Source organism: Diabrotica virgifera, chromosome 9, assembly GCF_917563875.1.
Source record: "Diabrotica virgifera virgifera chromosome 9, PGI_DIABVI_V3a".
Taxonomy (NCBI): domain Eukaryota; kingdom Metazoa; phylum Arthropoda; class Insecta; order Coleoptera; family Chrysomelidae; genus Diabrotica; species Diabrotica virgifera.
This window is the reverse complement of record NC_065451.1, coordinates 132,636,522-132,708,610: the sequence shown is the minus strand read 5'-3', so window position 1 is coordinate 132,708,610 and position 72,089 is coordinate 132,636,522. Positions and strand designations below refer to the sequence as shown.

Here is a 72,089-nt window from a genome sequence, read left to right as displayed (position 1 = left end):
TAACTCATCCCGATACTCCCTACTTCTATTAAATTCTACGTCCAGATTCCATGACCCAGCCGCCTTCCGGTATAGTTTTATTTATTTTATAGTTTTCCTATCTTATATTTCTTTAACTATCCTCTAATCCGAGGAAATCAAAGCAATTAAATAAATTATAAAAATTGTAGATGGTATAATTTTAAATTTTTTGTAGAGATATTTTGCTTTCAAAATGGTTTAATTTTTGTAACGTTTGTTTAATATTTAAAAGTCCTGTTTTGCTATTGTAGCTGTTTAAAAATATTTTGTTTGAAAATAGACCGTAATTTGTAAATTAAATAAAATGGCAGTGACGTTTGACAGCTCAGTCAAATCTTGTTTTGGAATACATTGCCCGATAAAGTCTAAAGTATTATGATTGTAAGTCATGTAAAGGTTATAAATTTTTATTGTCACTCCTAATAGTAAAGTATGTATTTCTTTGAGAATATGTTTTCTCAAAAGAATAAAAATAAAGTTTGAGGTTTGAAAATGTACCTATTTTTATTTTCTCTAACCCTTTGGAAAATTATTAACTAGATTTCTAATGCAACCGAAATTGAGTTTTAGTGTAAAGGAAAAAGAAGTTGGCATAGAAGCCAAGAAAGATGATAAAGATCCAGTTAAGGTCCATGATAAGAATGCAGTTTGACCCAAAATAGGAATCTCAGATGAATGTCCCCCCCCCCCCATTTGGTATCCGTAAGTACCGTAACGTGTCCAGTAAGTACCAAATATGTGAATTTGAGGATTTGTTCCAAACGGCGTCATATTTTAAATAGTAGGAAAGTCCTCAAGTCTGTGTAAGTATCCTTTGCTTATTTGGTTATGGTAGTTAGTCCTCTTTAAACCCTCCCATCTCCCTAACGAATCTACGACTCAGCTCTCCGAACAACAAACTGGTGCGCCGTCCGCAAAGAAGTTTTCAGTGCCTGCTTCTTCTACTTTAGCCCCACTTCGACCCCCCAGTATTCAAGTGGTTAGTCTTATCCCTGACCCCATCTGAGCAGACATGTAAAACGCTTCAATTTATTGTATTTAAAAACTATCTTGGAGGAAGTATAAGTTGTGAACCAACTGTTTGAAAGCAACAATGTTGATCCAACAAAACTTTACAAGGATTTGTGTGCCTTAGTTCAATCTACAAGTCGCCGTATCTTGAATCCAACAGTGAGAGTCGATATTTTAACCCAAAATATAGAAAGTTATTTGGATCCTCAGCCGTACATGGGATATTCATTTGAAACAAAATTGCGAGAATACAAATACAACCTTCAAGCTGAGGTAGAAAAGAATGTACGTCAACGTTGCCTGCATTTCACACTAAAACTTGGAACGGAGCTGCGTTCTAGATTACCAATTAATTTCCATGAACTTGAGAAAGTATCTTTATTTTCCGTAGAAGAAACTTTAAAACTTGTCAAAACTTCTATTATCGATATTGCACAAGAATTCCAAAAGGATGCATCTACAACAGATAGGCTCTTGTCTCAATGGAAAAACATAGGTCACATTAAATGGGAATGCACATCTTCCACCGTAGAATTCTGGAATAACGTAATTTATTATAAAGATGCAGCTGGTACTAACCCATTTAAATAATTATCTCAACTAGCAATATCCTTATTATCACTGCCACATTCCAATGCAGAAATTGAACGTGTTTTCATTCAAATTAATGTTGTCAAAACCAAGCTTCGCAACCGGTTGTCTGTAAAAACTGTAAATGCCATTTTATACATCAAGCTCGGCCTGAAGAGAGCAGGGAAATGCTGTTACTCTTATACAGTTCCTGATAACGTACTGCGGTCTATAGGTACCAACGAGAGTTACAGTTTGGATAATCAGGCTTCCACGTCTACATGTACATCAGCTGCGGATGCAGCCCAAGATATCAACATTTTATTTGAAAACATAATCAATTAAAGCATTTTTTTTTCGTTCATTTCCTTGATTAATAAAGAATTGAAGTTAAATGGCGTGTTATTATTTTATTTGACAGGTATTAAAAAATATTGGCAAAACTTAAATATTATTAAATCTTTATTAAAAATTATTTACCTACATCAATGTTTTTAAATTTAATAGACAGTGATAAAAAAACCCCTTTTATTTTAGACTCGTTTGTTATTTTGTTGCAAATCCTTGACTGCAGATTATCACGGTGAAATGAATAGTACAATATTTACTAAATGGAAAAGTACACAATTACTTCCTAATTTAGAACACTCATCTTTGTCATGGACAAAGCATCCTACCATAGTGAAATCATGAATAAAAAACCTTCCGCTAAATGGTTAAAATCAGACATGATAGGCTGGTTAAAGAAATACAGTGTTAGTTTTGATGAACATCAGTTAAAACCAGAATGGTTACAATTGGCCAACATGAAGCGACAAGAAAATATATATTGTAGATGAATTAATACATGAACATGGACACGAAGTGCTTAGATTGCTACCGTATCACTCAGACTTTAATGCTATCAATTTTGTATGGGCACATTGGAAGACTTAGGCCCGGTCTTTTCACCTCCGAATAAAAGTTATTGGGAAGTTTATCTGACAGATAAAAAAAGTAGCGTCTTTTCACTCTGGAATAAAGTTATCCGGCAGATAAATTGACGTTATATGTCAAATATTTAACTGCCGAATAAAGTACCGAATAAAAAGTTATTTGGAGGATAAACTTTGTTTTTGTATATTTCATGGTTTCTGGTTACCACGAAACTAAAAATATAACCTAAAATCTTGTAGGTCTGATTAAATTTATTGCAAAAGTAAAATTTTGTTCTTTCTAAAAATTCTCAATCACAATTTTTTTGTTATTTTGTTTTTTATTTATACATACCTACTGTAATTTTTTGAGCAGAGTTATTAGATATTAAATTAAAGATGGATTATACTTTGAGAAAATTATAATAGGTATGTATTATTGTATACCTACCCAACTATATTCATTTACAAAGGAAAACAAGTTGTAAAAAATAAAAATAGAATAGTTTTTTATCCCATCTTGCATAGGTACCTATCTTAAAGTTACCCACCAGAATAATCTGTGAAACATGAAATTGGTAAAAGTTTTACCTCTAGTTTTGTTAACAAATTGTTTATTTTTCTCATTTTTAAAAGAATGGTTTCGTTGAATTGCCAAATATTTTACGATTCCAAAATGAAAGGTATTGATATAGTAACTAGAATTATGTATGCACATGGTTATCAAAAACAGTAGATATCTACCTTGAAAAAAAAGCTGCAGAGTTAAGTATCCAAAACATACTGAGTGTATCATGAAATTCTCAAAATGTTCAATAAATCTATAGAATATGAGGAAGACTGATTTTTTTTATTTAAAACACAAAACCACATCAACCGCGCAGGGTTATTAGTGGATATAACAATACAAAGTATTACATTAAGGGCCGGTACTTTATGTCCCGGTTAAACCTCGGTTAGCTAACCGGGGTTTAATCGGGACAGAAAAGTACCCCATAGGGCCTCTTGCGTTGTAATAAAAGCAATTATAATTATTATTATAATTATTTATGAATATAATAATAAGTATAATTGCGATTATGTCTATGTTATGCATATATTTCTGTCCCGATTAAACCCCGGTTAACTAACCGGCTGTTAACGGAGACATAAAGTACCGGCCCTAAATATAGTTATACAATTTGATGTCTTTTAAATATGTTAACACTGATGAAACTTTTTTGGTGAGGATTGTCTTGAGGTCATCGTCTGTGATTCTATGGGATCTTCTTTCTTTTTGAAATTGAGGGCACTCTTAATGTGATTGGCTTAGCTTCTAGGTCTGTTCTTACAAAGATGGCTACTCCGCCACTTGCCTGTTGTGCTATTCTGTTTTTTGGAAAACATTGGTAGTTTTGAAGATTAATATTGGATTGCTTAAAATGAGTTTCTTGAAGACATAAGATCTTAGGGCATGTTTCATTTATTAGAAGTTTTAATTGTTCTAAATGGGTATAGAACCCATTGATATTCCACTGTAATATATAGGGGTTAGACATTTTCGAGTTCTGACTGAGAATGTGTTTCATCGGTCTCTTCTGTGGAAGAGAAATTATTGGAACTTAGTTTCTTTCTTAATCGAGTTATATTATTTTTTAATTTTGAATTGTGGGTATAGGCGTGAACAAAATTAAGGATCTGAATTAATTTGGCTGTTTCGTTCGAATAGTTTTTTGAGGTTATTTCGGGATGTTTTGCGTTTAATGTGTTTTCGAGAAAGTCACATATTTCGTCGAAGTTAAGGACAAATGGTGGTGATCTGTTTGCGATTTTGTCTTTAATTGTCTCTAGAGAAAGTAAAAGTTCATCTCGAGAATTTCTTTTAGACGTTTTTGTTTTTTTCTTTGATTTCCTTGTTACTGGAAGAGTGAAGATATGAGAATCGGACTGTGTGGTATTTTCGTTGATTTCTGGAGACGATGAGATGAGCCTTTTTAGATGTTTTGTGACGTTTGGAATAATTTTAGGTTGTGTTATTTCTAATGGAGTAAGATTTCTGATCTTGTTGGAAGTTGATGATGTTGGGATTTTTAAAGTGTTTGTTTCATTTGTATTATTTGTAGGTCTTGACATGTCGTCAGTTTCTATGGTAGATTCTAATTGGTTATTAGAGACCTGTACGTCTGAGATCTGATCTAATATGTTTTGGGAAGATTCTGGGTGATCGTTAGAGGTGGATATTAAGGCTTTGTCAGAAAGTTTTTGTTCTGTTTGGTTATAAGGTAGATTTGTTATATATTGTGTGTTTTGGGAGGTTTCTGGAAGAGTTTTAGAAGAGGTTGGATTAAAATTGGTTGGGTCAGGATTTGTTGTATTAGAAGTGGGTGGATTAGAATTGGTTTAGTCAAGATTCGTTGCATTAGAAGTGGTAGCATTAGAAGTGATTGTATTGGCGTTGTCAGGACATTCTGTTTCCTGGTGACCAATAGTCTTGCATTTTGAACAGTTGAAGCCTTCTATAGAAAGGTATAGTCTGTAAGTGGTATTATCATGAGAGATCATAAAAGAATCGGGAATGGATATATTTTCTAAAGGTGTGATAAATGTTTGCCTTCTAAAACTCAAGACATGGCTATATTCGCTTTCAGGCATTCCTACCCTAAGAAAAGTCATTTTAGAGACGGTTTTTATACCCATTTTACGTAGTTCTTGTTCAATTAACGTGGTTGGAACAGAAGGACCAGCGTTTGATATTATCAGTCTTTGAGCTGGAGTGATAAGTCTTCTTATTTCTACTTGAGTTTCTTTTATATTGACGTATTTGTGGGAATGCAGCAATGAATCAACCATATTTTTAGAGGAAAGATATATACATATTATATTGTTGGCTATTCTGGAAGCGAAAGATACGTTACGTGGACCAACTATTGAACCGACGGCTATGATGTACTCTTGAACATTGGTTCCTTCAATACTAGAAAGAACTATGGCTTCGTCTTTTGTTGGTTGTTTAAACGTGTTAACAACACTGGAATATGAGATGTGAGATGAAGTTTGGGTAGTGTTCATGGTGTTATTCGAAGTCATGTTTGATTAATTTTGGAGACGTTGCAAGGCCGGCCCTGTCGCCGGTTCGAAAACCGGTGTGGATCTTGGCCCAAAACTGGTCCTATTTATATTTCTTTGATATTTTATAGGTTATATTATTATTAATATAAATATAATATGATGTGGTTTTTGGTACTCACGTCAGGTTTGCGAGGTTTACATGGTGTTTCCACTATAACAATGTGGAGGAACTAACAAAATAATTTTAAATTGTGTTTTCATCATTTAAAAACTGATAAATTTCGCAGCGGTTTACAACGTGATGTATAATATTAATGTCAGGACCGTACTCTGAAGACTGATTTTATATTCTGACAATTTCGTAATACTCCCTGAATATGTTTTAAATAGGTACCTTCTTACTAATATTTTTTGTGCCAACTATAAATAATTCTGTATTATTGCTGTTTAAATTCAGATCATAGCAATGGCTTGTTATTTGGAGATTCTGATCGTCTCCGGAAACCATTTTTAACGAGTCCACAAATACATCCCTTTTTGTATATGGCAGAAAACAAAACAATTAAATTGATTCAATTGTCCTATTTTCCACTGAAGCAATATATTTATAACAGAGAGAGATGAAAATGAAGACAATTTTGAAAATGAATTGCCAAGTATAGACCAGAAATAAGCTAAATTATTGAATTTACTGAAGTTAAGATGTTTGATAACCTTATAAAAATTTTTGTGTTAAGCTTGTCACGCACGGGGTATACTAAAATATATCTCATATCACTCACTATAGTAATGAGTGAAGCTGCATACACGGAACTATAATGTATATTATGGTTTTGTTTATGCAGGCTCACTCGTTGTTATAGTGAGCAATATGAGACGTAATATAAATCTATTATACAGGGTGTAACAAAAATACAGGTCATAAATTTAGTCACATATTCTGGGACCAAAAATAGTTCGATTGAATCTAACTTACCTTAGTACAAATGTGCACATAAAAAAAGTTACAGCCCTTTGAAGTTACAAAATGAAAATCGATTTTTTCCAATATATCGAAAACTATTCAAGATCTTTTATTGAAAATACACATGTGGCATTCTTATGGTAGTAGTATCTTAAGAAAAAATTATAGTGAAATTTGGACACCTCATAAAAATTTTATGGGGGTTTTGTTCCTTTAACCCCCCCAAACTTTTGTGTACGTTCCAATTTAATTATTATTGTAGTACCATTAGTTAAATACAATATTTTAAAAACTTTTTTGCCTCTTAGTACTTTATCGATAAGTCAGAATTTATCGAGATATTTTGAATATTTGTCAAATCCACCACATATTTGTATATGGCAAAGTACGATTATGGAGACTTGGTAATAATATGAAAATTTATTTATGATTTACATTTTTAGGTATATTTTTAACCATATTAAAACATAAATAATATCTCGATAAAAAGTGCCTTCTCGAAAAAATACAAAGAGGCAAAAAAGTTTTAAAAACACTGTGTTTAACTAATGGTACAACAGTAAATGTTTAATTGGAACATACACAAATATTTGGGGGGTTTAAAGGAACAAAACCCCCATAAAATTTTTATGTAAACATATTAAAAAAGAAGCCGCAACTCGATAAAAACTGCCTTATCGAAAAAATACTAAGAGGCAAAAAAGTTTTAGAAATATTGAATTTAACTAATGGTACCACAATAATAATTTAATTGGAACGTACACAAAAGTTTGGGGGGGTTTAAGGGAACAAAACCCCCATAAAATTTTTATGGGGTGCACAAATTTCACTATAATTCTGTTTTAAGATGTTCCTGGCATAAGAATTATACGTGTCCATTTTCAATAAAAAATCTAATAGTTTTCGATATATTCGAAAAAATCGATTTTCATTTTGTAACTTCAAAGAGCTGTAACTTTTTTTATGTGCATATTTGTACTAAGGTAAATTAGGTTCATTCGAACTATTTTTGGTCTCAGAATATGCGATTAAATTTATGACCTGTATTTTCGTTACACCCTGTAGTATACCTCCTGGTCAGTAACAAGCTTTATGGGGAAATAAAAGGATCATTAATATACATGTATCATTTTTTTATTCTTTATTTAATTGTCCTTTGTATAATTTAATTTGAAAATTTAATAAATCAATCAATTTTTGTGTCTCGCTTCTGCCCTTTCATTTTCTCGGGCACGCTTGTGTTGTACCCTTTCCTCCTCTTTTTCTATCTGAAGCAATTGAGCAATGTTGAGTATTAGCGTTGTTCTTTCTTGTAATACATTCTCTAGTTTATTATTGGTAGCTTACTTCTGGAACTAGCTTTTTTCTTTAAGAACGCAGGATTCCATCTTCTAGATGTTTGTCATATCTGTAACTAATTTTGTTATTTAGAAAAGTGAAAGGTATCTGCTAACAAATATTAAAATTAGATTTTATTCTTGTTATTGGGATTCTTCAATTTACCATGTAAATTATTCAATCTTTAAAAATATTGTGTTTTGATATACATAGTTGGTTTATCCCTAGTTTACTATTCAATATACCAGTTGGATGGATTATAAATCTGTAGCGTTTTGACAATGATTGATATGTACATCTAGCCTAATTTTTCAGAAGAGCATTTTGAAAGTTTGAATCATGTTTTGCCAACCCGTTCTAGCCTACCTAATACAGTAGAGCCCCAATTATCCGTGCTCCTCAGGACCGAAGGTGGCACTGATAATTAAAAAGCACAGATAATCCGAACATGTATTTCTTATGTATAATACAGTAGAACCCCGCAAATCCGAACTAATTGGGGGGACAGCCTGTTCGGATTTCGAAAAGTTCGGATTATCCGAAAGTTAGCCTAAGAAGCTAACGAAGATGATTTTTAAAAGATTTGGACTGCCACCGATCCCTTTATGAAACTCTATCCGCACATTTATGCCTCCAATATTCTAAAGCTGAAAAATATTTAGATCACTGAAATATTAAATCGCTAACGCCAGTAGTTTTGTTTCGTCACGGGACATGGGAATTCGGCCATGTAAATGATTCATTTAATTTGTAATCTGGATATTGATTACACTATGTTTCTCATGTTTCTTATCTTTTTCAATGTTTTCGTTCATAGTATACCATGGAAAATGTGTATTAAGCACATTACTTTATTGATTGTGTTTAGTCTAACTCGACGCTTTTATTCACCCATTAGTGTTCCAGTGTTTAATACTGTAGCTAGCATCTTACGTAATTATTTTCTCACATAATAAACATGTTTTTAAATTTTTATTTTGAATTTTTAAAATTTTTTTTCACTTTCCGTTGGTTCGGATTTGCCGAAAGTTCGGATTTGCGGGGTTCGGATTTGCGGGGTTCTACTGTACATACGTATACACATACACATATGTACCTACCATAAAAAGATAACAGAAAAAATAAATCTTTCATTATGAGTCTCTCCTTCATCATACATTGAGTTTCCGTCAAGTGATTTACGATGACGCTATTTTAATAAAACCTCAAAAATGCAACTTAAGTAATAGAAAATCATAGCACGGATAATCCCCACCCAGATAATCGGGGTTCTACTGTAAGCTAAAAGATGACATCTTTTATACAAAAGATATGTGGAACCAAGGGGGTTTTACCTTTATCATACACATACCAAACTCTACCAACTTGAAGAAATGTTACTAAAGAGCATATTAAGCAAATAATCTCATTCTGGCTAAAATCAGACATATCAAGTTTTGCCATACCACTACAGAAATATAGTATTGAATTTAAATAAAAGTTTTCCCCACATTAACAAATTTTTACAGCATTGAACAGTTAATAGATATTAATAATCATGTATGTATAATAATTATGTAAACAAAATTACCACTGCATCTGTTTCATTAGCTAGCTTGTCTTTATTTAAACTTGTCTTTGTCTTCTTTACATACAAATCAACAGTTTTCCACTAATTTAAGTACCCCTAGTTCAAGCTCTCCAGTAAACTTTTTCACCATAAATCAATGATTTCTTTCTAAAACAATACTGTTGTCTGATTAAAATATGGAAATGTATTTCTAAACCTTATGACTTTATATACTAATTTTCTTTTAAGTTTTAATTCGTTTATTTACTTACATGTCTTTCTTCCAAAATGGAAATAAAATCACCTTGATTATGTGAATCTAATTATGTTAGGTTAGGTTAAATAAAAATAAAACCAAATATCAGGTGTGTTCCGAATCCAAACTTACTTTTAAGCTTATCTACCGGATAACTAACTGGAACATAAATTGACATGAAAAGACGGGTACATTTTATCTGGCGAATAAATATTTATCCTCCAGATAGCTAACTGCCAGATAGATCATATTTATTCGGAGGTGAAAGACCAGGCCTTACTGTAATATATATATTGGCAGAGATGGATATAGAGATGAACATGTTTTAACTATGTGTGGAAGGAATCAATTCAAAAGTGTAACGATGTCGTCTGGGCAAAGTGTGTAGAACATACTGAGGTTAATTGAACAGTGGCTTATTGGAAAAGAAAATATGTGTAATACTCATATCGAACCTGTAACAATTAACTTTGGAGATAACAGTTCAGATTTTGTAGGTGATGGAAATTGAATAAGAGACACGACAAAACATACGTTCAAAATCTTGCAACAATATTATTTGAGCTAAATAATGTTTTATTCTTTAAATAATTTTACTGTTACCTCTTTCATCCATACACAGTAAATATTGTATATTTAATTATACTTTCTTTATAATTTGTTTATTTATTTATTAATTACTAATGATATTAAAAGAATTTATTAAGCTATTTCAAATGTAACTGTAATTCTTCACCAAAATTTTAAAGCAAAACTAACATTTTAGATTCTATTTATTTGATAACGTCAAATTTTTTAATTATAATCCGTGATCGGAGCAGTAGACAATTTCTGTCACTGGCTGTTGCGTGGAGTTAACTCCCGACTTATTTCGTATGGTTTAAACGATGACGCAGTGTACTATTGATTAAATTCATTTTATAATTACGTTCTTTTAATTTTAATAACGTTCCGTTATTAAGCTTTACTCTAATCAAAATAATAATAATTAATATATATTATATTTTTTATATTTTTTAATGACGTCACACCTAAATGTTGACTGGCAGGCGTGTTTAGGTTGGTAACACTCTGGTCGTATAGATTTTAATTCGTAATCTGACATGTTCCTTGGAAAACGATGAAATTCGTCTGCTCACTTTGGTCGCAGAGACGGAAAAGTCTAGTTAAGTGGTAGATAGCCATGCAAATAACGTTAGGAATGTTTCAATATATAGTTTCTAGTTCAAGTAATTAAATTTAAAATTATTCTCGGAGTTCTTTTCTGAGCTAAAAATTAAAGATTCATAGCGATGAATTGAGGTTATCTGTATTTATGATAAAAAATATGTTATACAATATAAATCTACAGGTGTCCTATAGCCTCTGCCGCATCCCGCATTTCGATCTCCACCTTTTTCGCTCGGTCTATTTTTCCTCATTTATGGCTCTATCTCTCATTATTCTTCTGATTTCTTCTCTCCGTTCTAGTGCTGGTCTTATATATATATGGAAAGTATTTTCAAAAGATAATCGCGAAATGTATGAACTGACCAAAATGGATAATACATGTACATGTGGTTTAAAGTGCGATGAGTTCAAAATATGTATTTACGACTATATTGGTACACTTCGCGTCAAAAAAAAACTGGTACACTTTTTTTTCACAATGTAAACCTGTGTTCAGACTGGACACAATGGCTCGTGAATCACGGCGTTGTTGCCAGCACAGATAATGGAATTGCACTAAATCTAAATACAAAAAATAACGTTCAAAAATCATGGTGGTGAATCGTAAAACGGGCCATATGTAACTCAATGTAAAATTCTAAAAAATTCCTGCTTCCCTAATCATTTTACAACAAAAGTCATGACAAGCTATTTGTAGGGGATTAAAATCTGTATTAAAAACAAAGGCTAAAATTGTTCTAGGATTTAAACACATTCCAACATTTTGAAAAATACCTACATTTGTCACAGTAGGCATGTGTGTAAAAGTTAGGCCCACGTTATTATTTACCTGATTGTTCGCACACTATTGACTGAATAAAACATATTTATTATTATTACTTTCTCCTCAACTGAGGCTATCTTATCAATTTTATTATTTTTTAAACAAGAAATGATAAAATAAAAAATTTGACAGTTCAAATTGTCAATATTTATAATAACTTCATTGTGACCGAACGCAACCGATTCACATTATGGTAATGTGTGTGGCCTAACTTTGGCGTATTTCTGTGAAAAATTCTCATTATATTTCTCATGATTCGAAAAAAATGAATACATTTAATAAAACACATTGAACATTTTGACAGGCGACATTTTCCACCTATGTGCAGTTTCAGCAGTTTCGAATTTTATTGTAATACATAATATTTAAGTTTCATACTTGTTCACTGTAAAAGTTATTCATTTTGTATTAATTTCAAATTTTAATTTTTCCAGTGTCTTTTATTTATTAGTATCCCACAACTTTACGAGAAACCCTTCACATTTCTCGATTTTAAATGAAGCATAATAATTTAATGTCATGTTTAGAGTTATTATCTGTCATTCATGTCATATCTGTCATAAATTATAATAGAACACGAATTAATTTATGGGTACCTACTTAAATGAGATGATGGAACATTACAAAATTAATAAGAGAATTTTTTAGGATGCATGTTTAAATAAATGTGACTGACTAATCGAGAATGTTGTTTTAATTTTTAGTAAACCTACTAAAAACTTGCGGTCTGCCGCACAGCCCTGCTTTTAGCTGGTTTGATATAATATTTTAGTTGAACTGGCAACGTTGGCTAGAAATAAGAATGACATGTGACAAGACCAATTTACACAACTAGAAAAACACGATTTTCGGTTATAAGACTTGTACCAGTTTTTTTTGACGCGAAGTGTACGTGCACTGACTCATAAATTAAATTCATAATGTGTAAACATATTAATTTAAATACAAAAGAATTTATGTATACGGAAAGTATTTTCAAAAGATAAACGCGAAATGTATGAAGTAATCAAAATCCATAACACGTGTGGTTTAAAGTGCTATGAGTTCAAAGTATGTATTCACGACTATATTCGTACGTGCACTGATTACGTACGTCATCAATTAAATTTAATGCGTGTAAACATATTTATTTAATTAAAAAAGAATTTATATACAGGGTGTCCCGAAAAGATTGGTCATAAATTATACCACAGATTCTGGGGTCAAAAATAGGTTGATTGAACCTCACTTACCTATATACAATAGTGCACACAAAAAAAGTTACAGCCCTTTGAAGTTACAAAATGAAAATCGAATTTTTTTTATATATCGAAAACTCTCAGAGATTTTTTATTGAAAATTGACATGTGGCATTTTTACGACAGCAATATCTTAAAAAAAAATTAAGTAAAATTTGTGCACCCCATACAAATTTTATGGGGGTTTTGTTCCCTTAAACCCCCCCAAACTTTTGTGTACGTTCCAATTAAATTATTATTGTGGCACTATTAGTTAAACACATTATTTTTAAAACTTTTTTGCCTCTTAGTACTTTTTCGATAAGCCCGTGTTTATCGAGATATTTTGAATATTTGTCGAATCCACCACATATTTGTATATGGTTAAGTACGGTTATAGAGACCTGTTAATAATCTGAACATTTATTTATAATTTACATTTTTAGGTATATTTTGAAAAAGAAGCTACATCTCGATAAAAGGTCTTATGAACAAAAGACTACGAGACAAAAGTTTTAAAAACACTGTGTTTAACTAATGGTACCACAATAATAGTTTAATTGGAACATACACAAACATTAGGGGGGTTTAAAGGAACCAAACCCCCATAAAATTTTTACGTAAATATATTGAAAAAGAAGCCGCATCTCAATAAAAACTGGCTTATCGAAAAAATACTAAGAGGCAAAAAAGTTTTAAAAACGTTGTGTTTAACTAATGGTACCACAATAATGAATTAATTGGAACGTACACAAAAGTTTGGGGGGGTTTAAGGGAACAAAATCCCCATAAATTTTTTATGGGGTGGACAAATTTCACTATAATTTTGTTTTAAGATGTTCCTGACATAAGAATTATACATGTCCATTTTCAATAAAAAATCTCTAATAGTTTTCGATATATTGAAAAAAATCGATTTTCATTTTGTAACTTCAAAGGGCTGTAACTTTTTTTGTGAGCACATTTGTACTAAGGTAAGTTAGGTTCAATCGAACTATTTTTGACCCCAGAATGTGTGGTATAATTTATGACCATTCTTTTCGGGACACCCTGTATAATAGACTAAAAGCCGCTATAGGGGAAATTTCTTAATCATTTTAGGCACGACGGGACCCTATAACTTAAATAGTAGAACCTAAAAGAAAACGTTTGAGCACTGTGCCGTCACTTTTCAGTGGCACATGCGTCTACAGTGGCGCATCAAACTTTCCACTTATGGACGGGATACATTAATTAAAAAACACACTTCCTCATTAACAGAATTTAATTTTTTTCATTTTTTTAAGTTTTATGTGATTAAGACATAAGATTCATCGTAATTTTAACCCACCACCCCCTTCTCCCTGCCCCCACCACCAAAAACTTTATTTTTCGATTTTATTTTATTTTTTTTTTTTTTGGTGGGATGCAATCAATTTTAAAATTTAGTTAAGGCTTTTATAAAACACTTCTATTTTTTATAGACTTGTAGGTTGAGTGTACATAAAATCAAAAAAATTTAAAAATTTTTTTTTGGAAAAAAGTATATAACTTTTTTTTGGGGATAGCTGCAGATCTAATTTTTTCTTAGTCTTGTGTATTTTATCAAACTATATTTCTAATTTTTTTCAGATTTTTCTGCAATGCTGGTCACCTTCAAAAATCCAAAAAAAATGTTTTTTAAGGGGGTTTTGGGGGGTTTGAACGTGTTTTTCTGATTTTTAAATATTCTAAAGGACTCAGTTACTTCAAGTTACATATAACCTATAAAAACTAAATTGATTTGATATATTATGAAGTCTATAAAATAGGGAAAATCCCCCAAAAACAGTTTTTCGGATTTTTGAACGTGGGGAGCCTTACGGAAAAATCTGAAAAAAATTAAAAATATAGTGTTTGATAAAACACACAAGATTAAGAAAAAAATTAGACCTGCAGCTATTCCTCAAAAAAAGTTATACGCTTTTTTGAAAAAAAAAATTCTTTTAACTTTTTGAAGTTATGTACACTCTACCTATGGGTCTATAAAAAATAGGCATGTTTTATAAAATCCTCAGCTATGTGTGAATTTTTTGAAATTTTAAAATTGATTGCATCCCACCAAAAGAAAATAAAAACGGAAAATGAAGTTTTTGATGGTGGAGGCAGGGCCAAGGGGGTGGTGGGTTAAAATTACGCTGAATCCTATGTGTTAATAACATAGAACTTAAAAAAAACAAAAAAAAATTAATTCTGTTAGTAAGGGAGGGTAACTTTCAATTTATTTATCCCGTCCATAAGTGGAAAGTTTGATGCGCCACTGTCGACGCATGTGCCACTGAAAAGTGACGGCACAGTGTTCAAATGTTTTCTTTTAGGTTCTACTATTTAAGTTATAGGGTCCCATCGTGCCTAAAATGATTAAGAAATTTCACCTATAGCGGCTCTTAGTCTATAAGGAAAGTATTTTAAAAAGATAAACGCGAAATCTATGAAGTGAGAAAAATCCATAATACATGTACATGTGATTTAAAGTGCAATGACTGCAAAATATGTATTCACGACTATATTTGTAAGTGTACTGATTCATCAATTAATTTTAATGTTGAATGGGTTGCATATGTGAGTTCATTTTAAATGAAGTAAAAGATAGACGTACTCACAATCATTTAATTAATCACAATGACGAACGGTTTCGATCTCTACAATATTCAGATCATTTTAAGGTCAGCGTTACAAGTGATTAAATGCTACAATTAAAAAAAACAGAGTTAGAACAGTGTCCGGTTATTCTAAAAAGATGCTAATAAGAAAGCCAAAATTTTGAAAATGTTATTTTATCCCGGGTTGTATACTATACTTAGTATAGTATTTTTACTACAAAAACGTTATTACGTAGGTCAAAATTTTTGACGTAAGAGAACTGTCAAAACATTAGAATGTGACTTTTCATTATTGCCATGTTTATAAAAGTCACATTCTAATGTTTTGACAGTTCTCTTACGTCAAAAATTTTGACCTACGTAATAACGTTTTTGTAGTAAAAATACTATATTTTGGTAGTAAACCTATTGGTAAGTTGGTGGTTTATTAAATAGTAACGTAGGGAAGGCTGTGGGCCAATTTACCTGGCGCCCCTTATCTAACTTCAGATTATTTTTGTTTTGTGGACCGCACGACCATCTCCACTATTTTGTCTAGCCTCGAGCCATTCGCAGACTGTCACCGTATAGTAATTTTCTCTCGGGGTGTACGTCTGATTTATATGTGGTACATTTTGTAACTTTTTTATATAAATTCGGTTTTGTGCGGCACAGTTTTAAGTGTGTGACTCATTAAATATATTGTTCTGTGATCCGAGTAGGTTGTTCCACTTGACTTTTTGGGAATTGCTACAAAGGTCGATTGCAACCATTGTCTGGGGATTATGGCAGTCTGATATATTAGATTAAAGAGTTCAACCATTACATCAATACCATATTAATCAATAAGTTTTAATAATTCGAAGGGCACATCATCTGGTCCAGTAGCTTTACCCTCTTTCGTGTTTTTAATGGCATAGATGACTTCTTCTCTTAATATTCGTGGTCCGGTATCCTCTGTGATTTCTAATGATAGTTCTTCTCTTTCATCATTAAATAGTTGTTGGATGTAATTGGTCCAGTGACACAATCTCTCATTCACATCAATAATATGTAATATCCCCTTTATCATTTTTAAGGGTATTCGTTCTAGTGATTTTTCTAGAACCTTTTGCATTTTGCCTATTTAACGCCAATTTATCAAATCCTTTAAATTTTAAAACATATTTTTTACTCAAAAAATAATCTAAAAAATATCTTGTATACTCATTAAAAATGTCTTTTTAAGAATGGAGAATTTAATCGGAGACGGATCGAATTATGTAGATTTCATTTGGAATCTCTAAATCTTCCACAATCCGTAATTAAAAGGGCCCTCAAATAAAAATGAAAACAAGCACACCCATAAAGGCCAAAAATCCTAAGGTTTTACATGATTCATCAAGCATATTCTTCATCAAGCATAGTCCGCGCGCTGCGAGGGAATAACCGTCAGGGTCCGAAGGCGCCCCCTCTTAACAGGTCGGGTCAAGTTCAACATTTCTGTGATTCTTTCTTAGTTTAGCGACTTCCTTGGTCTTCTAGTTTGCCAGTTGATTCTATGTGGACAATAGTAAAGTAGCGAGTACATACTGATTAAAATGAAAAGTAGTGGTAGCGACTGTAGTGATGTAGATGTGGGGACTACTGCTAAAAAAAGAAGAAAAACAGGCCGTGTTCGTGACGTTATGAAACTTATGAGAACCACTCAAGAGGTAGGGCCAAATTGCAAGTGCCACCGTTGTCAAATTAAAATTGATAAGTAGCGTAAAGGAAACTAGTATCAGTAATGAGAAAAAATTATTTATTAAAGATCACTTAGATCTTTTTGAAGGTACAGGGACGTTTAAGGATAAATGTACAATAGAAATAAAAGAGGGTAGTCAACCAGTTGCTAATCCCCCTAGGCGTATTCCATTGTCCCTTAGAGGAGAACTGGAAAAAACGTTAAAAGAGCTGGAAAAACGTGGTATAATAGAAAGAGTGGAAAATCCGACTGGGTGGGTTAGTAACCTGGTGATAATTGAGAAAAAAGATAAAACACTTAGGTTATGTCTTGATCCAAAAAATTTAAATTCAGTAATTAAACGACCTAAAAATGTTTTAATCCTCACCTTAGAAGATATAACAAATACAATTTAACAAATAAAAAAATATTCACTATATTAGACTTAAAAGAAGGATTTTGGCAAATTCCTCTAGATAAAAAATCCAGTGATCTGTGTACGTTTTCAACTCCATATGGATGCTGGAAATTTTGAAGGCTTCCGTATGGATTAAATATGGCTCCAGAAAATTTTCAACATATTAATACAAAAAATTTCTCAGATATTCCGGGAGTACTTGTTTACTTTGATGATATACTCATAGCTGCTGAGAATGAGTAAGATCACGACTTAATATTGTCAAAAGTGATGACTAGGGCTAGGAATTTAGGTGTCAAATTTAATGTTAATAAATTGCAATTTAAAGTTGGACAAATTAAATATCTTGGTCACATGAATTAACGTCCCCCTTAAGGGAACTTTTAAAAGAAAAAAATGAATTTTTGTGGCTACCAATTCAGACAGAAACACTTGAAAAAATTAAACAACGAATAACAGAGGCACCAGTGCTAGCTAATTTTTCAGAACAAAAGGAAATCACAATTGAGACAGATGCCAGTCAAAGTAGATTAGGATGCTGTCTGTTACAAGAAAACAGGCCTGTTTTTTATGCCTCGAGAAGTTTAAGCAACTCAGAATCAAATTTTGCACAAATAGAAAAGTAATTACTTAGAATTGTATTTGCCACAATTAAATTTCACAATTTTATATATGGAAAAAAAATCAATATAATCACAGATCATAAACCACTCGTTAGTATTTTAAACAAAAGGGTGTGTGACGTAGCCTCATCTAGACTTCAAAGAATGAAAATTAGACACATTCTTTGAAGTCTAGATGAGGCTACGTCATGACCGACACTTTACGTATTATGAAAAAAGAAAGGGACAAAGTATTGAGTTTGCCATCATTGACATAAAAACACCATTTCTATTCCTTATCATCGTACACAGCAATACAAGCGGTCTTTTACAAATCAAATAGCCCAAGTTATGAATAAATATACTACTGGTACTAATTTTACTCAAACCAGATTTAAAAGTTTCGTTATTGAAAAATTAGGAAATATTGCATAGGTAGAGTTGGCTAACATTGTATGAGTAGAGCTTACATTCAAAGCGCATATTGGTAAACTAAAGTTAATTAATGTTACATTTTGATTTATTTTTATATAAATGTTAGTAGGTAACCCATTATACATAATCCTAGATATTTTTTATTTGTTTTGCCCAGGTTAGCTGAACAGACAGGACATGTATTCTGACCCGCATTATACATCTCCTGAACTGAAACTCGCCTGGAGCTTTTTTTCTAATATTCATTATGTAAATAATATTATAGAATTAATAAAGGTCTTATTATCAGATTTAGCCATACGGCTCACACTCCCTCTAAGGGGGAAAATTGACTCATCCCAGATACCTACGGTATCAAAAGGATTGATCTCTGGTGGGACTCTTTCCGTGTTATCGAGCCCTAGGTGACTTGGAATGCAGGTGTATCTCCCAGAAATTTTCGTACGCATCTGGCCGTCGCGAGTAGTACAGCTTTCTGCATGGTCTTATAAAGATGTTCATTCAGACCCAGCTTTTTTATGCGTTCGAGGAGGGTCTTCGGAATGACTCCAGTAGTAGAAATAATAATCGGTATCGTCTGGGTACTTTGCATTCTCCATTGCCTTCGTATTTGAATTTCTAGATCTCTGTATTTGGCGATCTTTTCAGTAAATTTACTACGTAGATTATTGTTGTTAGGTATCGCCACATCAATTAGTGTTGTTTGTCTTGTTAATTTATTAACTAGTACGAGATCTGGTCTATTATGTGCCACTGTTTGGTCTGTGAGCACAGTGCGGTCCCAGTATAGCTTGTAGTTGCCATCCTCAAGCATACTCTCAGGGACGTATTGATAATACGAGAGATGTTCTGTTTGGAGAAGTCCCAGCTTGATAGCTATCTCTTGATGAAGGATTTTTCCCACTAGTCCAGAAAGCCACTGCGCATCCGCTAGGAAAAATATTCTAATTCGGATTTTTTGCACAATCTTACTCAAAAAGGACCCCTTTTAACATATTTGCATGTTGCCAGGACCAAAAGGTGGTCAAAAATTTTTTAAACGTTTTTTTTTTGTTTTTTTCCTAAAATTATTTTTTTTGCATGGAAAAAAGTTTTCTTATGTTTTTTGGATCATTCCAAACAGAAAAGGTCTTTAGTGACTTTTTTCTAAAATTGATAGTTTTTGACATATAAGCGATTAAAAATTGAAAAATTGCGAAATCGGCCATTTTTAACCCTCAAACACTATGTGAAAAACTAAAAATTTAAATGTTACCAAGGTAGGCAGATATTCTTTAAACATCTATTGATGAAATCCCGAAGAGTTTTTTGCAACACAATATTCAAAACTCCTTTGTTTTTTAATTGCTAATCAAGCGTGCGCGACACTATTTTCCACCGACAGTATGGTGCAAATGAAAGGAATAAATTCGTTATTTCGTAAACCGGCGACTTTAAGGAAAAATCCCGAAACAGGTCGATTTTTATTTTTAAGTTATGATATTGTGGCATATATGGTATACTAGTGACGTCATCCGTCTGGGCGTGATGACGTAATCGATGATTTTTTTTAAATGAGAATAGGGGTCATGTGGTAGCTCATTTGAAAGGATCTTCAATTCTCTATTCAGTAATGTAAACATTTATATAATTATTTATACAGGGTGTCCTTCTACTTCTTTTTTGTCAAATAATTTAATTTAATAAAAATCTTTTGGATACCCTGTATAAATAATTATGTAAATGTTTATATTACCTTTTGGTCCTGGCAACATGCAAATTTGTTAAAAGGAGTCCTTGTTAAGTAAGATTGTGCAAGAAATCCGAATTAGAATATTTTCCCTAGCGGATGCGCAGTGGCTTTCTGGACTACACTGCATCATGCCGTTCCTTGTATTCAGTTGCAGCAAATGCCTGGCAGCCCCCTGCAAGATGTTGGATGGTTTCTTGGGCTTGACATCCATATCGGCATCTGTTGTTTTGAACCTGAGGGTCTTTGATGATATATTTCAGGTAATTTCTGGTTGGTATAACCTGATCCTGAATGGCCAGTAATGAACCCTCCGTTTCAAGGAACATCTTTCCTGATGTCAACCAGTAGTTCGACGCTATATTGTCGACATAATCTTGGCTGACCTCATTGGGATGTCGCCCATGCAGAGGTTTACCCATCCAGGCGCGCACTTTTTCGTCCTTATTAAGGTGGTTTATGCGCATTTCTGGTTCCCTCAGTGTGATCGGTGTTGTGTCATCTACTGCGCAGATAGCGCGATGTCGAGTAGATGTCTCAGCCTGCATCTGAAAATAAGTTCTTAAATTAGCAATTTGTTTATCTAATTGCTCACCTATATCCATAAGTCCTCTTCCTCCTAGATTCCGTGGTAATGTTGTTCTTTCTACTGCACTTTTAGGATGGTGTTTTTGTGCCTTTGTGAGTTGTGTTCGTACTTTTCGCTGAAGAGCTTCTATATCTGTTTTTGTCCACTTAACAATACCAAATGAGTAGCTAAGGCCTTTATTATTATTATTATCTGTAAAATATCTTTAAGATTACCTTGACCTCAACCTTTAGGTGACCTTATCGTCACGTTCAAGTGCATTGTAACCTTCAGGTAACTTTTCCGTGATCTTGAACTTGTCCGTGCTTGACTGGAATCAGAATAATGTGTATATTCTTAAATTATATAAAGTGAAAATGGGGTGTTTACAAACCAGAATACCTGATACTAAATTAAACAGATACCATGGAAATAATTGATCTAACTGGAACATCTGTAAAATAACTTTAAGGTTACCTTAAACTCAACCTTCAGGTAACCTTATCGTAACGTTCAAATTATCTTACTGTGACCTTCAGGTGACCTCTTTCTACTGTGCCGCTATCGAACGATACTATTTCACGGCGAATTCATGATCTGGCAAGCTACGTCAAACAAGAACTAATTACACGTCTACAAAAAATACGATTCGTCTTGCAAATAGATGACTCTACTGATGTCGCTGGTCTAGCTATCTTGTGGTTATCGTGATATATCCATACGAAAGTTCTTTCGAAGAAGACATGCTTGTGTTCACCGCTGCAGCGGTGCTTCAGCGGGCTGCCCACAAACACAACCGGAGAGGAAATTATTAATAAAATATATTTTTTGAGGAAAATAATCTCAGTTGGAACGACTGCACTGACATTTGTACTGATGGGGCCAATGCGATGGCAAGTAATACAGCAGGACTAGTATCACGAATAAAAAATAAAGCTCCTAATTGTAGCTCCAGCCATTGTAGCCTGCATAGACAAGCGCTTACGATGAAGCAAATACCGTCAAATCTAACATTAGTTATGGATAAAGGGGTAAAAATAATTAATGTTATCAAATCACGACCACTACAATCTCGATTGTTCTCATTATTGTGTGTGCAAACATAAAACACTACTGCTCCATACAGAAGTGCGATTGCTGTCTCGGGGTAAAACTTTAACAAGGCTATTTGATTTTAGAGTCGAGTTACAAAAAATGTTTTTTTCAGATACTTCCTTTAATTTTAAAGACCGTATGTATGATAAAAATTGGTTGTACCGACTGTCTTTTATGGCGGATATCTTTCAAAAACTGACCGATGTAAATTTATCCTTGCAAGGTAAACAGACAACAGTGTTCTAGGCCTGTAACAAAATTACTAACTTCAAAAGAAAATTTGAGTTTTGGATGATTTGCGTTAGAAGGAAATAAAAGGCTTCACGTCACTCAGTGAGTTGGTTAGCGATAACGACTCAGAAATGTGCCAAAGATAATGTATTTGAAGAATTGGTCAAATACCTCACTTCCTTGCGTGCATCTTTTGAGAAGTATTTTCTCGAAGAACAGGATACAAAAATGAAACTGAATTCATGGATTCATAATACTTTTTCATCCAACTTATAACATCCCAAAATTATCACTTCATCAATTATCAACGAGATATACCTACGAATCTCTTTTAGAAATGTCATCAGACACATGTATGGATTCACTGTTTAAAACGACTCCTCTCAATGATTTTTGGTGTAGAATACGTCATGAATATAAAATTATTGCCAAAATTACTCTGAATATTCGTCTCCCGTTCTCAACATATTTGTGCGAAACAGGATTCTCAACATATGCAGCCACGAAAACAAATTACCGCGATGTGTCGTCGAGCGCTGGTCAGTCGCCAGCCAATCAGCGCGCTGAGAGCATCTCTGACCAAATTTTCAAAATGTGATTGGTTCAAGCACTCAGGAAAATCCATCTCCTACGTCATAATCCTCAAGAACAAAGGAAATTTAGACATAAAAGGAGGTGGATTTTCTATCGTCAGTCAGTCAGAGATTTGCTCTCGTAGATTGAAGACTCTTGGGTTCGGTGTAGTAATATATCTAGAATCTGCCGCGAAGCTCGCGGCGAATACAAACGCGCGGTAAAGAACATTTCACCACTACCGAACATTTAAGTTTTTACTTATATTGAAGACTTTGCGTTATTTTCATAACCTTTTTTTTATCTCATTTACGTATTTTATCTTATTTGTGTATATTTCATTCATTCATTTGTAAACTTCATATATGTTGTATATGTACTTGCATAAATTGTGTAACATATTTGAAATGTATTTTAAGGCGGGGGGCATGTACGCGCCACTCACCCCCCAATTTTAATTTGAGTCAGAGCGCATCGTGGATGCGTGTGGTCATCGCCCCGACTGAGGGGAAAGACGACAGTACTCATTCAACTTCAGAGTAGCAAACAACATACAATTTTGTCACTATCAAATAGCAATAAATACATAGCATTTATAGTGTTTTTCAATCATTATTCAGCATATACAGAACACTTCAAGCGTCAGCTACACCATCGAAAAGATGGTTTCATGGATTAACAAAACGAAACTTCATTGTTACAATAAACAGAATAAGATCTAATCATGCTATGACTCCTTTGTGCAAATATAAAATAGGACTGGATGAAAACCCATATTGTCTATGCGGAGAAGTTGGTGATACGAACCATGTAATCCTAGAATGTTCAAGAAATAAGAGCATCGAATCATTTTTCGCAGATATGGTAAATCTCAAATTCTGTTTGCCAACCAGTCTAAATTGTATAATTTTTAGTAATAATATTAACTTATATCCATATAATCATTTAATTCGTTGCAAAATGAAATTGTAAAAAACTGACACCATTGGAAGCAATTATGAGATACAAAATATTTTTGTAAGTGTGTTCACGAAAAAATTAACATTAAAAAAAATTTTTTAAAAAACAAAAAATTAAAACAAATATGTTAAAAACTAAAATAATGATAAACAAATAAAAAAACACAATGAAAAAAAGGAATTAAAACTAAACAAAAAATAAATAAAGCATTAAAAAAACCAAAAAAATAATTAAAAAAATATATAAAAAAATATATGTACATATGAAAAAAATGCACTAAACAGAAACACACAAATGTTACTAACATAATAACATTTATCCTAGGGTGGGAGAATTTGAACAATTAATTTATTTATATTGAATCATAAAAAATGCTCTTTTTATATTGTATAAATAAAAAACAAGTCTGGCTAATTGGTTTATGCCAAAGCCAATTATAAATTAAAAAAAGTGTATCTACAAAAATTATACGCAGGTAGGTCGGCGCCCAACTTTTCGTTTTCTTCTTCGTTTTTTTTTTTTTTGTTTTATCTATCGACCCCGACCCCTCCGAGTTTTTCAAAGAACAACGGTCCAGTAGTTCATATATGTCGGCATCTTCAGGCTGTTACCACTTTATAGGCACCTAAGGCACATAAATGACGCCCATATGTGGGGCTTTATCGTCTTCTCTTTGCCTACTTTGATCTATTTTTATTTGCCTACGAGTTTAGTTTGTGAGTATTTACCAATAAAATTTACCAGCAATTTTATTGTTGCAATCGAATCTTATGACTGTATATATTAATAATATAGGTATGCAAAGTCCGCAGATAGTGTGCTATTTTTTTCCCCGGAAAATGCAGGTTTTTCCAACAAAATCTTTAATTTTCAACTAATATTTTAGATAAGTAATTGTTTATCAATAATTAAATAACTTCGTAATATAAAAGCTCATTTCGTATAGATTATAATTCCAGAAGCCGATGGAAATTGAATGAACAGTTTAGCAACAATTGAATTGTTAATTAGAAATTTACGGTCGCTAAAATAACCACAACAATCATAATACATAAGAATAACTATGAGTTTTGTATAAAAAGACACTATACCTATCTAATGTACTTTACAGAATTGAAATTGGACTATTTAAGCGGCCTCAGGCATATTTTAAAATTATAAAAAAATTTTTGGCTTATAAACAAATAGAATATCTCGGGAAATATTAAATTAAATTAAATCTAACATTATTATCGTTATTATGGTTGACTTCTTCCTCTACTTTCCTCTGTCATTTATTAACACAAAAATTTGTAATTTGTTTAAATAAAGATTGTTTAAATAACTATACAGGTTTTAAATGAAAATATTTGTGTTTTTAACGTTAAAAGGTACACTTGTAGTAAGTTTATCTAAAAAAAGTCTACAACTGGAAAAATAGGTAGACTCGGACAAACATAAGTTTGGGAATATGATTCATAACTCGATGATGCGCAGTGGTTCTTGTTTACTAGCGTTACCATGGAAACGGCCAGTTTGCTGGTCGCCAGTGTCGTAGTTAGAAGTGCATTACATATCGCAGAGAGTGTTTACCGATTTGATCGTGTTGGATATTTTATTAATAGTTTTTAGCTTAGTTTTTGGTATATTAATAGTAGTAATTAGTGTATTATTAAGACATTTAGTGTATCTCTAGTGTGTTAAGTTTAGTGATTAGTTATTTAACAATATGCCTCATAAAAAGATAGGAATCAAAGGGCTGGGATTGAATAGCCAAGCAAAGGCAATCATTTATAATGTTACTACATTTATGGAACAAGAGGCAGCACATTTCAAAACAACCGAAAACCTGTTAACCCTTTCAGCACCAGTGGACGTACGACGTACGTCCACTTACTATACTTTAGGACGTACGACGTACGTCAAATTTATTTTATTACGTTTGAACTGTTTTTATTTGGATTTTTTGCTTACACTGAAAAAAACGTTTCAAAATAAATAAATACTGTGGAACCTCGATAAGTCGGATTAATCGGGACCGCGGCCGATCCGGGTTATTGAAAATCCGGGTTAGCCGGAGAATATGGTAAAAATTAATAAAATACGGTACTCTTACAGATAAACTTAATTATAATTGCCAAAAAAATGAAATACTTATGTCCAGTACATCTAAATTACGTACAGTTGTATACATTATTGTTTATTTCTTGGTAAAAAAACTCAGTCAAAGTGAAAACATTTTTATTTTATCTGATGAAAGTCGATCCAGGTTAGCCGGACTTCCGGGTTATCGGAGGCCGACTTATCGGGGTTCCACTGTAAATAAATATTGAAAATTAGTATCTGTCTTCAATTATTTAGTTCAGTCACAGTTTAGTAAGAGTATATCGTGGGTCGACCCCTTTTCAAACTAACAATTTTGTCCAAAGATTAGACAGGTAGAAAAGACCGTTATATTTAGTAATAGTTAACCAGAATTAGTAAGTACATTTTGGGAAAACCTATTTTATGATTGATAAATACTGTAAATACAAAGTAAATAAACTTTCCAACAGGTAAACACTGAATTAGTTCCAGATAAGAATGTATATTTTGCAGGTACACAGTTTCTTGAGGATTAAATTAATAATCCGGAGGAAACTTTATGTGTCTCTGCTGATAGGCTACTTATGGTTAAAATAAATAAATGAAATCGCAAAGATATTAGTTGTCGATTTAGTTTCAAACGGTAGTTCGAAGTGCAGTCTTCTTTGAAATTATTTTATATTATCTCGAAATCTATTTCTCATCATGAGTGACAGTGATTCAGACCCCGATTTTTTGTTCGACAATATTACGTCCGGCACTGAAAGTGAATATTTTGATAGTAGTGATGATGAGTTTTTATCAGACAATAGTGATGCTTCATCTGTTGGTAACAATCCACCTGCGTGGAATATGATAGGTGATCCATTTGGAGATATTCGACCTGATAATGTGCCAGAATTCCTTGGGATTCCAGGTCCAAATCCAGATGTGTTTCCTGACGAAGATGTATCTTTTACAAGGTGTGTAGATGCCTTTTTACCAGTTGAATTGTTTCATTTTATTGTGCAATGCACAAATTCTAAAGCACAATTATATTTTGCAAATCATCCGGAAGTCAATTTTAAAATTCATGGCGCGATGTAACAGTAGAAGAAATGAAAATTTTTTTTGGATATATCCTAAATATGGGTTTGAATAAAAAAGCGCAGATATCAATGTATTGGAGTACGCGCGCTAATCTAAATACTCCGTGGTTTCGAGAGAAAGGTCTCAGTCGAAACCGATTTTTATCAATTTTAAAATTTTTACGATTTGCTGATCCAAATAACCTACAAGCAAATGATAGATTATGCCGTATTAGACCATTTCTAGAACGTTTAGAAAGACTATTTCAACATAACTACCAACCAAAGAAGAATGTTGTAGTCGACGAATCATTGATGTTGTACAAAGGCCGTTTACATTTTCGGCAATATATTAAATCAAAGCGGTCCAGATTCGGAGTAAAAGTTTTTAGCCTTTGTTCCTCAGATGGATACATGTACAGCTTTGAAATTTATACTGGTCAAGGTCAGCAGCAGTTTGCTCTTCCTGACGATATTGCTAATGCTAGATTATCCCTTTCAGAAAGAATTGTAGTTCATCTTGGTAGAAATTTGCTGAACTTGGGTTATTCTTTCTATACAGATAATTGGTACAGTAGCACTCGACTTGCTGAATATTTATTAGAAAGAGAAACGCTACTTACTGGTACAATACGTTCAGATAGAGGGGTTCCACATATTCTAAAAAATTCTCTACTCAATAGACACCAATCAGCATTTTCAAGAAAAAATAATATACTTATTTTAAAATATTTTGACACAAGGGATGTTTATGTTTTATCGACAGAATTCACTGCAGAACTTACGGAAAGAGAGAGATATGTTGCAGGTGGGCAACGAGAATTTTTCATGAAACCCGCAGCAATTCAACAATACACTCACTGCATGCGAGGCGTCGATAAAATAGATCAATTACTTCATTCTTATAATTGCTGCCGAAAATCTTACACCTGGTTTAAGAAATTAGGATTACATTTCCTTCAACGTGCAGTATTAAATTCACATTATGTTTACAAAGAATTAAGCGGCAGAAATATGTCATTATTGACCTATTTAAATTTTGTGATCGTGTATTTCGTGGAAGGGCGTTCAGAAGAGATTGAAAGATTGGACGCAAATGAGCCACTCTGTAGACGACGTCGAAGACAACATATTGTAGTTCCAGGCGGACCTGTCGTTCATACTCCTTCGACATTTCTACCTACTGCTCGTCGTCAGCGTCCACAACGAAGATGCGTTATGTGTTTTTCAAATAGAATACGACGCGATACTAGATACTTTTGCAATTTGTGCCCTACTAAACCTGCCTTGTGCATGCCAAACTGTTTTAATAATTATAATCATGTTTTGTAAATGTCAAATAAAATAAATTATGTATCACAAAAGTATAAATTATGTATCATATCAATAAAAAAACTGTATTTCCCTTTCTGTGTTATTTTTACACCCCTGATATTGTTCAGTAAAAAGTTACATCATTTTAAGCGTCCGGTTTGGGGTGAGATGGGGAGAAGTCGGTAAATTAGTAGTTTTTTACGTTTTTCGTCAATATTTCTAAAATTATGCTTTAGCGTATACAATGTTCTATATAAAAATGTTCTACATAAAATATAAAACAAAAAAGGTCCTATTCATAATTTTTATAAAATCAGGGTTTCCAGAGTTACGGAGGGTGAAAAGTGGAGGTTTTCGATACTTTTTATATTTTTTGGGCAATTTATAATATTATTACTGATGAAAGGAATTTTCTTTAACACGATTTTGTTTTGTAAATAAAATTTGCTATTTCAGTGGCCGATGGTGATAAGCCCTTGAAGAAACGTCAACCTCACCACCTAAAATCATCATCAATTGCCAAAAAAATATAAAAAGTATCGAAAACCTCCACTTTTCACCCTCCGTAACTCTGGAACCGTTGATTTTATAACAATTATGCATAGGATCTTTTTTGTGTTAAAATTTATGTAGAACATTTTTGTATAGAACATTGTTTACGCTAAAGCATAGTTTTAGAAATATTGACGAAAACGTAAAAAAACTACTAATTTACCGACTTCTCCCCCATCTTCCCCTCCCCCCTAAACCGGACGCTCAAAATGGTGTAACTTTTTACTGAACAATATGTGGACCATATAGAACAATTTGGTGTTGGAGGAAAAATTTTACTTTGGATGTCTGGGTTTGGCCTCTTTTTGGACCAATAATTATACCATACTACCTCCGTAACTTTGGAACTGTTTATCTCCGTCTACCGAACAGACGGAGTAATCACGTGAATAAATCACAATATTTCTTCAAAATACCTTAAGTTACGTCCGTGTAAACAATACCGATAACAACAATACCGAATACCTTGATATCGGTATTGTGTACAAGGACGTGAGTTAAGGTATTTTGAAGAAATATTGTGATTTATTCACGTGATTACTCCGTCTGTTCGGTAGACGGAGTATAGAAGGATTATGCATAGAGCCTTTTTTATTTCAAATTTAATGTGGAACATTTGTGTATAGAAGGTTGTTCATGCTAAAAAACCGCATAGTTATAGAAATATTGACGAAAAACGTAAAAAACTACGAATTTCTCCCCCCCCCCCCCCCCCAAACCCGACGCTCAAAATGGTGTGACTTTTTCCTGAAAATTATATGGACCATATAGAACAATTTGGTGTTGGAGGATAACTTTCACTTTGGATGTCTGGGTTATGCCATCTTTTGAATCAATTGTATCATACTATTATAAAACAATACGCCACTGAATCTCTAATCCAAATAAGTAAAAAGTGTGGGAAATCCTGGAGAATCCTGTACAGGTGCCATCTATCCGTGAGAAAAATTTGGCACAAATTAGTACATTTGGTTGCGTCTCTTTATACTTTTCACTCAAGGGTATCATGCATTTTAATAGAAAATATCTTTTTTTGTATAAGTTAATACATTTTTCAGTGTAGGTTCGTTCCTATGACTTACAACGTACGGCCGTTGGTATATAAGCATGGAAACTTATGCCGTTTGTCCAAACTTAAAATCGCTGGGATTATTGACCTCAAAAAAATTAGTAGCTGGGGGTGAAAGGGTTAATACCTTTAAGTAAATCGACGTAAGTATTGTTAAAGTTAACAAATTATCTCGAACAAATTACAGGGGGAGAAAAACCGAATACAATAGGAGTGTCCTAATGGAAAGTTATGACATTCGTTTAAAACGAACAGAGTATTTAAAGCAGCTGATTAAATTTCGATCTGAGGGTAGAAACATAATTTATACTGATGAAACTTATACAGGGTGTTTGGTAAAGAATGGGCCATAGCTTAACCTCAGGTTCTTGAGGTTAAAATAGGCCGATTTAAGCTAACTTACCTTAGTACAAAGTTTATAATAACCGAGATACAGGGTGTCAAATTTAAACTTTTTTTTATTTATTATTGAATATTTCCTAACAGGTATGAGATAACAACATGAAATTTGGTATGTGGGGGTTTTTTGGGTCGAGAAAACTAAATTCCCTACCAAAAATGATGGATTGCCCAGAGGGCGTCACATACGCCTTTCAGCACTCATTTATTACGTTCAATTTTTTTTATCCCTCATTCTGTATAATTTTGACATTAAAATTTTTATTCTCCTATTAGGTTTACTTAAAAAAGGTATACTTTTTTCATCTCCCTAAACTCAACCGTTTTCGAGATAAACGCATTTTAAATCTGCGATACACCATCATTTTTAGCATAATATCATTGTAGTTCCACCCGAAAAATAACTTAAAACCATAATAATTTTGCCAGTTCTCAAATTTATGTCATTGCATCGCAAATTCCATTTGAAGAAATTTGCGATACATTTTTGGATAATTTTATGGTTTTAAGTTATTTTTCGGGTGTAACTACAATGATATTATGCTAAAAATGATGGTGTATCGCAGATTTAAAATGCGTTTATCTCGAAAACGGTTGAGGTTAGGGAGATGAAAGAATTATACCTTTTTTAAGTAAAACTACCAGGAGAATAAAAATTTTAATGTCAGAATTATACAGAGTGAGGGATAAAAAAATTGAACGTAATAAATGAGTGCTGAAAGGCGTATGTGGCGCCCTCTGGGCAATACATAATTTTTGGTAGGGAATTTAGTTTTCTCGACCCAAAAAACCCCCACCTACCAAATTTCATGTTGTTATCTCATACCTGTCAGGAAATACTCAATAATAAATAAAAAAAGTTTAACTTTGACACCCTGTATCTCGGTTATTATAAACTTTGTACTAAGGTAAGTTAGCTTAAATCGGCCTATTTTAACCTCAGGAACCTGAGGTTAAGCTATGGCCCATTCTTTACCAAACACCCTGTATACATAGCAGCCGTACTCCACCATATTACTGGGGAGATCAAAGTGGAAAAACGTTCAAGAAACCAATTTCTAAGGGCAAAAGCCTGATTATTGTTCATGCTGGAGGAGAGACTGGATTTGTACCTAACGCTCTGTTAATTTCTAAATCAGGTACATGTTTTTAATTAAAAAGTTAATTTTAATAACAGTAACAATGATGTAAGCCATAATTACTTTTATGATTAAGTTTCACAGTAAACCAAATTCTACTGTTAAAAAAATTTCACAAAAGGCTGTCTATGAAACTAATAACAAGGCAAAGGTCGTTCGGCAAAATGCTTTTGATAACGGAACATTAAGTAAAGATAATAATATAAAATTATTATTGTAATTCGCCGAGAAATCATCTAAAAAAATTTGTACAATAATTTCATATTTTTGCTTTCAGGATCCAAGAGTGGTGACCATCATGGCGATATGAACCACCTTAATTTTATGAAGTGGGTCAGAAGTCAGCTCTTACCCAACTTACCCAAAAACTCGGTTCTGGTAGTTGACAATGCATCCTACCATAACGTAACAATGGAAAAAAATGTGACATCTGCCAGCCGTAAGGATATTATGGTAAAGTGGTTACAGAAAAAAGCATCCCTTTTCCAGTAAACTTAACCAAGCCAGAATTGTACAAAATTATACAAGTCCATAAACCACGTTTTCCACCTGTTTATGCATTAGATCATGAGCTTGAACAGCACGGACACAAAGTACTGTGCTTGCCTCCCTGTCATCCGGAGTTAAACCCTATAGAAAAAATATGGGCTTTGGTAAAAGGTAGGGTGGCCAGTCATAATAAAACAATCAACATAAATGATGTTGAAAATATAACGAAAAAAAAATTTTCAGAAGTGTTAATACAAGAATGGGGTAACATGTAAACACGTAAACAAATATGAAGACACCCTAATAGAAAAAGAGCATTTGTTGGACGCTACGCTGGAAAACCTAAAATTTTTTATTAATACTGGTTCATTAGAAGAAAGCTTTTCTGAGGATGAGGACAGTGATTCAAATTCCAGAATAGATATCTTAGAATCATCCGAAGAATCGTAATTAAAACTTTGTTTAGAATTATTGTTTAGAAAATAAATATATTAGAATTAGTAAAAATAAACACTTGTTTGTAATCCTTCCTTCCTGCCTGATAATGTTATTACATACGTAACTGAGGAATTTGTCATATATTAAAGTACTCCTAATATTTTGCTCATTATTTTATCAAATGCAACTGATTATAGGCTTCATAATTATTACAAACTATGAAAATAAAAAGAAACAAATTCATTATTCGCTTTAATTAAATATAATTTAGGTACTATTATGATTTACTTATAAAAATTTATTTCAAATCTGCCTGTTTCCGTCCGCCACTGGCAGAAATGGTTTGCTTGTCTGCGCGAAACGCTACGTCGCAATCCCAAACTTATGTTTGTCCGAGTCTAGTTTTCTTTTCTTATAAATAAATTAATCTATTAGAACAAAACAAAAGCAAGTTTGACATTTAATAATGCGTTAGTTAGATGGCTCTACTCGAGTTACTTGGGAACAAAAAAAGAATGAAGAAAATTGCTCCATGGGAAGTTTTGTTTGAAAAATTGTTTGCTAATTTAGTTATGATCATGCATTTAGTTTTCTTTAAATTCATCTTCAGTCCGTACTCATGACAGCGTTCATTAAGGCATTGCATTTCGTTCTGTAAATCATTGTTGTTATCCGATATTATTACTGTATCGTCTGCAAAACTTCTCCATTGATAGATATACCTTCTATTGAATCTGAGAGCGCTTCTTGAAATACCGCTTCACTGTAGACATTGAAAAGTAGTGGAGACAGTACGCAACTCTGACGGACTCCTCTCTGTATTTTCATATCTTGGGTGTCCTGGTTGTCAACTCTTACCTTGGCAGTTTGATTCCAATATATTATATTAGATATAATTTTCATATCACGACTGTCAATATTTTTGCTTTTTAATATATCTACAAGCTTTTTATGTTGAACTTTTCCAAATGCCTTTTCAAAGTCTACGTACATATCCTGATTCATATCCATGCATCTCTGGTCCAGCACATTCAAGCCGAACAAAGCATCTCGTGTGCTCATACCATTTCTAAAGTCAAATTGTGTGTCACTGATTTCATATTCGAGAGTTTTAACAATTCTGCTGTGCATTATTTTCAAAAATGTTTTAAGTGTGTGACTCATTAAAGATATTGTTCTGTGATCAGAGTGGTTGTTCCACTTGACTTTTTGGGAATTGCTACAAAGGTCGATTGCAGCCATTGTCTGGGGATTGTGGCAGTCTGATATATTAGATTAAAGAGTTCAACCAGTACATCAATACCATCTTTATCAATAAGTTTTAATAATTCGAAGGGCACATCATCTGGTCCAGTAGCTTTACCCTCTTTCGTGTTTTTAATGGCATAGATGACTTCTTCTGTTTAATATTCGTGGTCCGGTATCCTCTGTGATTTCTAATGATAGTTCTCCTCTTTCATCATTAAACAGTTGTTGGATGTAATTGGTCCAGTGACACAATCTGTCATTCACATCAGTAATATCATTGTATAACTAGACCATAGTAACTCAACCCTATGTCCAATTTTATTGGATTTTATTTGAGACAGTCACTAGATGTCACCACTCTTTCTATCTCAATTGAATAGAAATCTACAAATATTTGTTTAGCTACGCTCTAATAGATGGTGCCACGGTAGCTAAAGTTAGCGTCCATTTTGGTTTCTCTAAATTAAATTAACCAGGGTTGCAATATCTCTTAGACAGTGACACAGTAGCACTACTACTGACATAGTGGCAAGTGTATTTACACCTTTTAGTGTTTCCATGCAGAATATAGTGTTTTCCGTATAGAAAATCTATAAAATCTTCGAGGTAAGTAAAATATTATTTAAATCCTACGTTTTTAAAATTCAAATAAAAAAATTACACATGAAAGATTGTAAGTAAGGTAAAGGAAACGGAGTAAAATGAAAATTTTGACGCATGTCAAAATTTTCAAAGTGTTTCAAATATATTCATTTTTTAAGATTCCTGAGAAAACTAATAAATGTTTTTGAAAAATTAAACGCAGAATTAAAAATTACATTATTACCGAGGGCCAAAAGTCCCTGAAAACTTCTATAATGTTTATTTTAATAAGATACAGGGGTGAAAATAAAAGAGAAAATTTAGTGTGATTTTTAATTGAAAATATTTCATTCAAAAGAAACTTTTTATTTGTGCTAAGTGACTTTCGGCCCTCATAATTTAATTTTTCAAAAATGCTTATTAGTTTTTTAGGATTCGAAAAAAAAAGAATTCATTTAAAACACATTGAAAATTTCCGTGTTCCACATTGAAGTGTTCCGTTTCCCTTAAAAAGTAACTCATTTTGTTTTCTTTCTTAAAAAATTATAATTTTTAAACTTTACACAAAGATTCTTTTTTAAACAATGGTAATATATAAATGATTCTTATATATTAGCGTATTTTAAGGCCATGGGAGCAAAATTTCGTGATAATGTGTTTTAAAAGCAACCATTTTTTTCGAATCCTGAGAAAACTAATAAGTATTTTTGAAAAATTTAAACGCAGAATGAAAGATTGCCTTATTACAGATGGTCAATAGTCCCTAAAAACTTCTATAATTTTTATTTTAATAAGTTACAGGGGTGAAAAAAAAAATTGAGTGTGATTTTTAATTTCAAATATCTCATTCAAAACAAACCTTTAGTAAGTTCGTTAACGGTACAATATTTCAAAACCTCTAAATTTTAAAGAACCGCTTGGATTGACAAATTTTCCACACACATAGCTAACAAGTCAAAGAAAAAAAGTGATATTGTACCGATGTGTGCTTTTGCCCTGGGGTTGTGTTTCACCCCTTTTAGACGGTGAAATACTATATTATGTCCAATATAAGTCCTGAAATTAATAAAATGATTAATTTTAAGCAACCCTGTTCTATAGAGTTTTTTCATTAATACTCTTCTAGTTATTTGCTAGTGAATATATTAGTGCAGTCACTGTAGGTGGATATGAGCTATTACCTCCGATCTCCGATTTCGTTGAACCTCCATCGATTTGCATGAAAATTGGTTAGTGGTTAGAGGGTATCTTAAGAAACAAAGGTGACATGGTGCCAACTTGCGCTTTTATTCTGGGGGTGAATGCCACCCCTTCTCGTGGGGTGAAAATTATTTTATTAAAATTGACCCCATAATGCGGTAGAGGGACAAATTATAAGCAAAATTTGTTATATAAAGTTATTAAAATAAGTCAAAACTTTTTGAGTTATTAAAGATCAAAGATTGTAATTTTTCGTGAAAGAAATATGCAGGTTTTTAACCGATTTTTCATAATAATTCAAAAACGATAAGTTTTTACAAAAAAGTTATTCTTACCAAAATTTAAGCTAATAAAAAATAAAATTAACTCTTTACTAGAAAAACCTTTCAATTTTATGTAACTGAAAGTGATTTATAAGTAATTGTATTTTATATTTTTTTCGGTGAGTACCCAAATCTAAGTATTCAAGCTTAAATAACGGGAAAATGCTGCATTTTATAACATATAATATATATTTTATAATATGTATAGCTCAACAGGCCTTAGAGGCCGATGGCTTGGAATTTCTCCCCGGTTTTTCTCCATTTTCTGCTGTCCATGGCAGTTCTCCAATTTGATATCCCGATTGTTCCAGGTCTTCCTTACATGCTTCTAGCCACTTTTTCCTGGGTCGTCCTCTTCTCTTCTTTCCTTCACCTCTCAGCAGTGAGTTATTTGTCCACCTTCCGTCAGCCATTCTCGCAAGATGACCTAACCAATTCTCTTTGTTCTGACCATCTGGCTTATTTCTGGTTTCCGGTACAGCTCACTGATGTCTGCATTTGTTCGTCTCCTCCAAACGTCTTCATCGTTTTTTACTCCCCCGAATATTTTCCTTAGGACACTCCATTCCCAGATGTTCATCATATTTTCTTGATTTTTGTTCATGACCCATGTTTCCCTCCCGTAAAAAACTGTGGGCTGGATCACTGTTCGGTAGAGTTTTAATTTTGCCTTTCTGGAGATGTTTTTGGCTCTTAGTAGTTTGTGTAGGGCTCCGACTGTCTTTCTTCCTCTTGAAATTCTTTTTTCAATTTCTTGGCTTTCTTCCCCTATTTTGTTAGCGTTACTCCTAGATACTCAAACTCCGTCACCTTTTTAAAGCAATACTTTTTATTCTCGTTGTTTGTGGTAATTTTCAGTTGTGCGTATCTTCATCTGCGAGGTCTGTCCCATTTCAATATACTTTGTTTTTTGCTCATTAATTCTCAGTCCCTACTGCTTAGCCTTTACTTCAAAGAATTTGAAAATCCTCAGCAGTTCCCTTTCCGCTCTTGCCATTAGCACTACATCCTCCGCAAAGACCAGAACCTGGTTTCTGCTGTCAAAGAGCATACCTTTCGTCCGTATTCCACTCTCTCTCATTATTGACTCCAGCAAGAAATTGAAAAGTACTGTGGACAGCGGATCTCCCTGCTTTAATCCCCTTTTAACTTCAAATTTTCCTGATTGGCTTCTTTCTATCCTTACTCTATTTTCGGTCTTCATTAAGGTCATTTTAACGAGTCTGATCATCTTTTCCGGAATTCCAAGGTTTTAAATTTTTCGAAAATAATTATTAGTTTCCTCATGATTTAAAAAATTAATGCATTTAAAACACATGAGTGCGAAATTTTGCGCCTATGCCCTTAATTATTAACATCATGAATCCCTTGAATATGCCATTTGGTATGTTACAATTTTAATGAAGGTGTTTTTGAATTTAATTGAAATTATTCGTGATACCAAAAATCTCACAAAGTAAAAAAATGTATGTTTTGCATTTTTCAATATTTTGAATATTTTTATTTTTTTGTAAGACATTGGTTAAGATATGCCTGTCCAAAATTTGCACACACTCGTGATTAGTGACTCGTTCAAACTCTTTTAATTATAGCATGCTACAGCGTTTTTAAAAATAAGTTTGAACCCATGAAACTTGCGGATCATATATAAACAATACATTATAAGTAAATTAACCTCAATATGAAATTTTAATTGCACACGTTTATCTCTATTTGAACAAACTTTACATGCAAAATCATTATAAGTTTATTTTTAATTTTGTTATAGTAATCTAATTCTATCTAATTTTGTTAAACTTCGAAGGTCGTCCGTCCAACTCATCTGCGGTCTTCCTCTTTTTCTTTTCTATTCCCATGGTCGCAAGTGTAGAATTCGCTTATTCAATCTTCCATCTTTTTGCCGCAGAGAGTGGCCGACGAAATTCCATTTAAGTTGTGCAACCTGTCTTCATACATCGTACACCTTTGTTTTTCTCTCATCCATGAGTGTCTTTTCCTGTCTTTAAGACCGATACCCAGCATCTGTCTTTCCATTGCTCTTTGTGTTTTGGATATTCTGTCAATGTTATCTTTTGTGAAAGTCTATGTTTGTGAGCCATATGTGATAACTGGTAATATGCACTGGTTGAATACTTTCGTTCGCATATTATTGAGGGTACTTTTTATGCTTTAAAAATATACATAATGATAGTTTGATATTTTGAATATAATTGAATATACACTCACCGGCAGAGAAAACGGGCACCCCAAAAATGTGTCATTTTTAATGTCTTGTATTTCCTAAACCTGATGTCCGATTTAAGTAATTTTTTTAATATGTTATAGCCTTATTTTTTATCAATATCGCTGTGATAATATTGTTGCTATACATTGTCATTGTATACAGGGTGTACGAATCAAACTGTGTTTTTTTCTCAAACTTTGGAACACCCTGTGGAATGTTCTAGCTTTTATAAAATACTAAAATTAAATCCCAACTATAGCCACAGATTTTCTTAACATTCTGTTTTTTTATTCATTCGCTTATGTTGGATAATAAAAAAGTTAGGCACTTTAACAACTACCCATGTTTTTCGTCAATACAGGGTGTTTTTCAATAAGTACGGCAAGCTTTAACGGGTAATTCTGCATGATAAAATAATGACAGTTTGCTTTATAAACTTATGCTCGCAAATACTTCGTTTCTGAGATAGGGGGTGTTGAAATTGTTCTTACAAACTGACGATTTATTTATTGCTCTAAAACGGTTTGTGATATGCAAATGAAATTTGGTAGATTTTAAGAGCTAGTTATTGCGCATTTTTTGGCATACAACTGAGAATTTTATATTCACCATTGGCGTGCATACGGGATATATCTAAAATATTTATACCCGTATGCACGCCAGTGGTGAATATAAAATTATTAATTGTACGCCAAAAAATGCGCAATAACTACCTGTTAAAATCTACCAAATTCCATTTGCATATCACAAACCGTTTTAGAGAAATAAATAAATCGTCAGTTTGTAAGAACAATTTCAACACCCCCTATCTCGGAAACGAAGCATTTGCGGGCATACGTTTATAAAGCAAACTGTCATTACTTTATCATGCAGAACTACCCCTTAAAGTTTGCCGTACTTATTTAAAAACACCCTGTATTAACGAAAAACAGGGGTAGTTGTTAAAGTGCTTAACTTTTTTATTATCCAACATAAGCGAATGAATCAAAAAACAGAATGTTAAGAAAACCTGAGGCTATAGTTTGGTTATAATTTCAGTATTTTGTAAAAGCTAGAACATTCCACAGGGTGTTCCAAAGTTTGAGAAAAAAACACAGTTTGATTCGTACACCCTGTATACAATGACAATGTACCTGTCTAGCAACAATATTATTACAGCGATATTGATAAAGAATAAGGCTATAACATATTAAAAAAATTACTTAAATCGGACATCAGGTTTAGGAAATACAAGACATTAAAAATGACCCATTTTTTGGGGTGCCCGTTTTCTCTGCCGGTGAGTGTATTTTGAATACAGGACTTAAATTGTTTTTTTTTTCTTTATTGTGCAGAAAGTCCATTTTTTCAGTTGTGCTAAATATTATTATTGTTGTAGGGAATGCAATAGTGACGAAGAATCTGTTGAAGGTGATAGCGCATTAGAAAACAGTATAGTATTATTATCTGCAAAAAAAAAGGTGTCTCCAAATAACTTATTGCAACAAACAAATTTAGATTTAGATAGAGTGGCTTCAAGTTTAGAAAAATGTTCAGTATATTATTTTGCAGGGTACTTATTTAAAAAATGTTTTGAACAATTTAAATGTGAAAATTGTAAAAACAAATTAGAGGGCACAAAATATATAGAAAATAAGCAACAAATATTACTGTTTTATAAAGAATATGCAATAAATGATTCAAATTGTCAATTAAAATATGTTACCGATTTGATGGGCACATTCACAAAATATGTCTTCAAAAATGTTTTCTACCATATTTGATGGATGCTGTGTAAAATGTGTGTTATTTAATATAGCGTCAATATACAGTCAATTTTGCAACATCACTGATGTATTTATTATTTTTTTATTAAAATACAATTCCTGAGAGGTGTTCATTAACAGACTTTTTAGAGTTTTACGATTATTTCGGTTAATACTTGTTATTTTTAAATTAGCACTATTATCAGTAGTAATAACCCAAGGACATTGATAATTGATCGAAAAAATTTTATAACAGATTTCGAAAGCTTGTTGCTTGGAAACAGACCGACGCCGTAGGTGGAGGTCTGTTGCCTGTAAGCAACAAGCTTGAGAAAGTTGTTAAAAAATTTTTGAGCATTTATCAATGTTCGAGGGTTATTCGGATAGAAAATGTTTTGCTGGTTATGAAAAAAAAAATACAGAGCAGAAACAATTTATTTAAATGTGCAATTAACAAAGGAACAATTAGAAAAATTTAATGAAGATCCAGACATGTTAGTTAATTTCATAATTTCATTAATATTCTCATCAGTATTACAACCAAATCGTGACATTTTGAAATATTGAATATTTGAAATGTCAAAATCGAAATGAAACGAAATGTAGGTATCCATAGCTACATGGTTGAGTGAAAACAGCCCATGGGATCTGTTTTCAGTATAATGTTGGTTTTATTGGTTGTATTCAATCAGATGACCACAAATTAATTGATTTCATTGGATTTCTAATTGAGCAAAAAATTTTCAGTAAAATTATGTCTGGGTTATTATATTTTTCAGATAATAAATACTTTATTACGCACCAGTTGGACCCTTTTACGAAATACAACAGGCCATAGACTACCTACTTTAACTTGTGTCACAAAACTTGTAAAAATTTCTATTTCGACCTATCTGGTTGCAGTTATAAATTTTATTGGTTAATGGTTTATTGACTTCGACAATACAATGGCAGACAAGAATAGAAATGTTCTCTTTTATTCCGCCCTGTCCATTCATAAACCCGACATGAGTTTGAATATTTTAACAATCCGTTTTTTACCTGCCAATGTGCCAATTCATCAAAACACAGAATTCGAAAAAATAAAAGACGAATATTTTTAAGAGTTGTTTCGTTTGACGATAATTTATCGGTTTTCGAAGGTACTGAAGATTTGGAACAAAACCATGAAACCACCCAACTCAATATTAAAGCGAAAGATGAGGCAAAAGATGAAGATTTTTTCGATTTTGTGGATATTCCATCCAATTTGGCAAGTCCTAACCGTTTGTAATACTATAAGAAGATTTCTGGAGGGCCAATTCAATGTAATTTTTTCTAATTTGTATAACTTAAAGATTTAAAAAAAAATGAGAAGAAATTTTGTCGTATGCATTTTAAATAAGATAATATATACATGTGTACATATTGCACACATCTCATGCTTATTAATGGATTTATGCACAGAAAATGTAATTTGGTTTTTTAATAAAATAAGTTGCACTGCTGTATCATTGACATAAAGCGACCTAAAACCATCTAAATATAATGTAAATGTAGGTACATACATACAGTGAGCACGTAAAGGTTGGAATAAATACATTTTCTCGAGAATGGACGATTTTGGAAAAAAATCCCAAAACAGGTCAATTTTTATTTTTAAATTAAGACTTCTTGCCACATCTATCATACTAGTGACGTCACCCATCTGGACGTGACGACGTCATCTATGATTTTTTTAAATGAGAATAGGGGTTGTGTAATAGCTCATTTGAAAGGTAATTCAATTCTCTATTCAGTAATATAAACATTAACATAATTATTCATACAGGGCGTCCAAAAAAATTTTTTTAAATTAAATTTATTGGCATAAAAAGAAGAATCTGTGTAATTTATTTAACCCAAAAATACATTTTACTGCTATCAGACAACAGGAAATAATGTTTATTTGACAAATAAATATTGTTTTTTGCTTAAATTCAATATTAAAGCAGCCACTCACATTCCTCTTGACAGTTTGAACATTTAATTTAAGCGAAAAGCAATGAATATTTTTAAATAAACATTGTTTTTTGTTTTCTAATAGCAGTGACATGTATTTTGAATTAAATAAATTACACGCATTCTTCTTTTTATGTCAATAAATATAATTAAAAAGAAATTTTTTTGGACACCCTGTATAAAGAATTATGTTAATCTTTATATTACTGAATAGAGAATTAAATTACCTTTCAAATGAGCTATCACACGGCCCCTATTACTATTTAAAAAAATCATCGATGACGTCATCACTCCCAGATGGGTGACGTCACTAGTATGATATATATGGCAAAAAGTCGTAATTTAAAAATAAAAATTGACCTGTTTCGGGATTTTTTCCAAAATCGTCCATTCTCGAGAAAATGAATTTATTCCAACCTTTACGTGCTCACTGTAGTATGTACTATTATTGTGTAGGTCTATTCAGTAGGTACCCTTATTTCTACCAGCCATCAATGATCGGGTATTAGAATATCCCGGTTATAGGAATATTTTTGCTTGGTACGAAGGCTATTCCAATAAGCGGGTTCGACTGTATAGTGTCGAACGTTGGACGCAAAAAACTGCAATCATCTCCCTTTACTACTTAAATCTGCAACATATTTTCCCAAGTTCCGTAAAATTACAAAATATCTAAAAGACGTAGAAGCAGTATATCTTAATGAATAAAAATAAGACCACAAGTAACTAAAGTATTTTTATCATTATTTGGGTGTCATACGTAGCAGCTTAAACTTATTAGTTCCTAAGTCTGTATTTTGTTTGTTGTATGTTTAATTTGCAATTTATATAAGTTTTTGCAATATATTGTTTAATGTTTTACTTTCATTACCTTTTATTTTGTAATATTGACTATGTATCTAACTTTAATAAATTGTATTCATTTTGACTATAAAATTATTTAACTTTCAGTGACAATAAAGAATATTTAGATCGGACGAATTGATTGAAAAAAAAAACATTTTCATTTATGTAAACAATGGTTTGTGTACTTAATAAATAGTATTATTTATTTCAGTTTTGTTAATTATTTTACCCAACACATAGTTTTGTCCCGAATATGGGATGCAACCAAACCGCAAAAAAACACGAGTAAGACCCAAAAATATAAGTGAGAGAGAGACAGAGAGAGAGACAGAGAGAGAGAGATAGAGAGAGAGAGAGAGAGACAGAGAGAGAGACAGAGAGAGAGAGAGAGATGAAATAAACATATTTGTAAATAGCGGCACTTTGAAGGCAGTTAAGTAGCGGCACTCTGAAGGCAGTTAAGTAGCGGCCCGGATTGCTCAGGCGGTAGTCAGCCTAAATGAAATTAGTACCTTGGATAAAACCAGAAGTACTAATAATCGGTTGAAGCGCTGGCCCTGTTATCTTCCTTGTATCCATGGCTCTAGAGATAGCAGACTACCTTGCTATAATCCCAAAGCTGCGGCAGCGGTATAAAACGGGAGACTATTATTATTATTATACAGCACTAAAATGTGTTTAGAGTTAAATAAATTACATACATTCTTATTTTTGCGTCAATTAATTCAATTTAAAAATAATCCAGTATATTTTAATTAAATATTCATTTCTTTTATAACAAATTAATAATTAATTGTCTGGTATACAAATAAGTATTTTTCAAAGAAAATTTTACGGCAGCATTTAAATCATTTAAATAGATTACCAGCCAATTTAGATTTAGCAAATCTCAAATTATTAAAAACAATTTAAAACATTTGCTCGAAATTGTCAAATTATCAATCTGTCACAAAAGGAATGCAACAGTAATAACAATAAGCGTTTTATTTAAGTCTTATATTTTCTTCACAATCTGGCATCCTTGTACATAATAGAAAAAGAATTACATAGTAGAAATCTGCTCCGAGTAGAAATCTGCATACAATTAAATTTCTGGTGATAGTTTTCGAAATTAATTCCTAGAGGCCGCCACCTCACGGCAAAATAAAAGTCAAATAACACTGACATTAGCATTGTCTAACTATGTGTAGATAAACAATGGTAATATGTAATATCCCCTTTATCATTTTTAAGGGTATACGTTCTTGTGATTTTTCTAGAACCTTTTGCATTTTGCCTATTTAACGCCAATTTATCAAATCCTTTAAATTTTAAAACATATTTTTTACTCAAAAAATAATCTAAAAAATATCTTGTATACTCATTAAAAATGATTTTTTAAGAATGGAGAATTTAATCGGAGGCGGATCGAATTATGTAGATTTCATTTGGAATCTCTAAATCTTCCACAATCCGTAATTAAAAGGGCCCTCAAAGAAAAAATGAAAACAAGCACACCCGTAAAGGCCAAAAATCCTAATGTTTTACATGATTCATCAGGCATATCCTTCATCAAGCATAGTCCGCGCGCTGCGAGGGAATAACCGTCAGGGTCCGAAGGCGCCCCCTCTTAACAGGTCGGGTCAAGTGCAACATTTCTGTGATTCTTTCTTAGTTTAGCGACTTCCTTGGTCTTCTAGTTTGCCAGTTGATTCCATGGCCCCCACAAGGGTGGGGCTGGTGCAACTCTGGTCACAGGGCCCGGGCTCCTGGGGGGCCCAGGCCTAGCCCTGTTTTTTTTTTAATTGCAGAATATTTACAGGGGATCATAGATTAAAAACTCAAATAGGCCTATATAATTATTACAAAGTCAGAGTGTTGTGAAATAATTATTAATTCTAGGTTATTGGTTATTTACGATATAATTAGGAATTAGGTGCGTACCGTACATGCTAGTTACTGTTGTTTGTATATTAGTGTACAACAGCCTGCTCGGGCCCCACACACTCTCTCTACCTTCCCCTTCCCCCAGGCGCCTAGCTGCCCCGCCCCCACTTCCGCGGCCAGTCCATCTTTGTCTCTCCGCTTTGTTCTAAAAATAAACACTTCTCATCAGTTCGTCAGTTCGTCTGTTGACTCCGTTTGATATGGGCGGAATTGTTTAATTGTTGTGCTCTGCTCTACTATTACTATTATTGACAGGTAATTATATAGTTGAATGTATCTTTGTTTAAAATGTTCTTAAACAGTAAAATTGTGTTTGTTTACAATTAAAGCCGTCTTGGTTTTTTGTTACGGTATTCAAGAGATTAGTGTTTAGACATACTGTATATGTACTGTAATCTGGCTTTCTTGCCGTCCCGAAACAAAAATAATAATTAATTTTAATACATTTTGAGAAAGCCGATCGTCACAATAGCGATCGTAAAAAAGATCCAAATATTTATATGCTTATGCTTAGGATCGAAAACCATTGATCTTATTATGATTTTATCCGTCGTGTTTTGTTTCAGGTTAAGATGTCAAGCTATAAACATAAGTCTGGAGCTTTGAAAAGAAAGCTCCAGAAAGAAAAATTAGAACAATCTGCTAAAGGTCGCCAGGATATTAAGAAGTTTTTTAAGAGTAATGAAAAAGAAGAGTTGCAAGAATTTCAACCGGATTTCAATCCAGAACCTACATCAGCCTCACAGACCCAACCTTCTTCAGCTTCAATCCAAAATGCTTCTACGTCTACTGTATGTGAGGGAAGTAATGACGAATGTGCTAGTGCTGATCCAAATCTTAGTAAGGATACTGTCGATGACAATAAAACTTTTAATTTTGACGATCCTAATACGTGGCCTGCGGTGATGAGTGATAAAATACGGCAGGAAATAGTATTGTGCTACGGTGGTTTTCAAGCTTTTCAGGCCAGATCAAAATCATTTCCAGCTGACCCCTCAGGAAAACATTTCCATGAAACATTGTTGTACATGAAAACAGACAACAGAACATGTAAAGCAATTCCACGTGAATGGTTAATGTGGAGTGAAACAAAAAACAGCATTCATTGTTTACCCTGTAGCATTTTCCATTCAAACCAAAACAAAAGTAAACTTGCAAAAGAAGGTTTTTTCCCTGAAAAACAACAATACAAACGATTATACAGGTTATTTTCGATGCATGAAAGAAGCTCTGAGCACAGAAAACACTACCTAGAATGGAAAAGTCTTCAGATATCATTGAAAGGACATGGTGTCGACAGCAATCTGCAACAGATTATTAACTGTGAAGCAACAAGATGGAAAGCTATTCTTCAACGAATTTTGGACACAACAATATTCTTGAGTAGTAGAGGTTTAGCTTTCCAAGGGGAAAATACCCAGATCGGTGATGTTCACAATGGAAACTTTTTAGGAGTATTGGAATTAATAGGAAAATATGACGAAGTAACTCGTGAACATTTAGCCAAAGTAAAAGAAAACCAGTTGAATAAAAAAAGTATGATAGGTCAAGCTCACTATCTCTCATGGTACTCGCAGAATGAATTTATTTCTCTCTGTGGTAAAAAACTACTGAATACTATTTTGCATCAACGAGAAGAGTCTGTATTCTATGGGATTATTGCTGATGCCACCCCTGACATTTCCCATCAGGAGCAGAATGTACTAATTCTACGGTATGTTTTTCAAAATGAAGAAAAAAATACATTCGAAGTATGTGAAAGATTTATTGAATTCCTGAACTTTAGCGGGAAAACAGGTGAGGTTATAACTGATGAAATTCTGTCCGCTTTAGACAATATTGGAGTACCACTTTCTGACTGTCGAGCTCAGGGATATGACAACGGATCTAACATGCGGGGACACACTAAAGGTGTACAATCAAGAATACTTGAAAAAAACCAGTCTGCTATATTCTCTCCCTGTGGAGCACACTCGCTCAACACAGTTGGTGTCAATGCTGCAAAACTGAACCACGACGTAGTGACATTTTTTGGTAACATTGATAGTTTCTATTCTTTGTTCTCCAGCAGCCCTGGTCGTTGGGAATTATTAAAGCAACACGTCCCTTTGTCTTTACAAAGCCTTTCCGAGACTCGTTGGAGTGAAAGAATTCAAGCTGTACGACCAATTGTCAAACATTATCCTTCGATCCTCAAGGTTTTGGACCTGCTCCTGGAAGAAAATCATTTGCCTACTTTGACTCCAGCTGCCAGAAACACAGTTTTCGCGCTGAAGAGGTACTTTGGATCTTTTAAAGGCCTCTTGACATCATTGTTTTGGCACAAAATCTTGGCCTCCATTGATCAAAGAAATGAGATCATACAAAGGAAAGGAATTTCCTTAAACACAGAAACTCAACTGATTAAAGATTTGTTAACTGAATTGCAGACCCTAAGAGATTCATGGGAAACCATTCTTAACGAAGCAAAACACGTCGCCGGTGCAGTTGGCATTATACCAGAATTCTCTCTCAAAAGAAAATCTAGTGTTGAAAATACGCCCGAGCAACTTCAGCAACAAGCTTCACAGGACTTCAAATCTTCTGTGGTCTTTCCTGTTTTGGATTTCATCATGACTGATTTGAAAACCAGATTTGCAAGCTGTGAAGAAATTTGTAACCTGTTTGCTCCAGTGTTAGGTTTCATGGATCTAGACAACGAGGAACTGAAACTTAAAACTGCCAATCTCGTTGCATATTACCCTTCAGACTTTGCTGATCCAGAAGCCCTATTTGAAGAAACTCTTCATATGAAGAATGTATTTGTAACAGTGTTCCAGTCAGAAAAGGACCCATTGAAGCTTCTAAACTCAATATATGAGAAAAACCTCCAGCCCATTTTCTTGAACCTGTGCACAGCTATACGACTTTTCTGTACAATCCCAGTGACAGTTTCAACGGCTGAAAGGTCTTTTAGTAGGTTGTCTAATTCACTTAAAACTTGGCAACGAAGCACAACTGGCCAAACTCGTCTGAACCATCTGGCAATGTTGGCAATTGAGAATGAATTGGCCAAAACTGTTGACTTTTCTGATGTTATAAATGATTTTAGTGAAAAGAAAGCTAGGAAATCTATGATTAAATAGACTATCAAACATCAAAGTAAGCGTTTTCTTGTCAGTGTATTAAACACTTAAAAAACATTTTAATTGTTTAGCTCCTAACTTTCTTATAATCTCATTCTTAGTATTTTGTCAACTTGAATTTTATTCTTGGTCAGTAAGGGAAATCAATCTCAAAATGGAAATGTACTGTACTTTCAGTAAAATATAAATGATTTACTTTATGTTTGCAACAATTTTGTCAATAAAGTTTGGTTTTTAGATTAAAATAATAGCCTTAATTATTCCTTAATATCAATAATCATCAGTTTAAATAAAATTTGTAAACTAAAAAATTACCATGTAAATTGTTGAAACATAGCATAGCACGCGAACATAGGGGGGCCCGAGCCTGATCCTGGTTACAGGGCCCGCAATGGAATGTGGAGGCCATGGGAATTCACTAATACAAAAGGGAAAGTTATGGCAGCTAAAACGTTTTTTTACATTGAATGTAATTGTCGTCTAAAATGCAGTAATAGAGTGCCAGAGAATGTCCAGAGAGAAGTACATGACAGATTTTACAAACTACAGGATTGGAACGCTCAAACTAGCTGGTTGTGTGGTACAGTTAGAAATAAAGCACCTAAACATTACTTATAACGAATTATTTTTACTTTTATTTTGTACCTTAGATTAATGAAAACCCCGAGATATAACATCGTTCATTGCGCAGTGTGCCAAATTCTTCTTTATCCCTACCTAAGCGATTCCACCAATTGGAGTCGACATTAGCTTCGTATCGTGACGAGAACCGCCGATCATGTTCGAAGCTCTGAATTCTAATGCGGCTTTATTTACATTCGACACCAGGGTGGTATTATGCCAGATTGTTTGTAATTGTAAAAAGTACCGAGTTACTTATTTTAGCATTGTATTGTTTTGTTTATTTTTTTTTAATATATGCTCAAGATGTCGTAGTCAGTTAGTTGTTGATTCTAAATATGTTTTATATTAATGCAATGTAATATAACTTAAAAAAAATTTCAAAAATATATACAAAATAAATACAAAGAAACTTTTTTTGGGGTTAATTAGATCAGTGGGGGGTTATAACAATAATCCAACTGCTAAACAGTTTAAGACAGCTTATAAAAAATTGTTAAAACATTTAGAATTAAGGGATAGTTTTAGAGGAAATTGTATTTCTTTAGAACTGATTACAGTTATGGTTCCTGAACAACTAGTTAATAAGTCTTGTGGCCGAGAACGAATTGTTGAAGACGATTGTGTTGATGATAACGATGACATATCCAATACAAATTTTATATCACTTCAATTAAGGAACATATCATTTACACATTCCAAGAGAGAAGTTATTATATACATTTCAGGATGTCATTTATAAAATATCGATAATTTTGAAATGTGAAGATTGTGTAAATGCACTATAGGAGACCGAGCAGACTTGTTGACATCATTCATCAACCAAAGAGATACATTAAATTTAACTTATCCATCCAAAGATGTTGTTATTATTTGCTCTACTGCCGAAAAAGTGCTACAGTGTCACATAAGCGTATTAATGTTAATATTGTTAATATCCAAATAATAAAAGAATTAACAGAACAATTATTATTTAAGAACTTAAACAACAATTTCAAACATTATTCCTTTTTAGTGTCACATTATTCCAATTTATTAAAATTAATAATTTTCACCTACATTAACGTCCGAATTCATCATCATAATAAAACAATTATAGATACTAGTAAAAGTAAAAGAATTGTTCATAATAAAATGACATTATTTTCTGGACAATGAAAATATTAAACACATAAAAAACATTTTAAGCTCCTAACTTTCTTATAATCTCATTCTTAGTATTTTGTCAACTTGAATTTTATTCTTGGTCAGTAAGGGAAATCAATCTCAAAATGGAAATGTACTGTACTTTCAGTAAAATATAAATGATTTACTTTATGTTTGCAACAATTTTGTCAATAAAGTTTGGTTTTTAGATTAAAATAATAGCCTTAATTATTCCTTAATATCAATAATCATCAGTTTAAATAAAATTTGTAAACTAAAAAATTACCATGTAAATTGTTGAAACATAGCATAGCACGCGAACATAGGGGGGCCCGAGCCTGATCCTGGTTACAGGGCCCGCAATGGAATGTGGGGGCCATGGTTGATTCTATGTGAACAATAGTAAAGTAGCGAGTACATACTGATTAAAATGAAGTAGTGGTTGCGACTGTAGTGATGTAGATGTGGGGACTGCTGCTAAAAAAAGAAAAACAGGCCGTGTTCGTGACATTATGAAACTTGAGAACCACTCAAGAGGTAGGGCCAAATTGCAAGTGCCACCGTTTTCAGAACGTCAATGAAGCCGAAAAGAGGCGCATTTTGACTCAATTCAATTAACTTGCTAACTACGACGATCAGAATCGGTATTTAGGTCTGATCCGTCTAACCGTTCTCCCAGGTTACAGGGACACCTAATCTTGCTTCTTATTCCTATCGTGTTAGGAGTGGCCATGATGGAGACTTTCGTGATGTGCAATAATGTTTCAAAGCATTCTTATCCATTCATGGAATTTCTGCTTTCCGAGTACAAAGAATTCGAGAATCACTGGCCTCAACTAGCACTGTACCATTAGACGCTAGAAGAAAACGGAAATGGGCCCCACAAAATTTCTGAAGATACTATCGTCAAAGTGACAGAATTTATTGGTTCCTTGAAAGGAAGAAAATCGCATTACTCCCGGAAAAAAGTAAGAAAACTTATCTCCCTGAAAAACTCAACATAACTAAGTTATATAGAAAAAATCCCGATAATAAATATTCGTCTTTCGCGAAATTTTTGAAACAAAGTTTAGTACGGCATTCGGTTTTCCTTGGAAAGACACCTGTAACTACTATGACATTATAAAAGTGGAAATATCGGCCCTTGCGCAGAAATGATATGCCAGCAGCGATGAACATAAAACCCAGATCTTCAAGACATTACAAGAAAAAACAACGAGAAACAACTTCATCATGCGAGAAGTGAAAAAATTTATTCTGTGAAAAGAAAATATCGAAACTTGTCAAGAGCAATCGATACCGAAGCCATAACCATAGACTTCCAAAAAATTTACCAACCCCTAATGTGACCCCAAACGATATCTACTATAAACGGCAACTTAATTTTATAATCTTTAATGTACATGCATTGGCTGATTCCACCTGTTTTCTATACTTATAACGAATCGGTAGCAAAAAAGGGGGCTGACGATGTTTGTTCGATGATTCATCACTTTGTGTACATATTGTTATCTCAGGTTCAAAATTTGATATTTTGTGACTCTTGTGGAGGGCAAAATAAAATGTTGTTCTGAAGCTATTTCCTTGTGGCACTTTTATAATGAACTATTTTAAATGGGAAATAAGCCACAATTTTACCAAAAAAATTAATTTATTAACGTTTCGACGCCCAATCGGGTGTCGTTGTCAAAATACAAAATAATGGCAAAATAAAAATTAGTTTTTCTGTTCCTTCATTATCTAGTTCGCACAGGACGGTTTGAGTTTGTGAAAGTAATTTTTCCCATCAGAGGACATTTATATCTAGAGTGCGACCGGGATAAGAGTTTAATTAATGACAAATCTTATACGGAAACTCGTGATAATTGGAGAGAAGTTCTCCGCAATAGAGTGAAACCGAAACCGTTTCAAGTGGTGGACTGTGGAAGAAGATATCAAATTCCTGAATTGGACTAAGCATTTCTCCAACAAGTATCCCAAGAAATGCCCAATGCCTACGAGACCTACTCGAGTGTTGGAAATCAGGAAAAATGGCCCTCAATTTATCTTTCATAAGAATACCTATTCTGGGTTATTTGCAAGCTCGCTGTTTGAATGTAAGTTAAAAGAAACCCGAAAAGAAATTTAAGGAAAGCTCATATCACAACTCCGGAAGTTACTAGCCACAATCATCCCGAAGCTTTGTACAACGGCGCACTTCCGGTCAAAGCTGCTAAGTTATAAGATCGTCTTCACTTGACCAAATATTTGGAAAACCTAAACTCTACAAAGTCTACACTAATTTACAAGGTAGTGAACAGGAGGGAAGTTCGGAGGAAGAAACATTTTGTGATGCAGAAGCTTGAAGGTACTGGGGAAGAACGTTCATGGTCCGTGCCGGCACACCAATTTTTTTCTGTTTCGCAAATAAAATATTTTTTTGTCTTCTCTTAATTTTTTCTCTGTAAACATGTCAACGTACCACTGAAAAAATTTACCGATTTATACGGTTGAGTTAAAACAATTTGTTTTAATTGGAAACATTAAATTTCGATTTCCATGAAAACTGTTTTTGTTCATCCTGATTGGATTGTTCTCCCCCTGACTCCTCAATAATTGTTACATTGTACTTTTATTATGCTTATTAGTAAAGAATACTTTTAAAAATTGTTTTATTGTAGGTTTCCGTCAAGTATTTTGCTTTCCAAAAAATATTTTGAGAACCGCTGATTTAGACAAACATAAAAAATTCATATGGTACGGAACTGAATACAGGATTTGTAGAATCGCACATCCGATGGATAATCATAAACCTAATTTTGAGTGCGACGTATGTGTAGAAAGTTGTGATAAGAATCCATCACATTATTATTTCACAGAAAAAACAGTGAGCTACACTGTAGAAACTTTTCTATCACATTATAACCAATCGTTGATACTGCCTGCCATATGAAGTAACTTTTTCATCCCTGATTTAGACGACAAAGTGGGTTGTTGATACAGTTTCTGTTTCTTGTCTTATAATAATCATAAATTCACTTTTCAAATTGATTATTAAAAGTAATTTAACAGAAAAAAAAAACACTGAACTACATTTATGAACTTTTCTGTCAAATTATAACCAATCTTTGATACTGCCTGCCATATGAAGTAACTTTTTCATCCATGATTTAGACGACAAAGTGCGTTGTTGATACATTTTCTGTTTCTTGTCTTATAATAATCATAAATTCACGTTTTAAATTGATTATTAAAAATAATTTGACAGGAAAAAAATATTGAACACTATATAAACTTTTGTGTCAAATTATAACCAATCTTTGATACTGCGTGCCATATGAAGTAACTTTTTCATCCCTGATTTAGACGACAAAGTGCGTCGTTGATACAGTTTCTGTTTCTTGTCTTATAATAATCATAAATCGACTTTTCAAATTTGAAGTCGATACTAACGTAATGATTATTATAAAGTAACTTGTAAGATATGTACTACGTCACTGTTTTTTTCTAGTATTAATCGCTTTGGTTAAGACCAATTAGCCAGACTTGGTTAATGAAGTACAATATTCTGAAAAAAATTAGGAAAAATAATAATTTAGATCCACAGGAAAACGGAATATAAAAAATCAACACTAAAAACAACATTTAATATTAACAAGACAGTGCATTACTACATTTATACATTAGATCCAAATTTTGAACAATATTTGCTGTTGTCTCTTCTTCCTAAAAACAATCAGTTATTTCTGTTTTAACCCTGCTATCCTGCCTTATATTCTACATCCAATTCAGTGCCTATCCGATATACCAGCATAGTATTTCAATGAATCCATAAAGAAAGACATCTGCAGATGCATCTTCAGCAGAAAAGCTTTTGTGGTAACCACCACACCAAAATCGATGTCTGTATTCCTTTAATCAAAAATTCATTTATGTCAGACAGTGTAATTTGACCATGGCTGCTGCTTTTAACCTGAAAAAAAATAGAATAAGAGTAAATCAGCATCTATTGTAGCAAGCGGTAGCGGGTAAGTACCCGGGTTGAAAAAAGCATGTTTTTATTTTATACAAAACACATTGATAGCTTAGTGTGAAAACCTCGTATCTCATTTTTTCTTCGAAAAATACATTTTGGTGGTTTTAGTTTGAAAACCTTGTATCTCACGATTTACAACTGTTAGAAAAAATCCAAATACACTAGACTATTTTCTACAGCCGAAAAAAGAAACCACGTATATCAATTGCTCTCCTGATTTAGTGTAAATACCACGTATATTTATAACCAAGAATTTGGTACTTAATTTGGAGTGTTTGCTTGAGAGATTCGACTTGCAGAAATGTTTTTTGTGAACAACAAAAGGTAGTCCGGCATATAGAAACATTTTATGAACCTTAAATCTAAAGATTTGTATTGTATCGACCTAGTATTTGGAGGTGTGCAAGAAGCTATGAAAAATGAAAACCTCGTAAATAATAATTAACACAACCTCATTTGAGATGAAAAACAGGTATATCAAGATATACGAGATTATTATAGTTACTTGGGCAAAGGCTCTATATACTGCAAGGATATTTACGTGTTTTTCATAGTTAATATTTGCATTTCCAATTTAATAGCAACATTTACACTTTTAGCTCTGGGCCAATATCAGATATTTGTCTCAATGTGCTCGAATTAAAAATATGTAACGTAATTTTTGTTTTTAGGTTATATTATGCAGAAAATCAGTTTTTTGCCTCTCCTGTAAAATTGTAATTAATTTAATGAGATACGAGGTTTTCACACTAAGCCATCGACATATTTAGAGAAGACCTTTAGAGAAGAACTTTAAGAAGACCAATTGCAATTAGGAGCTATTGCCTGGGGGAACCCCAGACTATTTACTATTTATCAATTCGCATTGCAAGTTGACTATTATTGCAATAACGCCTACTGTAAGTTATTTTGTGGTGTTTAGTGTCTTTTTGAAACATGTAAATTGTGAATTTTTGTACATGATATGAAGGAGCTCAAGGAGCGTATGGAAATGGCTTTGACCCCAGCTCATTTTTTGGCAAATTTGCTTGATAAGCGCTTTAGTTGGAAATTATACCCTTTAAACCAGCGATACTCACCTGCGGCCCGTGGGCCGCATGTGGCCCTCTAGCATTTTTTATGCGGCCCAAAGGCTAACTAAAGGGCCCTGTGATCAAACTATTTGTCACATTTCACGTGTTTTTTCAAATTATCTGATAGTGTCCCGATGTGTCTGGGAGTGAGGCAGACAATTTAATGACTTTAATTTTAAATTACGAGTATATTGAAATTTTTAAGAACTGTGATTAAAAAGCAAGGTATTATTAACTTTTAATAATAAATTATTATAGTTAATGAACTAATACTCATTTTAAAAATAATCAATACTTATTTACTGCATTGCAACGACCCATTTAGTAATCACAAGGAAAATTCAGGTCCGGATTAACAAAAAAAAATTAAAATAATTGTGAACTAATTAAAATTTTCAAAATTCGTCTGCACATTTGAAAAGAGCACAAAAACTAAGTTTAATTGCTCTCTTCATTTTTTTGCGCAGACAATTTAATGACATTAATTTTGAAATTATATCGAAATTTTTGTTTTGAAAGTTCGAGTTCTTAAGAGCAAACAGTAGCGATCAACAGGTAGCAACAAACGCGTTCCAAAATTGCGGCTCTAATTTTGAATATTTTGTCGAGATATTTGGCACACTTATTCGTAATATAATAAAGAATGGCGCTACAGAGCCCAATTTCAGAAATATGTTAGTATGTGGAGATTACTCTATAACTAAATAAAATATTGAAAAAAGGAGCCTGTGCCGCCATTAAGAAAGACAAAAAAATACACTTTCTTCAAATAAACTTTTTTATCCCGTGCCTAGATTTTGTGTCACATTGGAACTACTAAAAATCGATTTTTTTATAACAAGAAATCGAACGTCACTGACTTGGCAACATTTCGCGCCTATGTGTATAAAAATTATTGTTTTTGATAGTATAAACGTCACTGTCAGTGTCGAATTACTGTTGCCTCACTTTTGAAAGTTCGCAGAACTTTCGCAATCTTGAACTGCGTTTGTTGCTACCTGTTGATCGCTACTGTGTACTCTTAAAAATTTCGACTGAATTTCAAAATTAAAGTCATTAAATTGTCTGCACAAAAAATGGAAGCTCCATTAAAGCTCTTTTCAAATTTCAATTAAAATGTTTTGAAAATTTCAATATAAAGTATGTTGTTTCAAGGTCAAAATCGATTTATAATTGTGTTTAATCCGGACCTGGATTTTTCTTGTGATTAGTAGTTGGGTGAGTTAGGTTCTAAATGTGACATATGTGTACCAAATTTCAAAAAAATATACAAGGTGGTTCTAAAAGTTATGGGTCCAGAAAGAAATGGGCAAAATCGATAAAACACCCTGTAACTCTGTTATAAAGTTAGTGGAGCAATAAATTTAGTATGTCTAGAACCGCCTCATTTACCTCTATTCACCATTCAAGTATTTCCCTTTCCCAATGAAACACCCTGTATACTACTTCATCTTGATTGCGGCCCGCAAGCTGTGGCAATAGCTACTATGTGGCCCAGGAAAGAAAAAGGTTGAGTATCGCTGCTTTAAACCATATACATTCTCTAAACATTTAATTGAGAATGTAATATCACAGACATGGTTTCGTTCTATGAAAAATATAAATACAGTAGAACCCTGATTATCCGTGCTCCTCTGGACCGAAGGGTGGCACGGATAATTGAAAAGCACGGATAATCCGAACATGTATTTCTTATGTATAATACATATGTACGTATACACATACATATGTACCTACCATAAAAAATAACAGAAATAAAAAATAAATCTTTCATTATGAGTCTCTCTTTCGTCATATAGAGTTTCCGTCAAGTGATTTACGATGACGCTATTTTGATAAAACCTCAAAATGCAACTTGCGTAATAGAAAATCATAGCACGGATAATCCGCACCCAGATAATCGGGGTTCTACTGTACTACAGCATTGGAACTTGTTCAACAGCTCCACACAGCTAATGCATTGTCAGCCAACATAGAAATACTCTTCTCCTCAACATCCAGTTTACCATTCCAAACTACGTAATCAGCTAGTCAGTGTCAAAGCTGCTAAGTTGATTTCAATTTTTAAAGAGCTTAATTGCATCAGTGATGACGTGACTGATCAGATATGAGACTGGAACAGTTTTGAGAAATTTAATAACTCTTGTATGCAAAATGTTCTAAGTTTTCCAATTTTGTTAAGTTCCGGTTATTAATAAATAAATAATATGTATGTTAAAAAGTTTGTATATTGTATTTGAGAATTTTTTTCATATTTATTTATTATTTTAATAAAGACAATGAAAAAAAAACACTTGTTTAACTTAAGTGTTTTAAAAGTTATTTATGATATAAGTGTTAAAAGTACAAGTTTAAGGCACACATGTGAAAGTTTCTGCAATTCACATGAGTGCCTTAAAAATGTACTTTTTAACACATATATCATACAATATTTTTTCTATAAACGTCTTATATATCAAAAATAATTTATTCATTCTCAATTACAGGACAATATCTACAAAAACTTTTACTTGAACTTGACTGACATTCCATTTTAATATTTTTCTTGACATTACATCAAAACTGCCTATACTGTCAATACGTAAATCATAACAACTATAGAATAACATCTTACTTTTATTGTTGTATAATCTAACAAATTTTAATAGTTTTTTTATAGAAACGTATTAAGAATGAAATAATACAGTTTAAATTAAATTTTAAAAAACTTTTAAACCACCTTATTTTTCAAATTGCGCAAGTTGTACAATTAATATTAATGTTAATAAATGAAATATAAATATTTTGACGTTTCACAATTTGACAATTCACTTTTAACTGCAGTGCCTTAAAATTTTTAAAGCACTAGTGCTTTAAAGTAGCATTTTTAACGCTCCTATGGAGTGGTAAAAATTGCATTTTTAACACGGTTGTAGAAAAACGTGTTTTAAACTGTTTTAAACATATACACACGTTTAAAACATGTTTAAAACAGTTGTTTAAAACAAAATGTTTAAAACGAAACAACCCTGGTAGGTAACCCTCTATGATGCCGATAGAGTAGACTTGCTTCAAGTATTTAGCGTCCCTGCCCACGCGAGCTCCTGGTTTTTCCTCCACTTTCTACTTAGAGGAAACCAGGCCCTAATCCCAGTATTATCCTATTAAAACCCAAAATTCCTTCCCTAATATTCCCCCACAGTAGGGGGGAAGTTTATGTAGGAAGTTTATTCCACAGTCCCACAACGAAACAACGGTCTGCCTCAAGGATTCTGGGGGAGGCAAGTCGACATTGAAAAAGAAGAACCACTCCATATAGCAACGTACAACATCCTTTCCATGGCAAAAGACGAAAAACTCTACGAACTAGAAGAGGAATTGGGGAACATGAATTGGGATATAATGGGACTATCAGAAGTTAAAAGCAGAGGTTAAGAGTATGTGGACTTACATTCAGGCAAGAAGCTCTATTATACAGGCAGTGAAAACTATACATACAGTGAAGTAGGTTTCTTAATAAACAAGAGAAAATCACAAATTCAAATAATTGACAGCATCTCAGACAGGGTTACATACATGATTTTAAAACTAAATCCAAAAACCAAATTAAAGATTGTGCAAGTTTATGCTCCAAAGAAATAAATCCTTTTTACGAAGATCTTAAAAAAGCTATAGACACCTCCAAAATAATAATAATGGGAGGTTTTAACGCCAAAATTGGAATTAAGATTTAAGACTGAAAGCAAGATTGGAAATTTCGGATTCGGCACAAGAAACACAAGGGGAGAAAAACTGGAATTCCTGGAACAAGAAAACATGTATGTTATGCATGCCTTCTACAAAAAGAAACCTAACAGAAAGTGGACATGGATTGCACCTAACGGAACCACCAAAAATGAAATAGACTATTGTCTCTCAAACAACAAAAGAATATTTGAAGACGTAACAACAATAAACAACGTAACAACGAGTAGTGACCATCGAATACTCAAAGCAAAACTAAATATTAACATGAAAGAAGAGAGAAAAAGTATATTTAAAAAAACAACGCGGATAGATGCCTTTAAACTAAAAACAAATTAAGATCAATTCCGAGAGATCTTAGCGGATAAGTTCGAATATGATCCTTCACATAATCAAGATCAAATTGACGAAATTAACAAAAACATAAATAAGAACCTTCTCGAAGCAGGACTACAGGTCGCAAAGAAAACATGGACTAAAGAAGACAAATGAGCAACGAAACTAAACAGAGGCTTAAAATGTCTAAGACCCGCACTGGGTGTTCAAAAAATCATCAAAATTAAAGACGCCAATAATAAGGAAGAGAAGGACAAATATAAAATATCAAAAATAGTCGAAGACTTCTACAAATCCTTGTTACAGGTCGCAAAGCAAACCTAATGAATCAACAATGGAGAATGTCAAAAGAAAAATAAAAAATGTGGGATCAGAAGTATGTACTACCAAATATAAAGAGTTTCGAAATAGAAAGCACTTTAAGGAACTAAAAAATAATAATGCTCCAGGACACGACGGTATAATTGCCGAGCTCTTGAAAACAAGCAAAACAGTAATAATCCCTATACTAACAGAGCTATTTAATAAATGTCTCCGTAACAGCAAGATCCCTAAAGACTGGAACGAAAGTCTAGTAATACTCTTACACAAAAAAGGGGACAATTGTGCCCTACAGAATTATACATTGTGACCTACAGTCAAGTATACAAACTATTTATGAGAATTATTAACAACCAGTTGACCCACAATATAAAACTATATATGGCAGTGAGATAGAAAAAGTCCAGGAATATATCTACCTAGGCCAAATCCTGAAACTTGACAAAGAGAACCAAAGTGCGGAAATACCTATTTATAGGAGAGCAAGACTAGCATGGGCAGGATTTGGAAAACTTAGTTGAATACTTAAGAACCGCAAAATACCCCAATACTTGAGGAGCAAAGTGTTCAACCAGTGCATCCTTCCTATCATGACATGGATGTCAAACCTGGTCCCTAACCAAGGCAAATATGAATAAACTAGACACAACAGAAAGAGACAAGGCGAAACAGCGGGTTCGTTGGAAAAAATATTCCCATGAGATTTTTTTGCATATCCATTTTTTTTTGCACATCACATTCGTGAGACATCCCAGAATAAGGTTCAAGAAGTCGCCCATGCGAAAAGTTGTCCCATTTTTTTTTTTAATAAAATTGCAAAAATCTATATTTTCGGCCCGAACCATTTTTTTAGGTTTTTTGGACCAATCTGGACCAAAAAGGTCTCATAATTTTTCTCTATTGTTCGTTTTCGAGTTATGAGCAATTTAAAATTGAAAAGAACGAAAAATGGCGATTTTCACGGCTTTAACTCGGTTAAAAGTTATCGCTATGAAAGTCAGAAAGTGACTAAATCAAAGTTTAAAGCCCGCCCTACAAGATCCTGAAGAATTTTTTGTCATTATTTGATTATTAAACTGTTATTATTAAGTAATAATAACATTTTTTTTTAATAAATGTAGCAATAACTCCGAAATTATGGCATTTAAGTATGTATGGGGAATATAACATGAAAAATAATCAGTATTTCATAAGGACGTCAAAACGCAAAAAATATACATACAGGGTGTTCTATTTAAAATACGAAAGTTCATTAGATTTCCAGAAAAACGGAAGATTTGACAACAATGTAATTACCACTATAATATCGGCCGTATTAGAAAACCCTTACCCACCAAAATCTATAAAAATCGTTTCGCGGTTTCCGAGAAATTGCCGTGTTTCCATGCTTTCTCGCTACCCTGTATGTATATAAATAAAATATACAGTGATGAGCGCGGTAATAGGGAGTTTTTGTGCACACAAATACGTAAACGTAACGTATCTTTTTATGAAATTGCTGAATTGGCAATACCACACAAGTTAATAAGACTCATTAAAGCCACAATGGATGAAACTCAGGCATGTGTACGAATACAAAACCACCGGACAGACTTTTTTAACATTTCGCAGGGACTAAAGCAGGGAGATGGGCTGGCCCCAACATTGTTTAACCTGGCACTGGAGTATGCGGTTAGGCAAATGCAAACTGGACGAGGAAATCTACTGACCAACCGAACGGTTCAACTGGCCGCTTATGTTGATGATATTAATATTATGAGTAGAACATCAACAGGAGCACAGGAAACATATGCAGAGTTAAAAACACAAACAAAAATGCTAGGTCTGGAAATTAACACAGAAAAAACAAAAATAATGACTCAGACGAGAAGAAATATAGTCCCAGAAAACATTATACATGAAGATGACATTGAAACGGTTGAAAAGTTTACATACCTGGGAGTAGAAATATATGCCGACGGATCAGAAGATGGAGAAATAAGGAAGAGAATAACGCAGGCAAACAGAGCTTATTTTGCCCTCTCCCATATATTTCGGTCAAAAAGTGTCCACCGAAATACAAAGATGAGAATCTATAAAACCTTAATTCGACCAATAACATGCTATGGCAGTGAAGTCTGGGTGCTGAAAGAAACATCCAAAAACAAACTCGACACATTCGAAAGGAAAGTACTTAGGAGAATACTAGGACCTGTGAGGGAAAATGGAATCTTCAGAAGTCGATACAACAACGAGCTTTATCAACTTTATAAAGAAACGCCCCTGTCAGACTTCATTAGATTACAAAGATTGCAATGGGCCGGACATGTGATAAGAATGGGAGAGGATAGGCTACCAAAACGAGCACTGAATGCTAGAATGCAAGGAAAGAGACCGGTTGGGAAGCCACGAAAGCGCTGGGAAGACACAGTAAACAGCGACGCACAAGCCCTTTTAGGAGTCCGTGTATGGAGAAGAGCAGCCACAGACAGGCAAGGGTGGAGGCAAAAAATAAAGGAGGCCAAGGCCTCCTTTATTTTTATTGAGGAGCCCCTCAATTTGGGCTGTAGTGCCATAGAAGAAGAAGAAGAACGTATCTTTTTGGCATATACGCATGCGCATTAATGGTTGAACTAACGCATCGAGATACCTCAGATTACCTCGAGATTACCTAAAGTAACGCTCTTATACGTACGTTAGGACGCATCCCTATCAAGACGAAAGTTACCGAATGCACAAGAGGATCTTTGTCCGATTACCTACCAAATCAACATTTCATCAGCGGACCGCCCGTATATTGTATAAACATTTAAGGTTATATTATTTTAGTCTATTTGAGTAAAATTTTTATTCTTTGTTTGTTATTGGAAATTGGAACTTCATAATATATTTCAAATTTGATTGTTTTTTAAGTTGTCTTAAAAGCAAAACAAACAAATCTTGTATTTAAGAAATACAGTGATAACCACAATAACTAGATAAACAAATGACCTAATTTCAGTAAAATTTTCAAATAAATATGAACAAACTATTTACATTTTACTGGAATTTCGATGTAGGTACAATAATTTACAACTATGTAAAAACAAAAATAAAAAATTTAAAACTAAGGAAAAATAATATTTTTATATTTAAATAGAAGCAAGTAAAACCATACAATTTCATCACTCATATTTAACTTCTTTTACATTGTATAATTAATTGTACCTATATTGTGTGAACATTGATTTATTTTTTAATGTCAACGGAATTTAAAAATGACTTTACGTTACATTAGGTACAGTCAAACCTTCCATATCCGAATCAATATGGCGACAGACCGATCCGGATATGAAAAAATCCGGATATCAAGACCACTAATTCTTTTAGTCTCTGAAACGTTTTCTTCTTCATACATTCCAGTAATCAACGCCGTCAATAACTTTCGTCAATAGACACGTTTTATAGATTCTATAATACATTATTTCGCCATATTTTAGTTATTCTTTTAGTGCGTTGTCCAACAGCAGGACTGCCTTTCTCGGTAGATCCGGATGGCGCAGAACCGTCCGGATATGGGGAGGTCCGGATATGACAGGTTGTACTGTAGTTGCAAAAACTACCTATTAAGATTCATCATTCTTACGGTACGTTAGTGTTTTACGTATAGGCAGTTACAAAAACTCCCTATTAACCGGCAAAATAACGCAAAAGATGAAAAACATAATACATTGTAAAATAAAGGGACAAAACGAATAGAGGTGGAAATTATCGATATAAACGTATGAATTAACATTATATTATGTATATTATATTTAATTGTAGATTTGTTCTGAGTTATATTTTACAAAAAATATTTAGTTTGTCATTGGGCTCGGGTGTCTTTCCCGAGATGTGGAAGAGAAGTTAGATTACCCCAGTCCATGAAGGTGGTAATAGAGAAAATATTGAAAACTACCGAGCTATATCTAAAATTTCAGTTAAATCCCCATTTGAATAGCATTGCAGCCGAAAATACGTACCGATCCTCTTAAATTGAAATGAATTTCGACTCAATTCAAGCTTTCTGCTTAACCCAGGTATAAACATACCAAAAGGCACCGCCAGGAAAACATTCCACTTTGCGGTTCAGAGAGCCCATAAGAAACGAGTCTTTGTACTCTATGCAGAGTATGGCATTAACAAAATAAGAACAAAATAATCAAAACGAAACTGTAATTTTCTTATTTTACTTAAATTGCCCACTCTTGAAGAAATGCGAATATTGCTAGATGTAGCATTTATTCATTTATATATAAATTGCTAGGCATTGACGCTGGTGCTCTTTTGGAAAAGGTTTACTTCCGTATTCCCTGTAGAGACACCAGATCCCAAGACTTATTTTATTTAGAATTTCATAATCGAACTTATACTGCAAATAAACCCTTACAGAGAATGTGTAGAAATGCAAACAAATTTAATAGTACATAATGATTTTTTTCATTTATCACTAAGTACTATTAAGAATGAGATCGAAAATACCTTTTTATGTAATCACATTGTGCTTTAATAATTTAGTTAAATTTAAGTTGATTTGTAAAAATTTAAGTTGATTTGTAAAAATGACAAGTCCGTAAATAAACATTACATTACATATATTACGTAGTTTCCCACGTCTGGCAGGAGTATTTTATAAAATTCTCCTGTCAGTGACGGTTGTCATATTCCTCTGATACGTCTAAAGGTGGGAAACTATGTAATGTAATGTTAATTTATACGTTTATATCGATAATTTCCACTTCTATTAGTTTCGTTTCTTTCTACTTCACAATGTACATACTATTTTTTTCGATCTTTTGTGTTATTTTGCCGTTTATTAGCGCGCTCATCACAGTATACATAAATACATTGAGGCACATACACAAAATAAGACAGGCAAACATAGTGAGTATACTGCCATAAAAATGATCAAAATCATCATCGAAATCATAAATATTCTTAATTAGCAAATGTAACTAAACGTTAATAGAAAAACGTTTTTGAAGTGTTTTATTTATTTTTTGCACCACTGATCATTTTTGACTGTTTACCGTGACAGATTTTACGTCAGTAGGTGACATTTACTAGCAACTCGACGGTAAGTAATCCAACTCGACGGTAAGTACTCTAACTCGACGGTAAGTGATTCACTTACCGTCGAGTTAAAAAATCTCTTAATTTTAATTTATTTTTTGAAAGAATAAAGAAAACTAACGAATTATTTATTAATATTGAAACTTCTTAGGCCTATAGCCAACATTTTTTCTCTTCAAATACGCGATCAAAGTTGAAAACTTGGAAATATCAATGCCATCATAAAGAAAAACGGTGGATTTAATCATTGAATATTCTGCCCAGAGGCTTCCAGGAGCTTTCAACTGCATATGTCTTTGAACGAAATATGCCAATAGAGTCTTTTCTTCGATTCTTAAATTCTTGCCTTCGCACCATTTTTTAAAACTTTGGTAGGTATTTTGATAACGGATTTTGGATTTTTCGGGAATAATTGCGGAACACCCTTCTTCCCAAGCCCGTTCAATTTCTTCAAATTCACTGTCGCTCATATTTTAATTTATAATAATCAAAATTGTACTTAAAATTGTTGACAACTAAATAAAAACTCAATTATCCATTGTTGTTATGCACCCTAGTTACTACCTAACAACCAAAGTATCTATCTTGATAAAATGAATGAAACTAGTGAATATGACAAAAATGTTTAATTTTATAATTTATAATGGTATCAATCGTGCAAAAAACGTTATAAGCATGTCGAACGTTAAGGGTAACCGATCTCAGACAATAATTGGAGTCGTCGCTGCGCTCCTCCTCCAAACAATTGTCTTCGATCGGTATAAAACCCTTACCGTTCTCCATACTTAATATACTATTTTGATAACACTATAATGCATTGAATAGTAAATTATAGCGTGAAAATGGTCAAGACAAGAATGGGTATACGGGGATATGTTGAATTAATTGTGTACATGACTTTCACCAACGGCTGGAAGTGGGGGCCGAGGGTAGTTATAAGGGGTCAAAGTCGCGGTTTTTATTATTTTTTTGTGACGCTCATGATCGAGATGGTGCACCAAAATTTGGGAATAAGTAGGTCATGACGTAACTAAGTAAAATCTCTAGGGGCGGAACGCTGCGTGGCCGACAAAGGGGTGGGGGTAGAGGTGAATATAAAAAATATAAAGGGTTTTTTGTGACGTTCGTGATTGAGATAAAAAATAATAAAAACGGCGACTTTGACCCCTTATACTAACTCTTTATACTAACCCCTTATACTAACTACCCTCGTCCCCCACCTTGGGTTTCCGACTCTCGAGGATTTTACTTAGTTATGTCATGGTCTACTTATTCCCAAATTTTGGTGCACTCTTTCAATCACGAACGTCGCAAAAAACCCCATATATTTTTTGTATTTACCCCTGCCCCACCCCTTTGTCGGCCACGCAGCGTACCACCCCTGGAGTTTACTTAGTTACGTCATGACCTACATACTTATTCCCAAATTTTGGTGCACTATCGATCATGAACGTCACAAAAAAAATAATAAAAACGGTGACTTTGACCCTTATAACTACCCTCGTCCCCCACTCTGGTTTCCGGCTCTGGGGATTTTACTTAGTAATGTCATGATCTACTTATTCCCAAATTTTGGTCCACTCTCTCAATCAAGATCGTCGCAAAAAACCCATTATATTTTTTTATATTCACCACTACCCCCACCTCTTTGTCGGCCACGCAGCGTTCCGCCCCTAGAGATTTTACTTAGTTACATCATGACCTACTTATTCCCAAATGTTGGTGCACTATCTCGATCATGAGCGTCACAAAAAAAATAAAAAAGGCTAAGTCGACCTGGGGCCTATAGATTTTTAAGAATGTCTAGATGTTCTCAAGTATTAATCAGCCTTAATGTTATCGTGTCCTGCATCGTTACCATTTTTTAATTTTAAAACTGTTCCACAACTGAATTTAGGGAAATAGAAAACAGGATTACAATAACTATGGAAGATCATAAGGATCTGTTGGCATACCGAATGCATACCTAGAGATTGGATTCTTGCAACAATTCTCCTATTCTTGTTCTCATGATCATTTTTCAGTGCGTCATTAATTATGACGTCATATACTGTATTGGTTGTGTCGAGACTTATTTCATGTAATTATTGACGAATCTGACAGATGCCACAATCGTACTTAGCCATAGGTGAAAAGCTTGTGGAATTAAACTAATTAGTAATTTAGTAGATTTGATTTTTACACAATATGTTAACATGTAGGTATTTTTTATAAAGGGGAATAAAATTAAAAAGTAAACAATATTTTATTTTTTCTACAAAGTAAACAATAGTTTATTTCTGAAACCGCAGCTCTAAATAATTCATTGTTATTACATCCAAACCAGTTCCTAAGGTTCTTCAGCCATGAGTTACGTCTCCTTACTATGGATCTTTTTCTTGCATAATGACCTTGAGTATTAGATATACATCTCTCATCACATGTCCCATATATCTCAGTTTTCTCCATATTTGTTAGTTCTCGTTCCTTATGCGTAAGTCTCATTACCTCCACGTTGGCTATTCTATCTACTCATGAGATATTTAGCACTCTTCGGTACATCTCGAATGTCTCTAGTCTCCTCACGCCAATGACTAACTTTTAACGAACTAAATTCTAAACCAAAACACAAAATAATGCACAAAGACGTTGTGAAACACAAGTGAAGTCGAATTCGAAATTTCAAAATGACAGGTACACAAAATACTGACCTGAATAATAACCGTCACTTGACTCTTTGACACTTCTAAAAAATGACCAAAATGGACGAAGTTTTCGTCAAATGTTCGTAATATGTGTATTTGATTGGCTAGAAAAAACGCGCATTCTAAATATCAACGAATCAAACGTAGGTTAGCAATAGACATCTTATGTATATAACCATTGTAATGCTGCATTATTTTTGTGTTTAATCACGGAGCTACCGCTTTTTCCGTCTCATCTAACTTAATGCATTAGAGAGAAATCGAAAAACTGTGACGCACTGAAAAATGATCATGAGAACAAGAATACTACACAAAAAAGATGATAAACATAAGTATTCTAACTATAGGGGTATATATATCATTATTGGGAGTTGCTAATAAAATCTACGAAATATTACTACAGAAAAAGTTGAGAGCAACTATCGATGTGACACTTTATGACAGTCAATGCGGCTTTAGGCCAGGGCAAGTTACAACCAATCTCATACTCATGGTGAAACAGCTATCAGAAAATGCCCAAGAGCATAACACTAAGAATATGAAAAAAAAGAGAGATCTAGTAGATTTATGTCACTAATGCAATTACAAGACAATACTGAGCTTTTTTCAATAACTTTGCATCAACAAGTACACACCACATAATATGGATTTTGAATGAAATTTATTTATTTATTATTCATTTACGGACCAAAGTCCATTAGTACATGATACAATTAAAATGTCACACAAATTAGAAAAAATAAGATCTAGTAGGTACAAAATTGGTAAATACATAACAAACAACAATAAAAAATAAAATTACTTATAAAAATTACTTAAAAGACAAAAACAGTAATTGACAAATCATTTTGAAATTAGAACATTAAGTTAAATATAAATTTAATTTTGTGGAAAACGCAGTAAAGTCGTTCACAAAGAAATCCATATGCGGAGATGTGTTTGCTAATTTAATAGTTTTACAAAGATAGGAACTTGAACCATAGTTTGTGCGGTTAATGACTTCGTGGAAGGTGGTCACAGAATGGGTGGGTCTTGAAGGTACACGTACACCAATCTTATTTAAGAGTGAGATACAGAATTTATGACCATGAATTAAGTTATATAAGAAGCAAAGATCTTTATGTGGACGACGACTCTGTAATGAGTCAAGTCGAATAATTTGCAGTAAAGACTCATAACTTTGACCAGTGAGATGCATCTTATAAGCATAATAACTAAAGAATTTACCCTGAACTTGTTCGATTTTATTAATGTGACAGTTATATTGAGGTGACCAAACACATGATGCATAATCTAAATGTGGTCTAACCAAAGAACAATAAAGAAATTTTAAAGAATGACCAGTCGTAAAGTCATAGCTGCATCTTTTAACAAAGCCAAGCATCTTTAATGACTTAGAAACCATGCTATTAATGTTTAGGTTGAAATTCAAGTTAGTGTCAAGAATAACAACCAGATCTATAACTGAGTCAACTAATTGTAACCTAGTGTCCCATATATAATAAGAATTATTCTCAAAGTGTCTTAGTCGAGTAAAAGTTATAGCATGGCATTTGTTTGCATTTAAGTCCATACCATTAAGTGAGCACCATTCCACAAGACCATTAAGATCTGATTGCAAATTGTAGTGATCCAAAGCAGAGGTAATTATGTGAAATAATTTAAGGTCATCAGCAAATAGAAGAAATTGAGCAAAATTGAAGCTTTTATTTATGTCATCTATATAAATAAAAATGAATGTTTGTATGTATGTATGTTCCGTATAGACTCGCAAACTATGCATTTGATCGTATGATGACCTTAATCAAAGTTGTTTTGCATGAACCCGGGATGGTTTCTGAAGTGGAACGGTCTACCTAAGTGAAAAGGGGGCTTGCCCCCCCAAAATTTTTTTAAATGTTTTTGGCCAAATTTTTTTTTCTTAATTTTATACAATGTAGAACCAAAATATACATACAATCCTAAATTTTCACTTTTTTATCTACAACCGTTAATTTTTAATAGCCATCTAAATATTACCTCTTCTATATAAATAAAAATGAATGTTTGTATGTATGTATGTTCCGTATAGACTCGCAAACTATGCATTTGATCGTATGATGACCTTAATCAAAGTTGTTGTGCATGAACCCGGGATGGTTTCTGAAGTGGAACGGTCTACCTAAGTGAAACAGGGGCTTGCCCCCCCAAAATTTTTTTAAATTTTTTTGGCCAAGTTTTTTTTTCTTAATTTTATACGATGTAGAACCAAAATATACATACAATCCTAAATTTTCACTTTTTTATCTCCAACCGTTAATTTTTAATAGCCATCTAAATATTACCTCTTCTATATAAATAAAAATGAATGTTTGTATGTATGTATGTTCCGTATAGACTCGCAAACTATGCATTTGATCGTATGATGACCTTAATCAAAGTTGTTTTGCATGAACCCGGGATGGTTTCTGAAGTGGAACGGTCTACCTAAGTGAAAAGGGGGCTTGCCCCCCCAAAATTTTTTTAAATGTTTTTGGCCAATTTTTTTTTTCTTAATTTTATACGATGTAGAACCAAAATATACATACAATCCTAAATTTTCACTTTTTTATCTCCAATCGTTAATTTTTAATAGCCATCTAAATATTATCTCTTCTATATAAATAAAAATGAATGTTTGTATGTATGTATGTTCCGTATAGACTCGCAAACTATGCACTTGATTGTATGATGACCTTAATCAAAGTTGTTGTGCATGAACCCGGGATGGTTTCTGAAGTGGAACGGTCTACCTAAGTGAAAAGGGGGCTTGCCCCCCCCAAAATTATTTTAAATTTTTTTGGCCAAGTTTATTTTTCTTAATTTTATACGATGTAGAACCAAAATATACATACAATCCTAAATTTTCACTTTTTTATCTCCAACCGTTAATTTTTAATAGCCATCTAAATATTACCTCTTCTATATAAATAAAAATGATTGTTTGTATGTATGTATGTTCCATATAGACTCGCAAACTATGCACTTGATCGTATGATGACCTTAATCAAAGTTGTTGTGCATGAACCCGGGATGGTTTCTGAAGTGGAACGTTCTACCTAAGTGAAAAGGGGGCTTGCCCCCCCAAAATTATTTTAAATTTTTTTGGCCAAATTTTTTTTTCTTAATTTTATACGATGTAGAACCAAAATATACACACAATCCTAAATTTTCACTTTTTTATCTTTAACCGTTATTTTTTAATAGCCATTTAAATATTTAACATCTATATATATAAAAAATTCTCTTTCTCAGTATTTGTTGCCATACTCCTCCGAAACTACTAGACCGATTTTTATGAAATTTGGCAGTTATACTCGCTGGAGTTCGCTATCCAACGGTATATAAATCGTCTCTCTAGCTCAATTAGTTTCCGAGATAACAAAACGAGCCCGTAGGACAACACGAGAGCACGAGAGACGACATTAAGCACACGAGAAGAACGGGCGAAAATTGTACTAACATCCGTGAAATTATGAAGTTTTTAATTTATCGATTACTATTTTTAATGTACCAAAAATATTTCAAAATTTTGCCGAAGGACCATGTCTCTGGTATAATAATCAAAATTTTGGCAGATGCTTTTATAGAGGCGCATCTCTGGTATAATAATCAAAATTTTGGCGAAGGCGTGTATCTCTACTACAATAATAATTTTTCCCCAAAAAACTAGCGCAAGAACACTTCGCTCTCTGTCTCAATAGGTCCGTCCGTCAGTTTACTCTTTTTAATGCTTTTAAAATTTTACCAAAATACAGAAGCATAAAATCAAACTCTATTGTTGATCAAAAAATTTTTCTATAAAATATTTTGTAGAACACCTACGTTTTTTAGAGTTTATACAATTATTACAGAGAAAAGCAACTGCCGAAAGGTCACATTTACTCAAAGTTGATTGCTCGAATGAAAAAGAAAATTGTATATCTAAAATATTTATTCACAATAGTACAAAATATAGACATAAGAAAGATAGTATAATAGAACAAATTATATGATATTCCACATATATAATCGTATATTAATTTATGCTGAAAACATCTTTATTATAAATCTTAAATATGTTTGAGCTTTGGAAATATAAGAAAAATAACGGCAGAAATTTATTTCCGCTCTAGAACAAGAACAAAGTTTAAATGAACTAAAAATTGAACAGTGTGGTCCTTCTCAGAGGCATTTTTCAGTATGTCACAAGTAACCGCAAAAAAAGGTAAGTCCGTGGTAATACACATTTATAACATTTATTATAATCTGACATTTAAGTTAATTGTGACAGTTGTCAGAATCGTAATCAGCCAAATATGAAAAGGGTATTGCAGTTTAACCCTTTAATTTGCAATTTGGTATAAAAACAAATCAATTGTGTTTATTGCATTTATAAAATGTTACTTTCTTTGATTTGTATAGTCTTATAAATTGTACAGATTATAGTCGTATATATAATTCCTAAATCATTTTTTGTTCGATTATAGCGTCATCTATCAACAACTAGAATAAATGTTATAACAAACTGTGATCACGGACGTACCATTTTTTCTGTCACTTCCAACTTAATGCGTTAGAAAGAAATCGAAAACCTGTGATGCACTGAAATATGCCTCTGAGAACGAGTATCCATAAGTGGCAAACAACCTCAAAATGATCATAGAAGATATAGAGATAGTGTTGATAGGTTATTGCGTTTAATAAACAATTACATATTATGAACCACAAATTAATATCTGTGATTATATACGTAGAATATTAAATAATTTGTCCTATTAAATGTACCTCTCTTATATACCTACAAATTTTGCATTATTGTGAATAAATATTTGGACATATAATTTTCTTTTTTATTCGAGCAATTTTTATTTCGATCAATTTTTATATCGAGCAATTCATTTTCGAGCAGTTGATTTTGAGTTATTGATCTCTAGCAATTGCGTTCGACCAATTGATCTAGAATTAAAATTATGACACATTATCTAATTATGACACATTATCTAAGGTGCAACGAAGTTCATCGGGTCAGCTAGTTTATAAATAAATTAAAAAGGATAGGTCCTAAGTGGGAGCCTTGAGGTACCCCCGATTTAACTATAATTTCATTAGAGAAATAATTCTTAATACAAACTATCTGCCTTCTATCTAATAGATAATTTCGAATCCAACTAAGCAGAGGATCAGAGAAACCAACTGTTCGATCTTATGTAACAATAACGTATGGTTGACTCTATTGAATGCCTTGGAAAAATCTGTATAAATCGCATCTACCTGTTGTTTGCTTTCCAATGCTTCATTTAAGAAGGAGGTATAATTTAACAAGTTCATTTCAGTTGATCTCCCCATAACAAAACCATACTGTTGTTCAATGATTACATTTTGTATAGTAGGCTTAATTTTGTCACATATTAAACTCTCAAACAGTTTAGGTATAGTATTAAGGATACTAATAGGTCTGTAGCTTTCAACCCCGCTTCTATCGCCATTCTTGAATATCGGTGATATAAAACTAACTTTCCAAACGGGAAGGTATTCACTTGTTTGTAATGATTTTTGAAAAATAAAGAATAAGG

At 33.0% G+C, this 72,089-nt stretch overlaps 1 protein-coding gene and 1 long non-coding RNA gene across 2 annotated transcripts; both read left to right on the top strand.

The window, feature by feature from the left end:
* Positions 1-33,898: 33,898 nt before the first annotated feature.
* On the top strand, positions 33,899-41,127 carry LOC126892613 (uncharacterized). Its single transcript, XR_007700926.1, has 2 exons — positions 33,899-34,182; positions 39,284-41,127. It is a non-coding gene; the product is annotated as an uncharacterized LOC126892613 (long non-coding RNA).
* Positions 41,128-44,974: 3,847 nt separating this feature from the next.
* On the top strand, positions 44,975-52,226 carry LOC126891386 (zinc finger MYM-type protein 5-like). The gene is made up of 2 exons (XM_050660562.1): positions 44,975-45,938; positions 51,955-52,226. The coding sequence occupies exons 1-2, from the start codon at positions 44,975-44,977 to the stop codon at positions 52,224-52,226; spliced, it is 1,236 nt and encodes a 411-aa protein (XP_050516519.1).
* Positions 52,227-72,089: the final 19,863 nt, after the last annotated feature.

Bases quoted from the DNA above. Each gene is read 5' to 3' on its own strand.
- LOC126891386 (XM_050660562.1), top strand. From the start codon at position 44,975: ATGTCAAGCTATAAACATAAGTCTGGAGCTTTGAAAAGAAAGCTCCAG. The intron at 45,939-51,954 runs GTATGATAGGTC...GTTTTATTGTAG, and splicing joins AAACCAGTTGAATAAAAAAA to GTTTCCGTCAAGTATTTTGC.